Below are 72,089 nucleotides of genomic sequence, written 5' to 3'. Positions count from 1 at the left end.
AACCACAGACATGTACCAAGATAATGCCACACAGTTTATGCAATCAAAGACACAATTTATGCAATCAGAGATACAACTTATGCAATCAAAGACATTTATCCTCTCAGAGCCTTTCAGAATAGGATCTTATATTTTCACTTACTATTCAGCATATATGTGGCTCGAGAGTAGTAATCTAACTAGTTTATGAACCTTAGTATTCAGAGGTGACTACGAGTCACGAATTACGTCCGGAACCTATAAATGGAATTATCTCTAAACTCATATCAGACATCATTTCCCTTACCTTAAGCCCCTTTCAAAGAGAGAAATAGGCAAGCCTTATATGTACAACTTATCATCCTACAAAAGACTTGAAAGGAGAGGACACCACTTATTGTAGGAGATCTAACATCCAGAAGTGAACAAGGGTCTTGAATCCTACTCAACTCTTTATGAATGGAATAACTGCCAAATTTCGTATATATATAACTTAAGGCTAAGACATGCCAAAAGAAAAGAAAGGGTAAGCTTCACATACCTTTTGTAGATGAACTATAATCCAACTCGCCTCGTTACCTCCTTGACCTAATAACATGAGAGTAATACTGAGGTTAATAGCCTTTTGCTTTTTGATTTCCAACTCTACAACCAAGTACCCATAGGAATCATTTCCTTATCCAATACCCTCGAGTAGTTTGTTACTAGTTCCAAAGTTACCGAAAATCGGATAGCATTTCCCCTATAATTTCAACATTCCTGATATTTCACTCAGAAAAAATGTCAACAACCATACCAATAGAAAAAACTAGCAGCATATATATAAATAAATCACTTCAACATTACCCAATACAACTCCAAATAACTAGCTCAAAACTACGATACCAAAATAGAGTATTTTACCTTTATTTCATCAAACCTTTAACCTTAATAAATAGGGGGTTGTGTGGATAAAACCAGAAAACCCACACCCTTTTTAGAACTCTTTACATCCCTGCAACACACAACCACACCAGCTACAATCGCGGCCCACAATCACAACACCCTACACGACTTCAATTTAGCTATGACGACTTCAATTTAGTTTGTTTCGAACGTCAAGCATCCTTATGCAATTTTACCACTTTGAACCTTATTTAAGACATGTAATATACCTTATAAAATCATCATAAACTCAATTTTTAAAGGGAAAACATTACCTTGCCCGAAACTCGCCAAAATCGCCAAAACTTGCCTCGGAAGTTCCTTTAACGCGACTAAAACTTTGCGGCTGCTTGCTAATATTTTGGTGCTGCTCCAAACCATAAATTTAAATTACTAACATCTTCATAACATCGTGATATACCCTGTATAATTAATTCACGGAATGAAATCAGAGTCTTACCTTTCTTTCTCCTTGGCTGAACCTACTCTTTCTCTAGTTCTAGATTTTTCTTCTCTTCTTTATTTCTCTAGAAGTCTCTTGAACTAGGAAGATAAATGAATTTATTATAGATAATATGGAGTCATAACATATATATATATATATATAGGCTACTTTAGGGGTGACATATGTCAACCCCTAAGTGGTGACACGTGTCAAGCCCTCATTGGGCCAACATATCCCTTCCTACTACCATAGCCTTCCATGTGGAAGGTGGGGGTCCACCCCCTTGCTCCAAATTCTGCCACGTGACACTCTCTCTTATTGCCATATGGCACTCTCTCATGCTTCCATGTGTCACTCTCTTTTTCTCCTTGTGGGTTCGTAATATTATCTTACTTTATGAACCTATCTAATTCTTGGTACGTAAGCTTGGTATGTACTAAAGTAGCTTAAGTATGTAAGGTTTCCAAGTTAGTAGCTTACGTAAGTAAGTCGAGTCCTATGACTCATTATTTGGTGTCCAACTTCTTTTGGATTCTTACAACGCTATTTCCAATCTTCCCTACCATGAGGTATCACATTCTCCCTTCCTTAGAGTTATTCGATAGCATTATGGACTATGCGGCTCCTATTCACTATTTTCAAAGGCTTGATTGACCCTTGGGATTGAATCTGTAACTTCTAAGAAGCATGAGAAGCTTTAAGAAGCTTTAACAAACTTAAGAATCCTTCAAAAAACTTAAGAACATTTCAAGATACTTAAGAAGCTTAAGAACCTTCCAAGTTACAAAAGTACGAGGTGTAACAAGTTACTTCCTAGCTACACAAGTCTATGGTAAAGACTAGTCTAAGCCTAATCTAAGGCCAAATATTATAATGACCCCCCAGATTATTTCCTATGTTTTCTAATTTTTTCAGAATTTATAGATTTTATATAGTGCCCCAAGTCATTTAAGACTCTCTGGCACTGACAATTCAATTGCTTGGTTCATTTGGGTTTTATACCTATTTTTGAGTTTTGGAGCTTTTGAATTTAAATGGTTGAATTTAGTCAAACCACCACGAAAACAACCGCAGAATGGAATTGTGATAGTTCTGTCAGCTTTGGAATGGTTATTTTAGGTTAGTAGCATAATCGACTCAAATCTTGAAGCTTTAGGTGCGAGTTTGTGCCATTATGCATTTTAACATTGATGTTTCGGCCAAAGTTTGACTTTGATTAACATTATTTGTAAACACGCTTGGATTAAAATTCCATTAGCGTGGTTAGTTCTAGAATGTCATTTTTAATCTAGAACGACCTTTAGTTTTGGTCCCTAGGCTTTTCGTTGTGAGTTTGAGCACTTATACGATATGTCGGAAAGTTTAAAGGCCAAGAGTTGACTTTGGTCAAAATTTGGAGAATTAGTTGTCGTATGAGAATTCCATTAGTGTTATTAGCTTCGACATATTGAATTTGGTCTAGTAGGACATTTGGTTTGGGTCACGACGTTATATTTTTTTTATTTTTTGTGTTTATGAGAAAAATTAAAATTTAGGCCTAATGGGGTCCTTAGGGGATGTTTTTCTCATAACAATCTTCTTTGGAAATTCGACGATTCCTTTGAGCCTGAAATATCAAATTTTGTAGGGTAGCATATCTAGATTCTTATATTGAGTCCTAAATGAATTCTGAGGGTCCGTTCAGAGACTTTGAAGAAATAGGAAAAGCTGATATCTAGTACAGGCTTTTATCGAATAAATACTAGGCTTTTAGTGGAAAGATATACCTTTTAGCGATCAAAACTTTGGATATTTTAATTCTGAAAATCAGCATTCATCACTCATTTTAATAACGACATTTCTCTCATTTTAGCTCAAATTTGGGCGATTCTGAGGATGAGTTACTCGAATTTGGCATGGCTACGCATTTGAGTGCTTGTGGAATGTCGAGGAACCTCTGTTTGAGGTATTTTTTGAGTTTTAGCTACTGGCTACTCTCCTTCTTTAGCTTTAATAGCGATTTAAATGCATGTCTTGATTCCATGCTATTTCGAGACCCAAATTATATTCCATTTTAGGACACAAGTTCGGTGAAGTAAAATGAACCTTTTTTACAGAGTCGATTTTAGACTTTCTAGTACGGATCCCACAATCTCATTTTAGACCCAATTTTAGGTCCATCTCCGATTAATATGATTTTTGTGTCGAAGTGTTTGTATTTTCATTATAAATATTTTATTAGTATGGCAGCAATTTGAGGAGATTTGGTGGTTAAAAACTTCAAATTGATAGATTTACAGTGTGCGTGGTTAGCTTAAAGGTAGGCTACGATCTTCCACTTTGAATAAGATTTATTAGATACTGATATTATAAATTACATATGATTTAGGTTGGTACTTGATGAGTATAGAATTTTCCTCATTCCATTCCATCTTTCTTGGTTTCTTGTTGAGCCTTAGACTAGAGTAGTCTTGTGAAATCCTTAGTCTAGGCTATGGGTATCTTTTATCGTAGTGAATTTGTGTTATTGTCCTTTATAGGATTGATATTAATGGCCTTAGAGTAGGGTTGAGCCTTAGATAATTTAGAATATGCTTTGTTTACCTTATAGCTAGGTATAGCTTCCGGTTGGGGTTATATTAGATGGTATGCCCCGTGCTAGTGCTTGAGACCTTAGTGGCTCATCATAGCTATATGTTTTTCTTAGTTATACTTGGTTGTAATATCTAATGATATGTTTGGAGTAGGGCGTCGACCCTTGAGCTATTTTTCATCCCTTGTTGATTCTAGAGCTCTTCTTGATGCTTTGCTTGTCAATTAGAGTTAGGATTGTTATATATTATTGCAATACGTCGTATGAGCACAACTGAAATCTAAGACATGCCCAAAAGAAAGACAAGATAGATTTTACATACTTATGCCAAAACATCCCAAAAGAAGGAAACATTAGCTTTACATACCTCTTACAGGTTACTCTTAACACGTTTGCCTCGTCGTCTCTTGAACCTATTTAACATGAAAGAAATCCGAGTATCAACAATCCTCTACTTTCCAGCATCTTAAGTTACATACGAGTATTGATAGAACTCATTTCCTTGCTCGTCTTCCCAACTAGTCCTTTAGCTAGTTAATGCGTTAACAAAAATTGGGCAGCATCTCCCCTATAATGTGCCCTATCCAAATTTCCAATTATACTCCTAATAGCTACAGACAACCAACAAAAATAACCTGCAGCATATATATATACAATTTACATCAATCTTATACTATATAAACTCCAAATGACTCGCTCGAAACCACGATACCAAAATAAGTTTTCTAGTTTCCGTTTTGCAAAACCTTTAACCGTATGAAGTGGGGGTCATGTGGCTGTAAACGGAAGCCTCCCCACCTATTTTTTAACACATTTAGGCCCTGCAACACACACCACACAACCATCAGCTGCCTCCAAACACACAACGCCTTACTTCGACTATAATTTAACTACGACGACTTCAATTTAGATTGTTTCTTTTGCTGAGCATCTCCACGACTTTTTTATATTCCAGAAGTATAAAAGGTACGTAATACCCTCCATAAAAACCCTATAAATTCCAAATTTAAATGAGAAATCTTACCTTACCTGAAATTGGCCAAAACTAGCCAAAATTCCCCTCAAAAACCTCTTCAGTGTGCTGGAAGTTGCGTGGACTATTTGCTGTCCGTTTTCGCTGCACCAAGCCATAATTTTATACTTCTAATACCTCCATATCATCTTGGTATATTCTGGATAATTAATTTACGAAATGAAATCGGGACTTACCTATTTGTTTTTCTCCTATCTGTCCTCTTTTTCTCTCTAGACTTAGGGTTCTTTTTTTCTGGTTGCTGCTGAAGTTTTCTGGATAGAAATGACCTTAAGAGTCATGTAATACATATATATACATTGTCTTAGGAGATAACACATGGCATCCCCCTAGGGGTGACACGTGGCATCCCTTAGGGTGCCACCTCATCCGAACTTCCAATCCAAAGCTGCCACGTGGTAGCGTGGGGTCTGCGCCAAGTAGGTGAGTCACCTACTTGCTTCAAGTAGGTGCATCACCTTCTTGCTTCAAGTAGGTGCGTCGTCTCCTTATTTTTCTTCCGTAGTTTCATAATCTCGTCTCACTTTAAGAGCCTATATGTTCCTTGCTATTTAACCTCGATGTGTATCCAAGTAGCTTAGTATGCAAAATGTCCCAAGCAATAGCTTTCACAAGTATGTCGAGTCCTACGACTCACTAGTTAGCCTCAACTTCTTTCGGATTCTTGTAACCCTATATCCAATCTTCTCTCTTATGAAGTATGTCCTTCTCCTTTCCTTAGGATTATTTGATAGCGTTATAGATTATCCGACTCACATGACGACTTCTAAGAAACTTAAGAGCCTTCCCAGAAACTTAAGAAGCTTACGAAGCGTTCCAAGGTACCAAAGTACGGGGTGTAACATCCTTCCCTCCTTTAGAACATTCATCCTCGAATGTAAACCAAAACCTTCCTCCGGACCTTATACCGATTATATGAAGAGGTCCTTTATCCCATTGCCATAACATACTACAGCCCTATATCTCATTCTCTTCTTATTTCTATGAAAATTTAGGCAGAGTTTCCTTTGTATTTCTCCCTATCTCAACACCTGTACGCAGAAAATGCCAATAGTGCCTCATAGGGCATGCATGTATATATTCAGATCATATCATATCACAGCCACACAGGGCGCCCAATATCAACAGTATGAAAATGGACTTACCTCATATGCCCACTCGAACTGCACGTGTTAACTTTCCTGGCTAATTTTCCTTTCAAATTCAACTTTACATTCCAATTGTACCTCAATACCATACCCGACATATATATTTCGTTCCTTTGCTTACCTGTATGCTTTGTAACATCCAATATCGTCAGTCACCTTCTTCTATCAATGTTGTCCTTCTCCTGAAATCACAAGTTAGTATGAGGAATTTCATTCCTTATGACTCGGCTCTATCGCACAATCTTAGATATGAAAGAAAGGTAACATCCTAAATGTCCTATAGCCTCTTGTCTATAGATGTGGTGCATAACACACCGATAAACAAGACTCTACTAGACACGGTCTGTAGACACTCCAAGGAAAAACTACTCTGATACCACTTCTGTCATGACCCAACCCCGTAGGCCGTAACTGGGGTCCGACCTGGACCCCCTTGTGCGTATCTATCCGCTACACTTAAGTTGAACCATGTGTGATGTGATACTATACACAAACTCCAATGGGTCAAAAACCTTTTTCATAAACCTGTAGCCTCATTCACCTGTATCATAATAGGAAAGGGCATGCGAGCCGACGAAGCTGCCATACCAAGAAAACTTTTGCAATACAACATATGAGCACAATTGAAACAAACTTACAAATAACCCACATACATATGTCTACAGACCTTTAAGAGTAATAAATGCATCATATTGCAAGACTAGGCCCCCACCGTACCCCTGAATAAATAAATATGTACATCAAATGACTAGTATCAAAATTTAATCTCCAGAATAGTAGAGCATTTCCAACATCGCTGAGTGGAAACCCTAAGCTGGCGTATCTCCAAAATGAACATCTGTACCTGTGGGCATAAAACGCAGCCCCCTGAGGAAAAGGGGTCAGTACGATATATGTACTGAGTATATAAGGCATAAAACACCATAACTGAGACAACAGCTGAAATAGGGGTGCAGGGGGCAAGTATAACATTTAGCCATCTACCGTACCTGCATTTTATAAAATAAAGGCATACATGTTATCATCGTGTACTGTATCAAGGAACGATGGCCCGATCCGTGTATAAAGAAAGTACACATCAAGGAATGATGGCCCGATCCACATATCTTATAATAATGCCGAGGAACGATGGCCCGATCCGTATATCGCATAATAATGCCGAGGAACAACGACTCGATCCGTATATTATGTAACAATGCCGAGGTACGATGGCCCGATCCATATATTATATAACATGCCAAGGTACGACGGCCTGATCTATATATCATATAACATGCCGAGGTACGATGGCTTGATCCATATATCATATAACATGTTGTGGAACGTACAGCCCAATCCTTACATAGTAAGATATGCTGAGGTACGTTTGGCTCGATCCATATATATCATAATGCATATATATGTATGTAAAACTTTGTAACGTATCAAACATACCTTAGATATCACCATAAATCATGTTGAAGAGCCCCTAGGTATAAGAGCTTACACATCCCAAGGGTTGTAGTTCAACTACTTCAAGGACCTTATCATTCCAAAGTGAGTACAAGTCCTGAGTTATACCCAAAACCTATAATGGAATCACCTCTAGCTCATATCATATCTCTCTTCACTTACCTTAACTATTTTAAGAGAAGGAAGGAATAGGCTTCATGTGTACTACTGTTAGTCATATAGAAGACTTACAAGTCCATAACTCAACTATCGCAGGAGTTCTAATATCGAGAAGTGAATAAGAGCCTTAACTCACACTCAGAGTTTTAAGAGTGGAAAAACTTCAACTTCATATACGTAATACTTACATCTAATTCATGCCAAAAGAGAGGAAGAATAACTTTACACACACTACTTTTCAGCATATAGAAGACTTGAGGAATGAGAGCTTAACTACTTTAAGAGTCTTTAACATTCAGAAGTGAACACGAATTATGCATCATGAATCATGTTCAGAGCTCATGAATAGAGTTACCCCAATCTTCATACACATATCATTTGTCACTTAAATCTAAGACATGCCTAAAAGAAAGAAAACATAGGTTTTACATACTTATGCCAAAACATGCCAAAAGAAGGAAATGTTAGCTTTACATACCTCTTAGGGGTTACTCTTAACACGTTTTCCTCGTCGTCTCTTGAACCTATTTAACATGAAAACAATCCAAGCATCAAAAATCCTCGACTTTCCAGCATCTTAAGTTACATACGAGTATTCATAGAACTCATTTCCTCGCTCGTCTTCTCAACTAGTCCTTTAGCTAGTTAAGGCGTTAACAAAAATTGGGCAGCATCTCCCCTATAATGTGGCCTATCCAAATTTCCAATTATACTCCTAATAGCTACAACCAACCAAAAAAATAACCTGCAGCATATATATATACAATTTACATCAATCTTATACTACATAAACTCCAAATGACTCGCTCGAAACCACGATACCAAAATAAGTTTTCTAGTTTCCATTTTGCAAAACCTTTAACTGTATGAAGCGGGGGTCATATGGATGCAACTGGCAGCCTCATCACCTCTTTTAGAACACATTTAGTCCCTGAAACACATACCACACAACCAGAAGCTACCTCCAAACACACAATGCCTTACTTCGACTACAATTTAACTACGATGACTTCAATTTAGATTGTTTCTTTCTCTGAGCATTTACACAACTTTTTTATACTCCATCAGTATAAAAGGTATATAATACCCTCCATAAAAACCCTATAAAGTCCAAATTTAAAGGAGAAACCTTGCCTTACCCGAAATTGGCCAAAACTAGCCAAAATTGCGCCTCAAAAACCTCTTTAGAGTGTTGGAAGTTGCGTGGACTGTTTGCTGTCCATTTTGGATGCACCAAGCCATGATTTTATACTTATAATACCTCCATATAATCGTGGTATACGCTTGAAAATTAATTTACGGAATGAAATCTGGACTTACCTATTTATTTTCTCCAAGCCGTCCTCTTTTTTCTCTCTAGACTTAGGGTTCTTTTTTTCTGGTTGCTGCTGAAGTTTTCTTGATATAAATGACCTTAAGAGTCATGTAATACATATATATACATTGTCTTAGGAGCTGAAACGTGGTATCCCCTAGGGATGACATGTGGCAGCCCCTTAGGGTACCACCTCATCCGAACTTCTAATCCAAAGCTGCCACATGGCAGCATGAGGTCCGCCCCAAGTAGGTGATTCACCTACTTGCTTCAAGTAGGTGCATCACCTGCTTGCTTCAAGTAGGTGCATCACCTGCTTGCTTCAAGTAGGTGCATCACCTGCTTGCTTCAAGTAGGTGCATCACCTCCTTATTTCTCTTCCGTAGTTTCATAATCTCGTCTCACTTTAAGAGCCTATGTGTTCCTTGCTAATTAAGCTCAATGTTTATTCAAGTAGCTTAGTATGCAAAATGTCCCAAGTAATAGCTTTCACAAGTACGTCGAGTCCTACGACTCACTACTTAGCCTCCAACTTCTTTCGGGTTCTTGTAACCCTATTTCCAATTTTCTCTCTTATGGAGTATCTCCTTCTCCTATCCTTAGGATTATTTGATAGCGTTATAGATTATCCGACTCACATGACGACTTCTAATAAACTTAAGATCCTTCCCAGAAACTTAAGAAACTTATAAAGCGTTCTAAGGTACCAAAGTAAGGGGTGTAACAGTAAGCATTGTTACATATACCTTGTTTGGATGATGGTGATAGCATACACTGCATTAGTTGAGCATTTTCACATGTTTTGTTTTATGATCCTAGAGCATACATTGGATTTTCACTATTATTTTTAACAAATCATATTTTTACACTATTACTCTTTTAAATTGGGTTTAATAAGAGTCATACCACCTGGACTACTTTAATACACTAATTTTCAAATTATACGAGGCCTTGAGGACATGCTCTCTTTCATAAACTGATTTGGAGACACTAGAGGCATCTGGGATGCACTAAACTTTTACTTTACTAGTTGGCATGTCATCTCCCTTTCAAACTTGATTTGGCTACTCATTAATCTGGTACAATGATAAAGACGACTTATAAGAAGACCTATTTTGGGCCCAAGTAGAGTAGACAGACTACCCGTGCCCTCAATGGGCTCTACTGGTTGAGAGTACCATGGTACCAAATATGGGAGCTACATAGGTCCTATCTAAAAGCCACATATCGGGGTAGGTCTACACGTTTTGGGTGAAAGGACTAGGTTATAGATTACATTGGTTATTGAAGGATACATGTGATAGTATGGTTTTACTACAAACTTGCAGTCATATGCATCACCTATCGCCAGTATAATTTGTTGTTGTTTGGCACTACCTATTTTATGGGGGAAGGATGTTATGTTTGTGTGTTTGTACCTTCTGGGGGTATGGGCGTCTGGTTGGTTATTGTCTGATTATAACTTTTTTACCTTGTGTTGCTTGGTAGTTGATTGCTTATGTGGCTTATTCTTTACTTATTCTTGGTACTCTCTTTTAGGTTGAGTTGGATTGGTTTATAGGCATTTATGTTTTTTAGTTGTGTTCATTAGTGATATATCCTTGTTTAGTTGATTCCTATAGTACTTCTATAATGTGAGTAGGTTATTGTAGTTGCGCTTCTAGGTATGCTCCTTTACTCGGATACTTTACACCATGTGCTCTGTTACATCACTCATATTTCTTATCTGTCATATTGTATCTCTAGTGTGGTTACTTGTGATGTACTTACCTTATTTATATGTTATTTATACTTGCATTATCTGTGTAACTTATTCAGCCTATGCCTACTTAGCACCATTCATTTGGTACTCATACTACACTTCTGCACCCTGTAGATCATAGTTTAGGTAATCGACATTGATATGGAGTTTGTGCAGAGCAACTTGGATTTAGAGATTTGGTGAGGTCCTCGCATTCAAAATGGCTGCTTTCATCTACTTTGTACTAGGAATAATATTTACTTTGCTTTCTAAGAGATTCTGTACTTTTAGTTGTATTTGTAAAAGCTTTATACTCTTATTTTGATTAGATGCTTCATTCCTGAGTGATGTCAGGTCTTGGGAGTGGTTTCTTCTATTGTATATAGATACTCTAGTATCCTTACTCTAGTATCCCTCTTTCTTCTCCTTATCATTGTCTTCTACTTTATTTAGTTTTCTTCCACCTGATAGCTTGTTTCCCTGTCTCTGAGCTATAGGTTAGGCTTACCTACTAGTAGGCTGTAGTAGGTTTCATTATGACCAGAGAAATTGGGTCATGAAAATTTTGTATCAGAGCCCTAGATTGACTGGCATTGTTGGAATGAGAGAATGCCTAGTAGAATCTTATGGATTGGTGCGGAGAGGTTCGTATCCTATCTGCAGGAGGCTATGGGGAATTTTTAGAAAATTATATTCTTGACACCTTATCGTGTGACCTTGCTTTGAGTAACCTCTAAGCATGATATTTTTGAATCCACTCTCTCCTAGATGGATAACAAAAGGTTTTTGGTTAACTCTATCAAAACGTCAGCATATTCTACAAGAGTTTACTAGACGGCTCCCAATCCAGTGATGGGTTGATGGTTCCCCAACAGAGTTAATCATCAATGTCTAAATGTGTCTTTATATTCCTTGAGTGGTGTTGGCATCACCCCAAATCATCCCAAATTGATCAGGATATGAGTTAAGAGTTCATTAAGGATTGTCTTTGCCATTCTATTTGGCATCAGAGCATTTAATAGAATCAGGTTCTACCTTTCCCCAGGTTATTAGTCATATGAAATTCCTTAAGACATACAACGATAGTGGAAAGAGGACTTGTCATTAGTATGGTGGTGAAAACATTCTACTTCAAGGTGAACATCAATTTAGTGATTGTTATCTTCCTTATTGATCCATTAAATCTATGGCGGTAGCACCTCATGTTAAAAGGTCTACAGAGATAGGTTCTGGAGCCTGAAGTAGAGAGAGTTTGGGTTAGTTTACTCAATGTTCACATTCTGGACATTCAAGTGATTGAACTCATTCTAGTCTAGTTGGGTAATTTTAGTTGGTTGTGTTTTGTGATTTATGTTTCGAGTGCATCGAGTTGGATATTTTATATGGGATTATCATAGGTCCCTGGTGCATTAGGCTAGGGATAGGCCCTATGGTGTAAGTGATGGTCCTCATAATGTTAGAGGTAGTCAGCATAAGTCATCACATCTTTCATATCAAACCTTAGGCCAAATAGGTTGTTTTGATTGTGGTGTGCGTAGACACTGGTCCAAGGATTTCCCTTGGCAAGAGTAGATCATTCTAACATTGCTAGCATCTGTCTCTCCAAGGCTAGAGTCATTGAAACATGTCATATCTATGGGGAGCTTAGGAACCAGTATAGATTATGTTCCCAACATGGGACCATGGTGTGGTCTATACAACTAGGTCAGTCTCCTGGGTTTATGGCACATACGATCAGGGATGGTGCTCAGAGTGTTACTAGTAGTACATCAGGAGTTTAGCTCGAGTTTGGTCAAAATTTATTTCTTCCTTCTATAGGCCAATCAGAGGCCGAGGCTCCAGGTAACTATTGTATTTGTGTGATTTCCTTTCTTTTTCCTTTCTTACTTATACGGTGTGGTTTTGGGGTATTTATACCCATGCATACATATTTGACTTGTTATTTGTCTCTTGATTAATGTTTCAACTTTATTTGGATTATTAGTGTATTTTATCCCTATAACTAATTTCTTTTAGTAGTGGATCGGCTAGGTCAGATTCTTATATTTGGACATAGTAGTTGAGTAATTCCCCTTGTCTTTTCCTTGGTGGCTGTGTTATAAGTTTACAATCGAGGTAGATAGTTTTTTCTTTTGTCTCCCTTACTTGTTGCTTTTTTTCCAATGATGATCCTTGTTAGATAGGTGGCTAGACCACATTATTTAGTTCTGGGTATTGTTATGCTATTAAACCTAACATTCTTACAAGGTTGCCTTAGTTGCGTGCCATCCCTTAGAGTTAATGGTTTGGAATCGCTTTTTGTTGGAGTTATGAGAATGGTAGTATAGCCTTCTATGGCGTTGTGGAATATGGGGTTTATTGTTTTCTTCCCTTGCCTTAAGTCTATTCTCATCTCCCGAGGTAGGTTGCATAAAGCTAGTTTAATTAACAGATCTATCTGTCTCATTTCTTTTTGACGAATTTGGCGTTCATTGTGATTTGCTCGTTCGGTATCCATGAATCATCTTTTTTGATGGTTTTGGTGATGACAATGGCTAGTTGGGTAGAAAGTGTGGTCTATTATTCCACCTTGCTATTGTTGTAGTTGGTTCTCTATAGTTGTGTTAGCTCTCAATGTTTTGGTTATGATTTGGAGCCAGAATGGTGGTTTTCCTTGGCGGATTCAGACTTAAGTTTCTATTGGAGAATGGATGATTGTTCATAAGGTTCATCTACAGGATAAGATCAAAGTAATTTGTGGAATGTGTGATTTTTGAATTTTTTTAGGATGCGAGATTCGCTTGTAGCATATTGGGTAGCTTGTGGTGTTCGTTGATGACGTTTGTGCCCTTAGACCATCATCAGTCGGTTAACTATGTTTATTCGTCGCTTACTGTCTTGGTTTCCCTTAAACTAGGATGGGTGGACCATATTTGCATTCGTAGCATAGTTGTTGACATATAGTGTCAGCTTTTTGAAAGTTCCTTTTGTAAGAGTAGGTCACTGGAGCTGGTCTCAATGCATCCTTATAGTTCATGGAATGATCGTCTTTTATTGGAATTTTTAATTTTATAAGGCTGAGTTTCAGCTTCGATTGTTGGTTTTATGAGTTTGAGTTGGATTTTGGCCTTTACCCCAAGTTCTTTTCCTTGTATTGGTTGTTGTCGTCCCTAGATGGTTAGATGAAGTATGAAAGTATTTTAAGTTTTTTGTTATGAGGTCTTATAGATGGGAGTCAGATGGTGCTAGAGATGTTCAGAATATCTAAGGATTAGCAGAGTGGTCCTAATAGTTAGAAGATGTTGGATTTAGGGCATATGGCAGGTATTTTTTATTTTTGAGTTGAATCACATCTACCATGGTCCTGTGTATTATCATTTTGGTGGTTTCATTATGGTATTAGTTCTCTTACATGAATTTGATGCTTTAAGTTAAGTTCGGGTCAGTTGGGCAAGAGATGGAGCCTAAAAAGAGTTGGAAGAGCTTTTGTGGTTTTGAAGTGAATTTTAAGAATTTTTCTCTAAGCCTGAGTTTTGTGTCAGCATTATTCTATACATGAGGATGTTTGAGGATTTTGGGATCATGTGGTCCCGGCACCTCTATTTTTTGTGCCTTCAGGCTGCGGCTGCCCTTCTACATTCGCAGACAAAAGTCTTTTTAGTAGTGGATGTTGTAATGCCTCCAGGTCATTTCCTTTGTTTTTAAATTTTTCAGCATTTAGAGCTTTCTTGTAGCAAACCCAAGTTATTTATGACTTTTTTGCACTGACAATTTGGTCTCTTGGTTGTTCGTTTAGGTTTTATATCCATTTTCGTATCTTGGGGCTTTCGAAGTTTAAATGGTTGACTTTGGTGAAAGCTTTGAAAAACAAACTCAAAATGGAATTTTGATGGTTCCTCAGTTGCGGAATGGTTATTTTAGGCTAGTGGCATGGTCAGCTCAAATTCCAAGGCTTTTGATGTGAGTTTTGTGCCAATAGCATTTTAACTTTGCAGTTTTGGATAAAGTTTTACTTTGATCAATATTCTTGGTAACATAATCGGATTGAACTTTCATCAGCATGGTTAGCTCTAGAAGGCTGATTGTTTTTCTAGAATGACCTTTAGTTCGGGTTCCGAGGCTTTCGATGCAAGTTGGAGCACAGAGACAAAATGTAGAAAAGCTTAAAGGCCAAAAGTTGACTTTGGTGAACATTCGAGGAATAGTTTTTATATTAGAATTCCTTCAGCGCCATTAGTTCTGAAATGTTAAATTTGGTCTAGTAGAGACTTTGGTTTGGGTCTTGAGGTCACATTTTTTATTTTGAGTGTTTAGGCAAAATGTTATATTTCAAGCCTAATGTGGTCCCGAAGTGTTTTTTTGTTATAATCCTTTTTCAGAAATATGATGATTCCATTGAGCCAGAAATATAAAATTTAGTTGGGTAGAATATCTGATTTATTTTAATTGAGTCTCGAATGAATTTCGAGGGTCCGTTCAGAGATTTTGATAAAATAGGAAAAGTTGACCTCTGGTGCAGGCTTTTAGCAACGAGATATTGTTCTTTTAGAGACCAGTTCTGCTATTTAGAGACAAGAATTTCGGATATTTTAATGAAACAATTTTAAATATATACAACAAACTAATTAGTTTAGAACAAATATATGCATGTTTTATTTACATAACAAAAAGCAAAAAATCATAGAAAATACACAGTGACTGTATAATATAGCTTGCAAAAGTAATAGAAAATATGCATTCACTATACAATATAGATTACATCTAAATGAGCTTTATACTGAATATATGTTATCATACATTCTATATATGAAATATAAATGAATTATACATGAATATAAATCAAATATACATGAATATACACCGAATAACCTTTTTTGGTAATTAAATGACTTAATGCCCATCTAATGTAATTATCCTTTTAATTCCAAAAATCAGTATTCAACCCTCACTTTCAAAATGTGATTTCTCTCTCATTTTAGCTTCATTTTTTGGTGATTCGAAGGCTAGGTTGCTTGAAATTAGCGTGGCTAAAAATTAGAGTGCTTGGGATTGTCTGAGAACCTCCATTTGCGGTATGTTTTGAGTTTTAGGTGCTGCCTTTTCTCCTACTTTAATTTTAATAGTGATTTAAATACATTGGCCGATTCCGAGCTGTTCAGAACCCTAAAATTTGTTCCATTTTGGGATACATGTTCCAGAAGTTGAAATGAACCTTTTTACATAGTCCTTAAATATCCTAGAGCAGTTCCCATAATCTCAATTTAGACCCAATTTTGGGTCCTTCTTTGATTAATGAATTTTTGGTGTCAAAACATTCGTATTGACTTTGATATTTATATTTTATTAGCATGGAAGAAATTGGAGGTGACTTGGAGTTGAAAAGTTTCAATTTAATGGACTTAGAGCATGCGTGATTAAGTTCAACATATGCTATGATCTTTCACTTTAATGAGATTTATTAGATATTGTATATTATAAATTACATGTGATGTAGGTTGCTACTGGATGAGTATAGAGTTTACCACCTTTCATTTCATCTTCTTGGTTTTTGGTTGAGCCTTAGACTAGAGTTGTCCCGTGAAATCCTTAATTTAGGTTGTGGGTATTGTTTGTGGAATTGACTTACTGTTATTATCCTTTATAGCATTGATTTTGATGGCTTTAGACTAAGGTTTATCCATAGATACTTCAACATTTGCCTTATGCCCTTATAGCTAGACTAAACTTCCCATTGGGATTATCTTAGACGTGTGCCTTGTGCTAGTGTCAGAGACCTTAGTAGCCATCATAGTCAAAGGTTTGGCTTAGTTATGCTTGGTTGTAGTCTAGAATGATATGTTTAGAGTAGGGAGTCAATCCTTGAGTTATTTTTCTTCCCTTTTTGATTTAGGAGCTCTTCTTGATGCCTTTGCTTGTCGATTAGCGGTAGGCCAATTATTTTTTGGTGGGCATGTTATGGTCATATTGATCTATTATTATATTCTTGGGCCCGAGGCCATTTTCAAAGACAAGTTGGATCCTAGGTTAGTTCCCTCTGCCTTAGTAGCAAGGTAGGATTGGATTTTATTTCTAACAGTACAAGCCTTGTTTGGATGATGGTGATGTTATTCAATGCATTGGTTAAGCATTTCCATGTGTTTTGTTGTGTGATCCTGGTGCATATATTGGATTTTCACTACTATTTTCAAGAAAGCATATTTTTACATTATTACATTTTAAAACTCATTTTGATGGGAGTCGTACCACCTAGACTGCTTTAATAGACGAATTTTTGAAGTATATAAAGCTTGAGGATGTGCTCTTTTTGATAAACTAATTTTGAGACACTAGAGGCATCTAGGATGCACTCAGCTTTGACTTGATTAGCCGACGGGTCATCGCCCTTTCCTACTTGATTTTGCTACTTATTCCTTAGGAGCGATGATGGAGATGACTTTATATAAGACCAGGTTCAGTCCTAGGTAGTGTATACGTATTACCAATGTCTCCTATAGGCTCTTCTAATAGAGAGTACTATGGATTTAGGGATCTATATGGGTCCTAACTAGCATGCCACAGGCCGGGGTGGGTCTATACACTTTGGATTATAGTCCCTAGTTACAGATGGCACTAGTTACTGATTGATAAAAATGATACTATGATTTTACTATAAACTTGCATTCATATAAATCTTGTATCATAAGTATTATTGGTTAATATTTGGTACGACCATTTTTATAAAGGCCAGGTGTTATGTTTGTGTGTTTGTACTTTCTAGGGTATGGGCGTTTAGTTGGGTATTATCTGATTATAATTGTGTTTACCTTGTGTTGCTTGGTAATTGATTAGTCATGTGTCTTATTATTTACTTCTTGTTGGTACTCCTTAGTAGGTTGAGTTGGATAAGTTTCTAGGATTTTATGTTTCTTAGTGGTGTTCATCGGTGATATGTCCTTGTTTAGTTTATTCCTCTACTACTCTGTTTCGAGTAGGTTGTTGGACTTGCGCTTCTAGGTACACTCCTTGACTCAGTTACTTTACTCTATGTACTTTGTTACTTCACTCATAATTTTTTTATAATGTTGTATCTCGGGTCTGGTTACTTCAGTTGTATTTACCTAATTTATATGTTATTTATACTTTCTTAATCTATGGAGCTCAATCAACCTATGCCTACTCAGTACCATTAGATTAGTACTCATACTACACTTTTGCACCCTACAAAGCATAGTATAGGTTATCACTATTGATTTAGAGTTCATGTAGAACAACTACTCCATATCACCGAGGACATGTCCTTGGATAGAAAGGAGTAGAGGTCGCGGAATAGGTTAGAAGGCTAGTAGAGATAGAATTTTGTCTGGCCGTATGCCGGTTTAGGATGGTCGTAAGTCTAGGTGTGCCTTTATAGTTATGTTGTTATTGCCATTGATTATCACATTATCACATTACTTTGCTAGAGTTATTGTTCTTGTCATGTAAAATTTGCTAGCGTTATTGTTCTTGTCATGTAAAATTTGCATCGCTTTTAGAATTTTATGCCTTTATGCTATACATATTATTTTCCTATTTTACTTGGAACTGTGACTTTTGAGCCGAGGGTCTTTTGGAAACAACCTCTCTATCTCCATGGGGTAGTGGTAAGATCTGTGTACATCCTATCCTTCTAAACCCCACTTATGCGATTTCACTGTGTATGTTGTTGTTGTAAAGCAGCTTGGATCAGTGATTGGATGAGCTCCTGGCGTTTGGTGTTGCCGATTTCCATCTACTTAGGACAAGGACTAGTCTTTACTTACTTTTAGTTGTATTTGTAAGAGACTTGTACTCTTATTTTCATTAGATGCTCGATTACTGAGTGATTCTAGGTCTTGGGAGTGGTTTGTTGTATTGTTTGTAGATACTGTGCTATCCCTTTTTCTCTCCTTATCATTGTCTTCTTCTTCATTTGGTTATCTTTCGCTTGATAGACTGTTGCTTCTGGCTTTGGCCAATGGGTTAGGCTTACCCATCATGACCTGAGAAATTGGGTCGTGACAAACATGCTCCAATATAAACAACAAACTACATGGATTCTAGGGAGTTAAAAATGATCAACTAGGGCACCACCCTATATTCACACTAATCAACATAAATTCACTTATTCAAGCTCAATAAGTCAGGAAGTCGTAACCTCCCTTTATGCTAATCACGCACACTCAAATTCAAGTCTGTGGAGCCTTTCCCTTTTGTACACCTCTAATTGCTGCCATGCTATCAAAAATGGGATCACATTGTTAATACGATCGTTTAAGATCTAAAAATACTTTAAATATAGAAAAACAATTTTTATAGTCAAAAATAGGAATATGGGACCCACAGTGGGATGTTTTAGAATTTACTCTATAAAAAGGTCCTAATTAGCTCCCTAAATTTGTGTCCCAAAATAAAAACACAATTCGAGGTGCTGAATAACCCAAATAATCAACATGCAAGAAACAATCCAATAAGAACACCATTGATGGTCGTTCGAGGTCTAGGAATAAAGAAGTTACCTCCAAAATGATGCTACAACACCTCCCCGAGAGTCCCCGTACACTTCTTCAATAATTTCCAACAACAACAAGCCAATCCCATGAAGAATGTAACTCTAGAGTTCTCAAATCGCTTCTCAAAATATTAAAAGAAATACCCAAAAAGGGTCTTAATAGACCCTGCATGGGGCTGCAAAAGACACCACTAATGCTACAAAAGTGGCTGGCCTCAAAAGGGATGGCCTCACTAAAGCATGCCCCTAGCCACTAAAGTGAAGGCTAGGGGAAATTTAGCGGCTAGCCCTAAGGTGTCCTGCCTCCCTTATGGGATGCCCTAGCTAATTAAGCGAAGCTCGGGCTGCAAAGTCTATGGAACCTACACCAGGCATAAATAATTTTACGCTAGTCCCAAAATTCTTTGATGAGATGCTCGAAATTCGTCCAGTACCCCATGCGTGCAAATGAACTATGCTACCCTACTAAATTTGATGTTCCAGACTAAATGGCGGCCGAACCTTCCATCCTAGGTTTTCTCAACAAAAAGTAGGTCCCAAACCCAATTGCCTTTTTTACTCGAAATCCGCAAAGGGTCTTGTTATTAGACTGTAAGCCTTAGAAAGCACAAGAAGGGTCGTTTTTGACTAAACTTGAAATTCATAGCAAACTGCATTGAAAATATTCTTTGAGCATGGTTTTAGACAATGTTGACCGAGGTCAATCATAGGATAAATCTTAAAGTCTAAAATGCCTAATTGTTCAAACTTGCAGTAAAAGCTTCGGGGCTCAAGTCGACCGTGCTAATAGCCTACAATTACCTTTTTAGAGCTAATAGAACTATCTGAATTCTATTCTGAGGCATTTTACTAGATGTTTTGACCAAAGTCCACTATTCAAGTTCCAAAAGCCCCAATAAACTTAAATGTGCATAAATCCCAATCGAATGACTGGGCGACCAAAAAATCAGTGCCAAAAAGTCAAAAAGGACTTGGGGTCGCTAAAGGAATGCTCTAAATGATGAAAAAAAGAAATTACATAAAAATAACCTGGTGGGTTATTTCACATTAGTCCAAAATACATAACCAAAAATTCATATTGACCATACTATTTTCTAAAAGCCGTCATTGGAATATCACATTTTCTCACTCTTAGCTAATGATAATGCAACTGAAGATCAATCTTTGAAAACTGGCTAGCAGCTTGAAGTTGATCAAACAAGTCATTAATCCTTCGAATGAGATGCTTTTTCTTGATTGTGACCTTCTTTAACTGTTGATAATTAATACACATGTGGAGAGAGCTAACTTTCTTGCAAACAGTGAGAACTGGAGCACTCTATGGATAGATACTTGGTCTAATGAGCCCTTATCCAAAAGGTCCTTTAATTGTTCTTTCAACTCCTTAAGTTTTGATGGAGTATCTACGTAAGGAAGAAGATATACAGGTTGGGTATCTGGAAGAAGGTCAATATAAAATTCTATTTCCCTTACGAGAGAAATACAAGGAAGATCACTAGGAAACACTTCTAGAAACTCATTCACAATACCAATTGACTCAAGAGTAGGGGTTTCACAACTTATATCCCTAACACGTACTAGATAATAGATTCAACCTTTAGAAACCATCGTACGAGCTTTAAGAAATGTAATAAACTGACCTCAAACCTATTAATTACTACCTTTCCACTCTATAACTGGTTCATTAGGAAACTAAAACATAAACATTTGGGTACTACAGTTAATAGAGGCATACCATGCATGAAGCCAATCAATACCAAGAATAACATCAACGTCGGTCATATCTAACTCAATAAGATAGACTAATAAAGTTGATTTTTTGAAAATAAATAAGTACCTATCAATTTCCATAAACCTGTTTACCTAAACTGTATCCCTGCCATGAGGAGAGGTTGAGAAAGGTTCTAATGATATTTTGAGACCGATATCAAACTTCATAGCAAGATAAGTAGTCACAAAATAAAGATTATCTCCATGATCCAACAAAGCATCAACATCAAACTAAAAGACTTATAACTTAGCAGTAACTACATCATGAGAATCTTCCTGATCTTGTCAAGTCTGAAGATCATAAAACCTCTTCAAATGTTGGTTACCAGAACTAGATAAAGTACCCTACAAATCTAGGTGACTTGAAGAAGTAGTCTGAATCTGAAGTTGAGTGCCTCTACCCTTTATATTAATCTAAGGGAAATCTCTTTCCTTATGACTAGTCTTACCACATCCAAAAAATACTATGGTACTGACTAAACAATCTCCTGGATGGTTCCTTCAATACTTGTTACTTAATGGATTAGATTTGTCCTTTCCCTCATGCTTTGTAGAATAAGAGCATGATGCTTCCCCCTTATAAATCATCTAATGATTATAGTTGTTTTCCCCAAAAATGGTTTTGCTCTCTCTCCTTATCTTATTACAACTAGGATTTGCAAGGAATAAAACTTGTCGATTCAATTGAGTCGTCATAGCTCGTCCAATATTGGCAAGGCATCATAGAACTCTACATTAGAAATATCAACAGTAGATGATGGGTTAAAAGGAGCAGAAGGGTTACCATCTTAATCATTCTTCTAATAGCTCTTTTCATGAGAAGACATATTCTGAAACATGTAGGATATGAGTTAGAAGGAAACCTTATACCTTTCAACTATCTCACATGGCTTAAAAGTGATGAAAGAAGCTAAGTTTCTTAAAAATGTTGTAGCCTCTTGTTAATAGATGTAGTGCACTTCACACTGATGAACAAGACTCTACTCAACGCATCTTGTTCGACAACCTAGGATACTTGAACCTAACTTTAATACCAAATTTGTCATGACCCAAGTTACATCTTTGATATGACATGACGAGTAGGATCTCAGAAGACTCTTACCATAAGCATGACTTAAGATAATAAGGTAATAAAAAATAAACTCAAAGTGGGAGATAATTCTAAATATCAATCTCAGCATATAGAAAGGAAATCCGAGCACAAGTCTAATAATGCAGAAAATATACTAATTTTGACATTGGTTTTACTAACATAGATGGGGTATAGGATAAGCTCTAGCTCACCAAAATAATTTTTAACTGAAAAAAATCTAAAAAGAAAGAAATTAAAGAACTCATAATGAGATTGTATCCTCAAAGCATAAGATCTCGCAAAATAGATGTGATGCAGATGGGAGCCAATACTAACTGTGAACTAGATAAGGAGCATCGTGACCTGTATTACAAGACTATATAGGCAATAAAAGTATGTGGTCATTACTATAGAATATACTGATAATGGATAATATACAATGCATGACATAAAATGTGATAATGCAATGACCAAACTACATGATATCATCATTTAAAACATCGTTAGAAACATAAAATACAGTCAATGCAATATTCATAAGTAAAATCATATTATAAACCTACATAAGTGAGAGATACTGTAATCGACATAAACCCTGTGAGCTGTATCATGGAATCCAAATGCTCAAAATGAGAAATAAAGGCATTAGGGAGGCATCTTAGTCACTTGACCAAATGATACCCACCTTTTCCCAAGAATAAGTTAATCCTGCAAGTCCTTGGAGATTTTAAGCCTTGTCAATTTATAGTAGTGGCGATCTACATCTATGATGTACCATTGATTTACAGTACTTTTAATACTTTAAAATATAAGAATGTGCATGTCTTTTACGCATGTGTTAGCATATTTTATGTTGATTATGCTTATTTTACAAGAAACTAAGTCGGAGATTTTGTTGAGGAATTATAGCACTGAAGGAAGGTATTCTTAGGGTTTACGGGCTTAGACTTTGACTCGCTATTGGTTATATGAGTCATAGGTGTTAGTCGTCAAAAAGCAGAAGAGAAAACAAAAGATGAACTGAAGTCTACGAGTGAAGGGAACAATTTGTTCTCAGATTTATGGGTTGTGAAAATAATTCATCAAAGCAGCAGTGAAGGAAGGAAGAAAAAGTAAAGAAAACGAGTACATTCTATGGCTCGTCTACATTCTTATGAGTCGTAGGACTCATTCGTAGATAGAAGTTGCAAGTGGTGAAGATAGGGCGGTATCTATGAACCCAATTGACAAGTTGTCCTTAATGTTATGAGTTGTAGAGAGTGGCCATGAAGAAGAAGAATTCCTCAGTGCAATGTGAAAGATTACGAGTTGTGTCTACGACTCGTTTGAAATGGTACTACCCATAGAAATGAGCCGTAGTCCCAACCCGACTTTTTGTTTCCTATGGTTTCCAAATCCATATTTATTTAAGAAAGTTTGTCTATAAATACACTTTGTAGGTTCAGATTATTTTATGTACGTTTTTGGATTTGAGAATATAGCTTAAACTACTTTTGAGATTTTATTCTTAAATTTGAGTTTTTGTTATTGATATTTTACATTCGGATTTTATTGAAGATTTTTGGGTTTTCATAATTCTCATTGTAAGTTTATGATTTTTTTAACTTGAATATTGTTGATTATGAACATGTACTTATGAGTAGCTAGTTCCACAACTAGGGTTGTGGAAACCATGAAGAATTAACGATGTAGAACTTAATAAAAAGTAATTCTTGAATAGTGTGCATGCATGTACTATTTTTCTCTTTGTTTTGATTGCATTTAACAATGGCCAACATTAGAACTTGCCTTATCCTTACTTGCTAGATCAAGGAGGTAATGGATGGGAAAAGGGATTAAACAACGAGATTTGGGGCTAATCATCCTCATCTAATTAGCTTGAATGGATCAAGGGATAACTAAATCTGGAATCATTTGTAAGGGTTAGTAAAGTGTACACTCGTAGACAGATCAAGTTGCATATGAAATTCACCTATTTTTCAGATCAAGGAATTAGGTGAAATTAACTCACCAATTCTACATATAATACACTAGAAAAGAATTACTAATAAAAAAGGTCTACTTAGTTAAGGATTCATGGGGAACACATAAAATCCTAGTTTCACTTATAATTGATTTAAAACACATTAAAATTGTACTTCAGTCATTGATGTATGCTATTTGATTTATTGATTTGTTTATAAAAAACCCCTTTGTTTTCTATTTTTACGGTAATAACTTGATTACTAAAGCAAATAATAAATAATTGATCTAAAGTCTAAACCTTATTCCTCGTGGGATCGACCCTAACCTTCGTTAGGTTGTATATGTGATTAATGATCACTTTATACTTCTTTAGGGAGGTGTAATTTGAGCGTATCAAATTTTGGCACCGTTGCTAGGGAATTTGGCTTTTAGATTAAGATTATTTTTTTTTATTTGATTGGTAATCGTTTATTTCCTCAATTTATGTTATTTTTCATTTTCTTTGTGCTAAAATAGGTTTTGATTCCTAATGCATGCCAAATACAAAAAGTCAAGGAATTCCCTTGATTCCATTTAATCCCGAAAATGAAAGAGCATTATGTAGGATGGAGAAAAACAATAAGAATGAGGGACACAAACTTGGTGATGGCGCAGGACATCTTGGAGAGCAACATGAAAATGCACCATAACATCCTCCTCAACATTAACCACGAAATATCCTTAATAATCCACAAGTAGCAAGGTAGCGTCCTCCACCTAGACAACTATCACGAACCAACCCCGTAGGCCGCGACTGGGGTCCGATATGAACCCCCGTATACGTGTCTATCAGTTGTGGTCAAGTCAAACTGTAATTAACATAATACCATACAACAGAATCCTATCGGGTGATAACAGTTTCATAAACCAGTAGCCTCTTTCATTTGTATCACATCATGAAAGGCCACGTAAGCCGACGAGGCTGTCATACATATACACTTTTACAACATTTCAAGTAGACCCAACTGAACAATACTTACACATACAACCCACATATACATGTCCGTAGACCTTTAACAATATCAACGACAACATATGGCGGGACAGGACCCCCGTCGTACCCCTGAATAGACAAAACAGTTCTATACATCAATGGTTAGTACCAAAAGCTAGGCCCCGATACAATGGAGCCTTTTCCAGCAGAGCTGAGCTGAATCCTAAGCTGACGGACTCCAAAACCTGTATATGTACCTGGGGGCATGAACGCAGCCCCTCCTTCTGAGAAAAAGGGGGTCATACGATATATGTACTGAGTATGTAAAACATAACACAATACGACTAGAGGCATATCTGAAATAGAGAAACAGAGGATAAAATATCAAATCAGAAACCTGTATCTGGAGAAGTAAAGTCATGCATGCTCAAATTTTTAATATAGCCAGCCCTATCAGGGATCCATTGAATCATAACTGTAGTAACATCACCTCCTTATTACAACACATCATCATATCATCATATATATACATACGTACCGGGCCCTCTAGTGAGGGCACGATGAATAATGGAGTGAAATTGTGCATGATAACTATTCTCGGCCTTGGGGTCGATGAAAGAAGTGTTACAGTATGTACGAGTAGAGTAGTGAGAAACAAAAAATTGTTCAAAATATTAACGGAGACTCAATGAAGTCGCCAGGTGAATCATCCCTGGATATTAGGGTAGAAAGTATTTGACGTATACCCTTTAAATGTCACTAAGGACTATGTAAAAGAGAGTTTTGCAAATCTTAGACTTATACCAGTATGAAATATCTTATAGCAGTCTGAGCGTTTGTTATATCAGAGACTTTATTTTTACCAAAAAAGAGCTTAGTCGAATCAATCGTTATACAGTTATATAAAAGACTCAAGGAGTAGGAGTTGAATAACTTTAAAAGTCTTAACATCCGGAAGCGATTCAAAGTCCTAAAGTCATATTCAGAACCTAAGAGTGAAGTTTCCCCAAAGCTTTCATCATCCATAGCCTACATCTAAGATATGCCAAAAGAAAGAGAAAAGATAGGCTTTACATACCTATATAAAAAACATACCAAGAGAAGCTTCACACACCTCTTATGGGTTACTCTTTATCCCGTTCATCTCATCTTTCTTTAAACCTAAGTAACATAAAAGCAATATGAGTATTAACAACCCTTGGCTTTCCATCACCTTAGGCTACACATAAGTATTCATAAAACTCAACCCTTCTCTTGCTTTCTCGACTAGTTTCTTAACTAGTTAAAGAGTTTACGAAAATCGAGCAACACCTCCTCTATAATGTGCCCTATACGAATTTCCAATTACACTCATAATACCTACAGGCAACCACAAAAAACCTTCATCATATGTTTAAATAGTTCATATCAACAATATACAACATAAACTCCAAGCGACTCGTTCTAAGCTACGATACCAAAATAGGGTCTCTAGCCTTTATTTTGTAGAACCTTTACTTATATGAAATGAGGGGTCATTTGGATTCAAACAGAAGTACCCCTAACCATTTTAGAACACATTTAGTCCCTTCAACAACACACAACACCCCTTCAGCAGTACCTCACAAGAACAACACTTTACTTCGACGACAATTCAACTATAACGACTACAATTTAGTTTGTTTCGAATGTCAAGCGTTCCTATGATATTTCCACATTTAGTGCAACCTATAGGTAGTGTAACATACTCCATGACAACACCATAAGTCTAAAATTGGAAGAAAGAACCTTACCTTACCCAAAATTTGCCACAATTCACCAAGACGCACCTCAGAACTTCTTTAGACGCGCTGAAATTGAGTGGACTGTTTATATACCTTCTACGCTTCCACAAATTGGAATTTTTGGTTATAAAACACTATTATATAACCTTGGGACACCTCAAATAATAAATTCATGAAACGAAAGTCAGAGGCTCACCTCCAAAGGGCCAAACCCGTAGCTCCCTCCTCTTGTTCCTAGAGTTTTCCTTTCAAATTTCTCTTGTTTGTTCCAAGGGTAAAGCTGAAGTTATTGTTCAATATACATCATAATATACATTTATATACCTCCACGTTGTTGATTATCTCTGTAGATAATTAATTCACGGAGGAAAAATTGGAAACTTACCTTAATTTCTCCAAAACATGGCTTCCTTTCTCTTCTTCTTATCTTACATTTTTTTCCTTCTCTTTGGCTGCTGTTTTGGCTAAGAACTAAAGTTCTTAGTCACAATACATACATAGCAGGGCGTTTTAAGAGGTTATAAGTGTCATTCTCTAAGGGTGACACGTGTCCAACCCTTATTGGACAATCGTAACTATGCCACCACTTAGGGGCTGCCACGTGGCAGTAGGGTCCATCTCTCCCCAAGAAGGTGGGTCACCTACTTGACCCCAATCAGGTGGGTCACCTGCTTGACCCCAATCAGGTGGGTCACCTACTTGCTTGAGGTGCTGCCACGTGTTACTCCTCCATTGGATGCCACATATCACTCCTCTATTGGCTGCCACGCATCATCTTTTCCCCTTCCTCATGGGTTTGCAATCTCGTCCTATTTTAAGAGCCTATGTAATCTGTGCTACGTAAGCTTGGTATGTCCTTAATTAGCTCAAATATGTAAGACTTCTAAGTTAGTAGATTACGTAGGTAAGTCGAGTCCTATGACCCATCACTTGGCCTCCAATTCCTTCCGGATTCTTATGACTCTATTTCCAATCTTCTCTACTATGGGGTATCACATTCTCCCTTCTTTAGAGTCTCCCTTCCTTAGAGTCGTTTGATAGTGTCGTAGCGTACCCGGATCACATGATAATGTCTAAGGAATTTATAAGACATTCTGAGCTTAAAAGTGTGGGGTGTAACATCCTTCCCCCCTTTAGAACATTCGTCCCCGAATGTTAAACAAAACTTCCCTTAGCATCTTATACAAATCGTAGGGAGATTCTTTACTGTTTCCATAACACATACATCTATCCAATTACTTTAATATACGAGTTTTAGGAGTTGGGGTTACTTGCAAACATCGGGACTAGTTGCGAATACTTGTGTTTTATGTTCTCTTCAATTTCTCAAGTCATCCCCTTTTCTGGTTTTGGTTTTGCTATAGTATCTTGATGGGAGGCACATCTTTAGTCTATAATCTTCCAGTTTAACAATCTAAGATGGCGATAGGTTTTTCCTCATAGGATCCCATTTCTTGGATATCGTCTATGGAACATACCCTGGGTGGCTTGTCAGTACCCTTGCGAAGCATTCCTGTCTAATAGACTAGGCATATAGTGTCCGAATAAGGTGGTAAGCTCAACTTACTGGCCAATTTTCCCACCTTACGAGCAACTTGAAAATGTTTTCTATGAGTCGTAGATAACCTTACGAGCTGTAGTTACCCCTCGTAAAAGGAGATTTAAAGTCTAGTTGGGAACCTTCACTGGTAAGTACCAGTACGAGCCTACTTATGACTCGTATACTCATCTACATCTCATTAGTATGGCTCGTCAATAGAATAGGCCAACTGCTAGAGTGTGGGTAATTTTGTGACTTCGGGTTTTTAATTTGTTTAAATGTGAATTGGGAGGTTCAATAACAGGAAAAAAGTGTGAAATATTTCTTCTAAAATATATTTGTAATCACTGAGTCTTGCATGATTCAATTGAGTGTTTTCTATGATGCGTAGATCATTCTACAGATCGCAGTTACCCCTCGTAAATGACACCACCAAATAAGTGGTTAAGTCTTCACATTCACCAAGGGTCACGAGTATAATCACGGTTCATAGAGTATTCTATGTCTTATGCATTGGACTCATCTAAATAAAATAATAATATTCCAGTAGCATAGCACTGGGTATACGATTGCACTTTACGGTCCGTATAAACTCGTTTGGGTCATAAGGTCCTTTCGTAAACAAACTTCAGAGACTACAACCTACAGGTCTAAGTCTATGACTGGACCTTATGATCCGTACAACCTTCTACGGGTTGTAAGATACTCATAGATGAACTTTAAAAACTCAACACGTGTAGGGATGCATCTATGAATTGAGTGTACGAGTCGTTTACTTGTATACGACCATAAATTCACCCTCATAGTACCAAAAAACTATAACTATCTAGTATTTTCTTTTCCTTCTTTACTTGTTTTTCTTGTTATGTTTGTGTCCTAACTCTCTCTCCACAGGTACAATGTCACCCAAACAACCATCGAATAAGGGTAGTGGGAAGAAAAATCCATCTAAGAAGGAAGCCATAGAAAACATTAGATGAAGCCTCAAATATGTGTCGATAGATGTTGAACTTTGTACTTCCGAGAAGGATTTCTCTCATGACTCCGTGGCACCATTGGTGAGGAAATCCAAATCCCAACACTCCAACAAAGTTGTATCTTCACCGGAACCATATGGAGACTCCTCCCCTCCCCCCACATCTGCAGCACCCACACCCTCTCACTCTCAAGATTGAGATTTAGTAGAGGCGGAGGAGAGTGATGATGATTCTGTACCACTAGTCGCTTCAGGATCTGAATCCCCTATGGAAAAGGCAATGTCCGAGTTTTCCTCTATACAAATCCACATAGGAAGTCAACTAAGGTGGTGGTGCTTGCCTGGGCTTCTAGATTTCTACAAAATGGGGCAAGAGAGAAATGATCGTTAGAATCTGAGAAGACATATTACTAAGGAGCCGCGTGTGATCACAACTGGGCTGGAAGTAGTTCCTGAGATTTGTGACTTTTTTCATCACCACAGACTAGATTAGATGGTTGAGCACCCCGAGATTTATGGAAATAACATGGTCTGCGAGTTTTATGCTTCATACGAAACCAGAATCAAGTAACTGGCTCCTTCCAAAGAATAGAAACTAGAGTAGCTGATCCTCTTGACCATATTGGTTCGGGAGATCCCAGTTAGTATATCCGAGGAGACTATCCTACGTATCATCTATGGCCCCAACTTTCCACCGGCAGCCTCGATAGCGGTTTTTTATCAGAAAATTAGGGTGGTTTGTGATAAAAATGCCATGCGGGTTCTAGTGTAATGTGGAAAAATACTTAGATATATAGCGGGTTATATAGAGGAGCATGGCATTATAGCAGATTGGTTGTCACATCCATCCCCGATCAAGAAAATGTCACTGAACTTTTACAGCTAAGTTTTAGTGGACCATTGTTAGACATCGACTCTGCCCGACCAATGCGGACAACTATTTGAATTTGGATCTAGCTATGATCGTAACATGCATGATGGTTGGTTATGAGGTAGATGTGGTAAGGATCATTATTTTAGAGCTTCACAAGGTATTGATTCGGTATAGCCCTATGATCCGTTTCTCGTGTCTTATGTTTTCATTGTGCAGGGATGCTATAATTCCATTGATTGCCGGATTCGATCGGCTGATTACTGTGAATAAAACAATAGACCTGGGCTCATTAACGATGATACAAACTCAGTCTAATAGCAACATGCTCCCTTTCCAGAGATGCAGCTACCGTAATTTGTGCATGTTCCATCGCTTGTGCAAGATGATGCAGTAGCTACTCCAGACCATTAGACACCTTCCATAGAGCCATCTGAGGCTGCCCCAACTATTTCAGCTGTGCCTTCTACCATCATGCCACGACCATAGTACACAGGCTTGGTCTCCATCTCGTCCTAGGCTCTACACACTATAATACAGCGACAAGCATAGACTGAGGCCTAATTGGGACAGTTTATTCAGCAACTCAAGCCATGGGTTTGTACAGCCATTATCAAATTAGAGGAGCCTGTGGCAACAAAGTTTAAAGCTGTCTTGGATGATCGAGAGCAATAGATTTAGGCACATATTGATGCCTTTAAGTTGAGGGTGAATGCGAGGTTGCAGGCCTTATCCAGTACATTGCTTCCATGCGGATTGAGATAAGAGCACTACGTGCAAAAATCACAACCCTAGCTACACCAGCCTTATGCTATTTGCTTTGCTTGTTGTTCATCCACCACATGTCACGACCTAACCCCATAGGCCGCGACTAGGGTCTGACCTAGACTCCCGTAGACATACCTATCCGCTGTAGTCAAATTAAGCTATGCACAAAGTGATACTACTTACAAAATCCCAATAAGTTAGAACTTTTTTTTGTGTCCGTGTGGCCCTTTCCATTTGAATCATATCATTAAAGGGCTCGTAAGCCGACAAGACTGCTTTAACATAAAAACATTTACAATATTCCGTATAGGCAAAATCAAAATGAACTCACAAACAACCCATATACATATGTCTACAGACCTCTAAGAAGAGTAACAACAACATATGGTGGGACAGGGCCCCTGTCGTACCCCTAAATATACAAATATATATATAGAAGGTATAATACCCAAAGGATTGGATTTGATTCAATGGAGCTTCTCCTAAATTTGTTGGGTGGAACCCTAAGCTAGCAGATCACCAAAGGGTGAGTCTGCACCTGCGGGCATGAAATGCAGCCCCTTGAAAAAAGGGGGGTCAGTACGATATATGTACTGAGTATATAAAGCATAATAACATATAATTGAAATAACAACTAAAATAGGGATGCAGGAAATAAGTATGATAGTTAAGAGTTCACTATACCTGCATCCTATGAAAAGAGGGCATGTATATCACCCTCACATATCACTCTTGGCCCGCCGTGGGACTCGATGTTACCAGACCAACGTATATGGCATCATACCATCATATACGACATCATTTCATACCTTACTAGTATTACTATGTTTTCATGTGTATGCCTGTAATATTCGGCCCTTTAGTGAGGGACTCAGTAAAGGGAGTAGTGCACATCCATATCGTACCGTTACCCTCTCATACCATTATATCTTATCATACCGTACCCAGCCTATTATGGGTCTTAGTGTTATAATCATATCATCATATACCATACCCGACCCACTAGGGGATTCGGTGTTATAATCATCATATATCATACCCAGCCCACTAAGGGACTCGGTGTCATAATCATCATATATCGTACCCGGCCCTTTATGGAACTCGGTGTCATTATCATATACCGTACCCGACTCTTTATGAGACTCGGTGTCATTATCAACCACGCACAGGTGGATCATTATATGAAACTTAATAAGGTAGTCATACATACTATCATTCGTGGATCAAGATAATAATCATCTCAAGTGCCCTTTGAGTGCCCCTAGAGCTACATTAAGTGAAGTCTTAGGAGTTGTAGACACATTTTAGGGTAATGCCAACTGGCTTAAGGAAATCAGGGACATCTTTCATGACAGATTCTCTAGGAATGGGAGCTTATATCCCCACTACTAATCGACATATAAACAGTTCAGAGAAGGGAACTCAACTACGATGAGAGTTTTCCTACCAATGAGTGAATAGGAGAAATATAGCATATTCAGAACTTGGTAATAGGAGCTTCAGTATCAAGAAGTGAATAAGCGTTATAGTTCATATTTATTGTGTGTCCAATTACTATCTCACGTATAGCAGGTTCGAGGGTGATAGCTCTGCTACCTTAAGAGCCTTAGAATTTAGGAATGAACTCGATTCATGAGTTATACTCGGACCTTACAACTGGAACTACCTCTACACTCATATCATATCTCATTTCATTTACATTTAGACTCTACATATATTACCTTTTATCATATAGAAGCCTAAAAGGGAAATAACTGAACTATTTTAGGAGTTCCACCATCATAAAGTGGATGAGAATTACAAACTATACTCATAGCTTTATGAATGTAAATATCCATATGTTTCATATATAAACCATTTATAACTTATATCTAAGACATGCCAAAAGAAAGAAGAATAGCCTTACATAGCTCTTACGGACTTTCCTTAATCACGTCCACATCGTCGTCCTCCAAACCTTTTTAACATGGAAGCAATGCAAGTATCAACAACCTTATGCTTTTCAGTGCCTTAGATTACCTATGAGTATTCATAGAACTCGTTTTCTAGCTTGCCTTCTCGACTAGATCCTTAATTAGTTAAAGAGTTAGCGAAAATCGGGCAGCATCTCCCCTATAATGTGCCCCATCCAAATTTCCAATTATACTCCCCATATATATATATATATACAATTCACATCAATCTTATACCACATAAACTCCAAATGACTCGCTCGAAACTACGATACCAAAATAAGGTTTCTAGTTTCCGTTTTGCAAAACCTTTAACCGTACGAAGCGGGGGCGGGGGGGGGGGGGGGTCATGTGGCTGCAAACAGAAGCTCCACAACCTATTTTAGGACAAATTTATGCCCTGCAATAAACACCACACAACCATCCGCAGCCTCTACACACAATGCCTCATTTTGACTATAATTTAACTACGACGACTTCAATTTCAATCGTTTCTATTGTCGAACATTTATATGACCTTTTTTATACTTCTATAATTGTGAAAGGTATATAATACACTACATAACAACCCCATAAAATCCAAAATTAAAGGAGAATCCTTACCTTACCCGAAGTAGGCCAAAGCTAGCAAACATTGCGCCTCGGAACTTCTTTACTTGCGCTGAAACTGCGTGGACTGTTTGCTGTCCATTTTGGCTGCACCAAGACATGATTTTATACTTATAATACCTCCATATCATTGTGGTATACCCTGGATAATTAATATACAAAATGAAATTGGGACTTACCTATTTCTTTTCTCCTAGCCGCCACACTTTTCTCTCCAAGTTTAGGGTTTGTTCTTGACTTTTTTTTCTGAAGTTTAATGAATGAAATATGAATTTTAATAGATAATATACATATATAGGTGGTCTTAGGTGGTGAAATGTGTCATCCCCTAAGGGGAACATGTGTCCAGCCCATATTGGGCCACCGTATCCATGCATTGAAGAAGGGGATGCCATGTGGCAGTGAGGACCACCTCCCCAAGAACGTGGGTCACCTAATTTATTGAGGTGATTCCACATGTCACTCCCTCATTGTCTGCCACGTGTCTTTTTTTCTCTTCCTCGTGGATTTGTAATCTCATCTTATTTTAATAGCCTATGTAATCTGTGCTATGCAATCTTGGTATGTACTCAAATAGCTTAGGTATGTAATACTTCTAAGTTAGTATCTTACGTAGGTAAATCGAGTTCTATGACTCATTACTTGGCCTCCAATTTCTTTCGGATCCTTTTGACTCTATTTCCAACCCTCTATACTATGGGGTATCACATTCTCCCTTCCTTAGAGTCGTTTGATAGTGTCGTAGCTTATATGGCTCTCATGATAATGTCTAAGGAACTTAAGATACATTCTAAGTTTAAAAGTGTGGGGTGTAACATCCTTCTCCCTTTAGAACATTCATCCCCAAATGTTACATAAAACTTCCCTTAATAGTTCATACAGATTGTAGGGAGATTCCTTTCTATTGCGATAACATATATTTTATCCAAGTAATTAATATACGAGTTCTAGGAGTGGGGGTTACCTGTAGACATCGGGAATAGGTATGGATACCTGTGTTTCATGTCCTCTTCAGATTCCTATGTCATTTCTTCACGATTCTTATTCCTCTAAAGTACTTTGACAAAAGCTACGTCCTTAGTTCACAACCTTTTAATCTGCCGATCCAAGATGGCGTTTGGTTTCCCCTCGTGGGATCGTCCTTTACTACGTGGGCCTCCTTTATGGGGAATATTCTTAAAGGGTCACCTATTTATTTGTGGAGCATGGACATGTGAACGACTGGATATATTGCTTTAAAATTAGATGGTAGGTGCGCTTCATAGGTAATCTTGCCTTCCTTACAAATAATTTAACAAGGGCCACTGTATTTTGGGATACGTTTCCCTCTCTTGCCGCATCTCATTATTCCTTTCATTAGTGAGGTTTTCATGAACCCCCAATCTCTAACTTCAACCTCTATCTGTCGACGTTGACTGTCCGCCTATGATTTCTATCGATCCTGGGTTATTAATAATTTCTCACGTAATAGGTTGTCCAGCTTCTAATGCTCGATCTAGTTTAAGCAATTTCCTAATTTCTCTCACGCCAATTTGTAATACTCTAGGTACATTCCACTGTGACTTTATTCAGATTTTCTTTTTAGTTATCTTACCCCGCATTATATTGCAATCCTCACACGAGCATGTGTAGGTGTTTAGTAAGTTCCGAAGATGCCTTAGCATCTCTATACTCATCTTCATACAGACCCTACATTGCCTCTTACCCCCTTCAATTGATACTAGGGCTCACTATGGCTTTGGCCCTCAATACTAAGAGTATCTCAATAGTTCTGCCTCGAACCATCTTACACTTTTCTTTAATAGAGTTTAAATATGGCGATCACATTGCTATTACCAACTTCTTTTCATCGAGTAGTCACTTGATCTTATTCTTAAGTTTTCTCATTTCCCAATATAGGAGAGATTTCTTATCCTTATTCTTTTGCTACTTGTATACCACAATGTCAGTAGCTAGTAACTCTGTTACCAACATCTTACCCTTTAATCAAGTGTAGCCTGGCTATCCCTTACATTATCCTTAAGTTCTCATTGTACTTCTCTTGTCGTATTCATTCCCTTTGTATGCACCTATTCTTTGATGTCATATTATTCAAGGTCCTTACTAGTAATTCCCCACAGTGTCTTAGGTATCATGGCTTCTATCCATTCATTATTGGATTTTAGATCTTGTTAACTCATGCCAACATGGAATCTCGCTCGAAGCCACTTCCCCCTTTACGATGTACCCATGGAACTATCCATTTTTGATCTACCTTACGCCCTTATTTCAAATTTTCAAATATGTATGATTCTTTCCCAATACATTTGGTACACTACACCAGGTCTATGCCTTCATTTATATCATCCATACCCCTGGTTGTCCATGTACGATATCTTAACATAATTGTGAGGTGCTAATCTAGTTTAATCATTGGTACTAAACCTTCATTTCATAGCTATCTCTCTCCCTCTTTGCCCGATATTTATACTTCATTAATCATGTCTATCCCGACTGCCTTTTTTCGTAGTCTTTTTATTTCACCAGCCTATGTCTACCCCTTTTTTTGTGCCCGAGGAATTTCATATCACTCCTATACCCTTCGGAGAACATTATTTGTACATAATCTCCTTCTTATGATGGGCAAGGGATACTATAACCCCGTATCTTATTCTCCTTTTATTTCTAGGACAATTTGGGTAGAGTTTCCTCTGTATTTCTTACTATCCTAACACCTGCATGCAGAAAATACCAACAATGCCTCACAGGGCCAACATATATATTCATATCATATCATATCGTATCTACACAGGGCTCCCAATATCAATGTATATATATTCTGATAGAAAATTGATAATATACTTGTAACCACATTTGGTGACACCTCCTGGCCTCGTGTACTAGCCAGGGAGTATATCCGATTTGAAGGGCCACTGAATCTGGAAGCTCCGCCATGGGGCAAAGATAGCCTCGATTGACACGAACCCCTGTTAGTCTGTGAGTCTGAAACTCTAAAGCTCTGACCGGCTCCTGAATACATTGTGCTATCAAATCCCCTACCTAAGAACTGTAGGGGTGTACTTCAGGCCGGCTGGGAAGGGTATCTACTATACTGTTGAGGCTGTTCACCTCGAAAGCCACTATAATAACCAACTGATTTAGTCCTCTTAGCCTCTGTCAGAATCTCTCTCAGGCTGACGTCCTCTATGCCGGTCTTCAACCCCTTGTGCGTACGCCTGTCCCCTGGCAATATCCATGCTTGGATGAAAAGCCATGGCCATGCAGCTATTAATTAAGTAATGGTGTAACCCCATTAGATAGAGATGCACCCTATCAACCATATCCGCTACTATACTGGGTGAATACCTTGCCAATGAGTCAAACTCCAGGCTATAGTCTTTAACGCTCCTACCATTCTACCTTAACTATAAGAATTTATCAATTTTGGCTCGTTTTATTTCTGGAGGTAGAAAATGGCCAAAGAAAGCTTCCACAAGCTCATCCCAGACCGTGGAGGAGCACCATTGCCCCTCGATAATTCCAGGACTTATATCGATTAATTGCTACATCATATAGCCGATATGAAGCCAATTTGACTGACTCCATCTCCGAGGCCCTGGTTATTCACGATGTATGCTGCATCTGTTGAATGAACCTTTGTGGATCCTCCACAAGTCTTGACCCATGAAACTTCAGAGGGTTACAGGCCAGAAAGTCACGGACCCTTAAACTATCTTGTCTATTTGTATCATCTACTCCTAACCCAGGTCTTCGAGCCTACCCTACCATTATCTTAGTCAATAATTGCACTGCATCTCTTATGGCCCTATCTTCCGGACCTAGCTATGGATCTAGAGGCTCAGGCATTAGAGCTTCAGGATCGGTAGTTTCTACTTTTCTAAGATTCTCTGGAGGTGGCAGTAATAGGTCTCGCCGATTGCAGTATAATCCTCGGCATAAATTGGGCACGAGCCCTAGTAACCCTTGGGATCTGGCTAGTTTCCCCCACTACGGACTTGCCCTTCTAGGCAGTTGTTGCTTCCCTTAGAGACATCACTGTAAACATAATGATATATTAATGAAAGATCATACTAACAACATAGCTCTATCGCAGGATGTAAGATAGAAAAGAGGGACAACATCCTAAATACCCTATAGCATACTATTTATAGATGTGGTGCACAACACACCGATAAACAAGACTCTACTAGACACGGTCTGTAGACATTCTAAGGATGAACTGCTATGATACCACTTCTGTCACGACCTAACCCCATACGCCGTGACTGGGGTCCGACCTGGACTCCCATATACATACCTATCCGCTGTAGTCAAATCGAGTTATGCACAAAGTGATATTACTTACAAAATCCCAATGAGTTAAAACTTTTTTTTTGTGTACGTATGGCCCCTTCCATTGAAACCATATCATGAAAGGGCATGTAATCCGACAAGGCTGCTGTAACATAAAAATATTTATAACATGCCGTATAGGCACAATCGAAATGAACTCACAAACAACCCACATATATATGTCTACAAACCTCTAAGAATAGTAACAACAACATATGGCGAGACAGGGCCCCCGTCGTACCCTTGAATATACAAATATATACATAGAAGGTCTAATACCCAAAGGCTTGGCTACGATTCAATAGAGCTTCTCCCAAATTTGTCGGGTGGAACCCTAAGCCGGCAGATCCCCAAAGGGTGCATCTGCACCTACGGGCATGAAACGCAGCCCCTCGAAGAAAGGGGGTCAGTACGATATATGTACTGAGTAAATAAAGCAAAACAACAAATAATTGAGATAACAACTGAAATAGGGATGCAGGAAACAAGTATGATAGTTAAGAGTTCACTATAACTGCATCATATGAAAAGAGGGCATGTATATCATCCTCACATATCACTCCTGGACCGCCGTAGGACTCGGTGTTACCAGACCAATGTATACGACATCATACCATCGTATACGACATTATTTTATACCTAACCAGTACATTACCATGTTTTCATGTGTATGCTTATCTATTATATCTGACCCTTTAGTGAGGGACTTGGTAAAGGGAGTAGTGCATATCCATATCGTATCGTTACCCTCTCATACCATTATATCTTATCATACCATACTCGGCCCATTATGGGTCTCGATGTTATAATTATATCATTATATACCGTATCTGGCCCACCAGAGGACTCGGTGTCATAATCATCATATACCATACTCGACCATTTATGGGACTCGGTGTCATTATCATATACCGTACCCGGCCCTTTATGGGGCTCGGTGTTATTATAATATATCGTACCTAGCCCTTTATGGGACTCGGTGTCATTATCAACCATGCAAAGGTGGATTATTATCTGAAACTTAATAAGGTAGTCATACAGACTATCATTCGTGGATTAGGATAATAATCATCTCAAGTGCCCTTTTAGTGCCCCTAGGGATACATTAAGTGAAGTCTCAAGAGTTGTAGACACATTTTAGGGTAATGCTAACCGACTTAAAGAAATTAGGGACATTTGTCATCATACAGTCCCTAGGAATGGGAGCTTATATCCCTACTACTAATCAACATATAGATAATTCAGAGAAGGTAGCTCAACTACGACGAGAGTTTTCCCACCAACGAGTGAATATGAGACATATAGCATATTCAGAACATGGGAGTAGGAGCTTCAGTATCAATAAGTGAATAAGAGTTATAGTTCCTATTTCCTGTGTGTCCAATTACTATCTCACATATAGCAGGTTCGAGGGTGATAGCTCTGCTACCTTAAGAGCCTTAGAATTTAGGAATGAACTCAATTCATGAGTTATACTCGGAACTTACAACTGGAACTACCTCTACACTCATATCATATCTCATTTCATTTACAGTTAGACTCTACATATATTACCTTTTATCATATAGAAGCCTAAAAGGGCAATAACTGAACTATTTTATGAGTTCTACCATCACAAAGTGGATGAGAATTACAAACTATACTCAGAGCTTTACGAATGTAAATATCCATATGTTTCATATATAAACCATTTATAACTTATATCTAAGACATGCCAAAAGAAAGAGGAATGGCCTTACATACCTCTTACGGACTTTCCTTTATCACGTCCACATTGTCGTCCTACAAACCTTTTTAACATGGAAGCAATGCAAGTATCAACAACTTTAGACTTTCAAGCACCTTAGATTACCTATGAGTATTCATAGAACTTGTTTCCTCGATTGCCTTATCGACTAGATTCTTAATTAGTTAAAGAGTTAGCGAAAATCGGGCAGCATCTCCCCTATAATGTGCCCTATCCGAATTTCCAATTATACTCCTAATAGATACATCCAGCATACAATAATAACCTGAAGCATATATATATACAATTCACATCAATCTTATACGACATAAACTCCAAATGACTCGCTCAAAACTACAATACCAAAATAAGGTTTTTAGTTTCCGTTTTGCAAAACCTTTAACCGTACGAAGCGGGGGGGGAGGGGTCATGTGGCTGCAACCAGAATCTCCCCCACCTATTTTAGGACACATTTAGTCCATGAAACAAACACCACACAACCATCAGCATCCTCCACACACACAACGCCTCATTTTGATTACAATTTAACTACGACGACTTCAATTTCATTCGTTTCTTTTGTTGAGCATTTATATGACCTTTTTTATAATTCTAGAAGTATAAAAAGTATATAATACACTACATAAAAACCCCATAAAATCCAAATTTAAAGGATAAGCCTTACCTTACCCGTAGTAGGCCAAAGCTAGCAAATATTGTGCCTCGGAACTTCTTTAGTTGCGCTGAAACTGCGTGGACTGTTTGCTGTCCATTTTGGCTTCACCAAGCCATGATTTTATACTTTTCATTCCTCTATATCATTGTGGTATACCCTGGATAATTAATATACAAAATGAAATTGGGACTTACCTTTTTGTTTCCTCCTAGCCGCCACACTTTTCTCTCCAAGTTTAGGGTTTGTTCTTGACTTTTTTTGCTGAATTTTAATGAATGAAAGCTGAAGTTTAATGGATAATATACATATATAGGTGGTCTTAGGGGGTGACACGTTTTATATCCTAAGGGGACACGTGTCTAGACCCTATTGGGCCACCATATCCATGCATTGAAGGAGGGGGTGCCATGTGGTAGTGGGGCCCACCTCCCCCCAAAAGGTGGGTCACCTGCTTGCTTGAGGTGCTTCCATATGTCACTCCCTCATTGGCTTCCACATGTCTTTTTTATTCTCTTCCTCATGGGGTTCGTAATCTCATCTTATTTTAAGAGCCTATGTAATCCGTGCTATGCAAGCTTGGTATGTACTCAAATACCTTTGGTATGTAAGACTTCTAAGTAAGTATCTTACGTAGGTAAATCAAGTCCTACGACTCATTACTTGGCCTCCAATTCCTTCTGAATCCGTATGACTCTATTTCCAACCTTCTCTACTATGGGGTATAACATTCTCCCTTCCTTAGAGTCGTTTTATAGTGTCATAGCTTATCCGGCTCTCATGATATTGTCTAAGGAACTTAAGAGACATTCCAAGTTTAAAAGTGTGGGGTGTAACACCATAGTTATTTGATTTGTTTACGGATGATGAGTTTGAGGTGGTCCGAAATAAAAGAAATCATATTGAGGATACCACTTCGGATAGGGATGACGTAAGAAAGAGAATAAATAAAGGAGCACCAGGATATTGAGAAGGCCACTCGGGTATCTATAGTGACCGAGGAGATAAGGCTAGAGAAGAAGAGGCAGCGTGCTATTGGAACTTTGAGCTTATGTGTTGACACTTATCATGACACACAGACTGCCATGGAACCATATTCTACTGTACCGAGATCCACACCTATGGAGCCAAATGCCACCATATAGACTTTGGTGCTTAGGCGCCACAAGTTTTTTTTCCTTTCACCCTTATTGTTTTTACTATTTATTGTATTGCATTGAGGACAATGAAAGGATTTTCAAGTAGGGGTGGGGTTTTTATGAATGAATACACAAGTATCTAGGCGAAGTCTGAATACCCTAGACACTTGACTAAATCCTTGGGGTTTTCTTGCCTGTGTTCTTTTTCCACATAGGATCTTTTTAATTTATGTTAAACCAGCATGTTTAGTATGTAAATGTAAAATAAGAGATGGTATCTATGGCATGAAGGATAGATTTTAAATGAAAACCAATAGATACCTTCTGAAATTTACTTGAATTGATGTGACTGTTTGTTTGATAGATTGACTATGTAAGATCTTTGTGTGATATGATATAAACCAGTATGATAACACATGACTTAGACTAAAAACATTAACCAAAAATTGATGATGGACAATGAAACTTGTTGCCAAGTGTGTGTGAGGTATTTGTGTGTTTGGACTATTTGTGCCAATCCAGAACTTGCCCCGTTGGTCATACTATGATGATTGAACTGTTGACTAGGAAAGAATCATAGGACATTTTTTACTTAGTCTACTTAGCCTTAAAAGCACCAACGAAACATTATTTTACCCTTTGAACCAAAGATATAAACTTTTAAAAGATTTTTTTTATCAAATAAACATGTGTTTCAAATATCCCTAATCCAAATTGTAATCCCTTTTTGGCCCTGGTTCCACCTAGGATAATGTTCACCTCAACTCAGGCCAAAAGCCTAAGTTGAGGGTGGCTACTGCGAGAGGAAAGTGAAAAGAGAAAGGGGTGTAACAAAAGGAAAATAAAAGAAAGAAAAGGTTTGAAACAGTGACATGTGAAAGAGGAAGAAAAAGGTGGTTGGATAAGATGAATAAATGGTTTAGAAAGAGTTAGCAAATAGAAGCACAAAGAATAAGAAAAATATTGAAAAACCAACAAATAAAAGCCACACTTAAGGCAAAAGCAACAAGCGAAGAAAAAGAGTGAAACAAAGTGTGGGTTGTAAAAGGTGGACTCAAAGTTGATGTAGTGTTTGTGGAGGGCCAAAATTTACTAAAATCTAAATTCACCACACTTGCCCCTGAGCCTGCATTATAAGCCGCAAAAGTCCTAGTGATCCTAGTTTAACGGTTCAAGAGTCTAAGTATTAAAAATAAGGGAAAGCCTATGGTATTGTGCATGAAAGTATGAATTTATTTTGTGAGGATGAGTGTTTTACCACGTCCCTGAAGTTTAAAGAATAAATGTAATTCATGAGTGAAAAAGGGGTACGACCCATAGAAATTTGTCATGAAAATAGTCATGAAAATAGTGGCATTGTCTAAATAGTCATGAAAATAGTGAATGTCATTTTTGGCATGTTAATTATCTATTGGTGTTGAAGTGTCTGGCATTAATCCACATAAGTTAGTTTACTTTGAAATAATGGTTGCAATAGTATCATGAATGGAAATTGAAAAGGGTCGAAAGTTAATAGCCTATAATTGCTATACATTCTTAATTGTGTTTTGCATGGGGTCATTGTAGTATAGTAGTGTCGCTTGAGGACAAGAAACCATTTTAAGTTAAGGGTATTGATGTACCGTGAATATACGGTACTTTTAATACTTTAAAACTTAAGAATGTGCATGTGTGTTTTAAGCATGTGTTAGCATATTTGATGTTTGTTGTGCTTATTTTGCAGGAAACTAAGTCTGAGATTTGGTTGAGGAATCATAGCACTGAAGGTAGGTATTCTTGGGGTTTACGGGCGCAGATTACGACTCATTATTGGTTGTATGGGTCGTAGGTATTATTCATCAAAAGGAAGAAGAGAAAAACAAAAGTTGAACTGAAGACTACAAGTGAAGGGAATGACTCATTCTTAGATTTATGGGTTGTGAAACTAAGTCGTCACAGCAACAGTGAAGGAAGGAATGCAAAGTAAAGAAAATGAGTACGTTCTATGGCTCGTCTACATTCCTACGAGTCGTAGGACTCATTACAAGTGGTGAAGATAGGACAGTGTTTACAAACCTAATTGACGAGTCGTCCTTAATATTATGAGCCTTATAGAGTGGCTGTGAAGAAGAAGAATTCCTTAGTGCAATGTGAAAGATTACGATTTGAGTCTACTACTCGTCTGAAATGGTACGACCCATAGAAATGAGTTGTAGACCTAACCCGACTTTTAGTTTCCTTTGGTTTCCAAATACATATTTATTTAGGAAAGTTTGTCTATAAATACACTTTTTAGGTTCACATTATTTTATGTACATTTTTAGGTTTGATAATATAACTTAAACTACTTTTGAGCTTTTATTCTTGAATTCAGATTTTTGTTATCGATATTTTACATTCGGATTTTATTGAAGATTTTTGGGTTTTTATAATTCTCATTGTTAGTTTATGATTTCTTTTAACTTGAATATTGTTGATTATGAACACGTAGTTGTGAGTACATAATTCCACAACTAGGGTTGTGGGAACCATGAAGAATTAACGATGTAGAACTTAATAAAAAGTAATTCTTGAATAATGTGCATGCATGTATTATTTTTCCCTTTGTTTTGATTACTTTTAACAGTGGCCAATGTTAGAACTCACCTTATCCTTACTTGCTAGATCAAGGAGGCAGTGGATGGGAAAAAGGATTAAAAATGAGATTTGGGGTAAATCATCCTCATCTAATTAGCTTGAACGGGTCAAGAGATAGCTAAATCTAGGATATCATTGGTAAGCAAATAATAAATGATTGATCTAAAGTATAAACCATATTCCTCGTGGGATCGACCCTAATCTTCGTTAGGTTCTATATTTGGTTAACAATCACTTTATACTTCTATAGGGAGGTTTAATTTGAGTGTATCAATCTAGCGCAAACTTCTGGGTCGATATATATATACTTGAATTCATTTATGAGAGTGTGTTTGTCTTGAATAATTTATAATCAGTTGAAATCCTATGCATAATTTTGAGTGGGATTCTCTCTCTTTTGAGTGGAATTGCATCTTTCATATAAATAGTGAAGTCTTGATTTCAATTGAGTTGCATGACTGTGACTAGCTCGCGTGAATCTTTAGGAAAATCGAGAAGGTTGATTCCATTGACATGAGATGCTTTGAACTTGTGCTTAAAATAAAATCTTGTACAAAAATGGTTCTTTAAAAGTGTTTTGTTTAACCTTTGCCTAATTAATAGTGGTGGAACCAATAGTGAGCGGTGCATGTCTTAGAGTCATATTGTTTTAGTAATTTATTTTGTTTGTTTCTTTTGAGTCAAGTATATGATTTTGAAAATATTATCTTGGTTGCATCTTAGCTTAAATTCTATGCATATTGAGTATTTTGCTTAAGGACAAGCAATAGTTCAAGTTTGGGGGTTTGATGAGTTGGTATTTCCCAATTCATTAGAAACAATTCTTGAATTGTTGCAATGTTTTAATGCTAATTAAAGGTGTTTTCGGCCCAAGTTTCTTATGTGTAGGCATTCCATTGAAAAAGTTTTTTTTTTTTGGGGGGGGGGAACAGACCCTACACGAGGCTCCCACCTCTCGTGCACAGTCAGGGGTTGAGCAACACCCCCAAGCCTTAACATAAATAAAATAATAAAAATAATAAAATACACGGAGGGGGACATAAACCTTACCTCCGAACTTAAGATGGTTCAGAAGTCAGCCGACCTACTAAGATCAGCCAGCTCCTCTCCATTGGTAGATGGAAATCGATAAACCTATGAGAGGACTCCTCTCAATACAATAAAAATAAGAAAAACGTAAATGAGGGAGACTCTCCCCTTCCATGTCAATACAAGAAGAAAACCTACACTAGTCCTATTCAACTAAGCTACATTAAAACATAGCTAAATTGAAGAACAAGTATATGAAACTTCCAATTTCCATGGATCGAGATCGTTCATTTCATCTTCGCCTTCTTAATCTTTTTCATACCGAGATTGTCCATGAGATGCGAGTGCTTCATGCAATGTCAGTGCATGGTGTTGCATATTTGGTGACATATGGATGTATTTCATTTGATGAGTCTTCAGTCGGCTAACTTTTTCAAGTTGCTCGACTAACGTCTCCAGTTATCCGTTTAGGTTGTGACTTCTTAAGGTCTGTAGTTGCTACATATGCTATCATACTACAACATGTGGGATCAGTTTGATGTTGCATGATGCATATTGTTGAGATTTTGCTGACTGTTGTTGAATTGTGTATTGCTTTTGGCTTGTGTTGTTGCTGATGCTGTTGAGTGATTGATGCATATGGAGCTTCTGTGTGACCTGCAGAATCAGTTGGACCACAAACAAGTACTATTGTTGTTGCTCTGGTATCTGCAAGGGATTTAGGGTTGTTGTTGTGTGCTGGAAATGGTTGAAGATCTTCCAGGTAAGCTGCTGTTGTTATAGTACATGGCTTGTGCAACTGCAGCTTGTTAGAGTTTGCAGCTTCTGATGCTCCAGCAACCTGCATAAACAAACAAGAAACACAAAGGTAGTGGAGCTCTTGTTGGTTCCAACAGTTGCTCCAGCAGTGGTTGTTTGGTTTCCTCATCTAGTGTAGTTTCATTGTTGAGAAACAGCCATAGTGAGTGCTGCCTGTTGGAAGTTGATGGATTTTTTCCACCTGCACAAAAATAATCAAACAAGAACCAATCAACAAAACAAACAGTAGGCTTGCACTCCATTGGTTGATGGTGTTCTGCAGATTCCTGTTGGTTGTTGTTGGTGTTGTGTGATTCATCAAGGTGTTGTAGGGTGTTGGTGATCTTGTTGTGGGATGCTGCATGTGTGTTGCAACCATGAATGGGTCTCCAATTGCTGGATGGTCTATTGTATGTCTACACCTACCTGCACATCCAAGAGTGAGAAGAAAGGAGAAGACCTCTACTCTATTCTTTACCTCTAGTGGTATGTTGATTATTCTATGAAAGCAATAAACTAGGGAGACTCTCCCTTTACAATATGACATAGCTATGTTGACTAAGAAAAAGTACATTACAAATACATATAGGAAACTATTACACAATTTGACTTAAGATATATTAATCAAGGAGGTTGTTTGATCCTTTTTAGGCTTTTCCTTCTGAAACTTGCCAGTCCTAGCTTGTCCATCTTGAAGTAACCCTTTGTTTCTTTTGGAAGCTGCTATAAGTTGTAGAATTGTTGTGTCTGATTGAACATGTGGCTGCATTTAGATAAGGTATCTGCAGGGTGATTTGTTTCTCTGAATATGTGTATGCACTGAAAGAATTCCAATAGCTGGACCAAAGACTGCAAATTTGCAACATATTTGTAAATTCTCCAAGGTGGTTTGATATCTTTTTTCAGCCACTTGGTCAATAATTCTGAATCAACTTCCAATATCACTCTATTATAGCCATGTTGAAGGCACCATTTGATGCCAATAGTTGCTGCTTGCACCTCTGCTTGGTTGTTAGTACCCTGTCCCAATGGAGTTGCAAAGGCATATATTAAGTTCCCATTGTGGTCTCTTAATATTCCCCCTGCTCCAATTTTCCCAGGGTTGTCTAGTGCACTTCCATCAGTATTCAACTTCACTATGGAAGGTGGAGGCCTGATCCACACCACTTTGATTACTCTCATATCATGCTGGCATTTTTCTACCATAGTAACTAGCTCCTTCCAGCTCTCTGGCTACTTAATGTATGGGTAAGCATTGTTTATCAGCATATATAGATCCTTAGCTATGGAGAATTTAACTCTAGTAACACTAGATTTCTTTCCTCCATACTTGCTTGCACATCTATTCTTCCATATATGCCAACAAACAAAGATAGGAGTGGCCTGCAATATGAGCTTATGGACATCATTATTGGGCTTGGAAGTCCACCACTTCATCAGGATGCATCTCAGGGACATGGTGTCATGCAGGATCCCCCAGGAACTGGAGAATTGTTGCCAAATATGCTTGGCAAAATCTCCAGAAGCAAATATGTGCTCTATATCATCCAATCCAGGTCTGTAGCAACAAGAGCATGCTGCTGGTGCTACTCCAAACTGGCCAAGTTTATTATTGGTGGGCAACTTATATCTGAGAGCTCTCCAAAGTAGAAAGGAAGCTTTGAAAGGAATGTTGGTGTGCCAAGTGCTGCCATCAGTTAAGGTCCTAGCTTTCTTCTCCCTGATTTGTTCCCAAGCAGATTTGCATGTGAAGCCACCATGAGAATTCAGTTTCCAGCAAGCTTGATCAGGTATGTTGTGTTTGTAGATAATATCAGTTCTAAGTATCTGCTGCACCACCTGAGGAGGGGCATCTTTTCTGATTTTCTACACATTCCATTCCTCATTCTCCAGATATTCAGAGACTGTAGTATTATTAAGCCTTGGTAGATAGCTATTGTGATTAGCTAGTGGTCCTATACCTATCCAATCATCCCACCAAAAGCTGCATGTACCTGAATTGATGTGCCAATTTATATGAGGCTCAATATTCATTTTATTTTCCACCATATGCTTCCACATAAGAGATTGACCTGTATTCCATTTTTTTATCACTGGATGTGCTCTTTGGCAGTACTTAGCCTTTAAGAATTCTCCCCATAGTGTTTTCTTGGACCTGAAGGTCCACCACTGTTTGTATTGCAAGGCCAAGCACACATCTTGTATGTTTTTCATACCAATACCCCCTTCCTCCATAGGGTAGCTGAGTGTCTTCCAGGATGCCCAATGGTATTTTCTCTTTTCTTTGTCCCAGCCCCAGAAAAAGTCTGCCATAAGCCTTGTAATTTGTTTAAGGGTAGTGACTGTAGGGGTGAGAGCTGACAACAGGTGGATTGGAAGGGATTGCAACACTGACTTAATAAGAGTAGCTCTTCCCCCATAGCTCAATATTTTGGTCTGCCATCCTCTAATCCTGGAGATCACTTTGGAGACCATATTATTAAAGTAAATGATTCTTTGACCTCCAATATATAAGGAACATCCTAAATAGGTAATAGGGCCATGAGTTGATTTGAAACCAGTGATAGAAGTTACCCTTTCAATAATAGCTGGATCAGTATTCAGAGGGATCATACATTGACTCTTTTCTTTGTTAATAAGCTTTCCTGATGTGTGTTCATATAGCTGCATAGTCTTCATGATCAGCTTGAGGGAAAAGTTGGAGGTTGAAGTGAAAATAATTACATCATCAGCAAAGCTCAGGTGATTAATTGAAGGACCCTTCTTCTCCATGTGAAAGCCTGTGTACAAATAGTGTTGATGAAGGTTGTTGAGTAGTCTTGACAGCACCTCAGCACCTAAAATAAATAGGGCTGGAGACAAAGGATCTCCCTGTCTGAGGCCTCTTGTAGAATGAAAGAAACCATGCCTACCTCCATTCACAATAACTGAGTACCAGTTATTAGCCATTAACCTCCAAACCATGTCAATAAATACATCTCCAAAACCCATTCTTCTCATAACTAGACATATAAATGACCAAGACACCCTGTCATAGGCTTTGGCCATGTCTAGTTTGATAACAATATTGTCTCCAATCTTTGGTTTTTTGATGCCATGAATGATCTCTTGTGCTAACATAATATTTTCAGAAATGCTTCTTCCCTGTACAAACCCAGACTGATTTTCAGAGATTACCTGAGGGAGAATTGGGGCTAGTCTGAGGTAAAGGACTTTAGAAATCACTTTATTGGTGAAGTTGCTGAGTGATATAGGCCTGAAATCTGAAAGTTTATTAGGATGGTCTACTTTTGGGAGTAGAACCAAACAAGCATGTGTGATGAACTTGGGAATAGAATGTCCACAACAAAAGTACTTTACTAAGTTTAACAAATCTTCACTAATAATATCCCAACAAGTATGGAAGAATTTGCCATTAAATCCATCAGGACCTGCAGCAGACACATCACTGAGAGAAAATACAGCAGCTTTCAACTCCTCCTTGGTAGGCATAGCATTAAGAATTTGGTTTTGCTGAGCTGTGATGGTATTGGGTATGCATTTTAGGATATCTTCATTGATCAAATCCTCTTTTCCAGTAAAGATCTTCTCAAAGTATTCACAGGCAGCAATAGCTATGTTTTGATCGCCTTGAATGGTGTTTTCTTGGTCATCAGTAATTTTATGAATAAATAATCTTCTTCTCCTTCCTCTAATGATAGCATGAAAATATTTGGAGTTGGCATCTCCATCCTTAAACCACTGAAGCTGAGTTTTTTGCTTAAGGATGGAATGCTCTGTCTTCAAATTTCTAATGTACTGAGCATTCACCTGATTAAGCTTGCTCCTATTACTTTCAGAATTGTGTTGGATGATAGCCTCTTCTGCTTGTTGTACCTTCTGTTCAAAATCCTTGACAGCTTCATATATGTCTCCATACTGTTGTCTTGACCAAGTGCTAAGAGTGTTTGCCACCCTCTTAAGTTTCATATGGAATATTCTCATTGGATTACCTTCAATAGATTCTTCCCAGCATGCTCTAACAGTGTCTAAAAGGGACTCATTCTCCACCCAACAATTAAGGAACTTGAAGTATTTTATAGGATTATTGTGAGTCTCCTTGCATTCAAGTAAAAGAGGACAGTGGTCTGAACCTGTAGAAGCAAGATGAGTCATGGTAGTCATAGGAATTATCTCTAACCACCTATCATTCACCATGGCCCTGTCCAACCTCTTCCATATTCTAGCTTCCATGTCCCTGTTGTTGCACCATGTAAAATTCTGCCCATGGAAGCCCAAATCAGTGAGACCACATGCTTCAATTACACTTATGAACTCAAAACTTTTGTTCATATTGTATGGTTGCCCTCCTAGTTTTTCTTCAACATCTGTGATCACATTAAAGTCTCCAATAGTGCACCATGGTTTATTTGTGTTAGCATACTACAACATCTTATCCCAGAGGCTCCTTCTCATGTAATCCTTACACTTGGCATAAACAAAGGTAATAATATGGGAATTAGGATTAGCCACATGTTTGATTTCACAACTAACCTGCTGTTCATCTTGATCTATAACAGAGTAGTCCACATCCTAATTCCAAAACAACCAAATTTTGTTATTGGGATTATGGATGGCACTGTCCATTCTCAATTGATTTTTGTAGTGGTTGAGCTGTGATTGATTTGCAAATGGTTCCAGAATTGTTAACATGGATAGGTTGTGATAATCCTTGAGTTTTTGAAGTCTGTCTAAGGCTCCTTGAGTATTAATACTCCTTGCATTCCAGCAAATTGTACTAATCATCAAAGTTTGTGGGATTTAGACCTTGTGTTGATGTTGCTTTTGAAAGCAACATTATCAGAACTGGTGATGGTACTTTTCTTATTCTTCTTCTTTGTTTGTTTACTTGTTGAAGATGGATCATTTTCCTCATTGACCTGCTGCTTTTCCTTCTGCAACAAAACTTCCATAGTGGTTCTAGAGTCATTTTGACTTTCTGACACTTACTGTTCGATTGTTTAATTGTTAGTTTGGAAGTTATGCCTATTTTCATGTTTTGGAGCTTTTGAAACTTGAAAAGTCTATTTAGGTCAAAACATCAATAAACATCTTTAGAATGGAATTCTGATGGTTTGATCAACTCCATAATGGTCATTTTAGGCTAGTGGAATGGTCGACAGGAGATCGGAGGCTTTTGGTGCCCGTTTGTACCATTAGGCATTTTAACCTTTGAAATTTTTCCTAAGTTTGGCGTTGGTCAAAATTCTTGGAAAATGCTCTCAAAACAAAATTCCATTAGCACAGTTAGTTCCTGAGTTTCAAGTTTGTTCTAGAATGACCTTTCGTGCACTTCTCGAGGTTTTTGGTCTAACCCTGAGACCTCTTGTCGAATTGAATAAAAAAGACATTTAGATGTTGGAACCATTTCTTATTATGATGACATAATATGGAAATTTTGACTATGTGGTTGAGTTTGAAATATCAAATTTGGTGGAATAGCATAGTCCATTTGCATGCATAGGATTCTAAGCTAATCTTGAGCACTCCGTCGCAGACTTGGACAATGCTTAAATCTCATGTTGTAGAAGTTGTTGGTGCAAGGGTAATTTGACCTTCGCCTATGTGGGCAGAGGCCCTAGCCTCATTTGATGAGGGTATGCAATTTCCTTTCACATTCGAGGGAAGGATTCCACATTTGTATATGCCAAGGGACTTGCCTTCTTGTATCTCATAAGATTCTCTGCATTCGTGAATCTTGAGCCACTCTCCTCCACATTTATAGGCTACTGTAGCCACGTTCATAGAGACTAATTCTCTAGTTTTTTAATTAGGACTAGAGACTTGATCAACTTTACTTTATAAAGTTCAAATTGCAATTTATCACTGATTTTAGCTCCGATTTAGGTGATTCAAAGGCTGGTTTGTCGGTAATTATTGGGGGAACATGGTGAAGAGTTAACTTTTAGGCACCCATAATTTGATGTAAAAAATGAGCATAAACATGCTGCAATGGGTGGCTTTCTTATCTAAAATAATTATTTTGTTGCATGTTTTATATCCTGCTATTTCGATCTTTGAATTTTGTTCCATTTTGGAACACAACTTCGGGGAGGTGAATTAGATCCTTTCACGGAGTAAATTCTATAATTCCTAAGAGGGAATCCCACATTCCCATTTTACTCTGAAATTAGTCATTCACCATTTTTAGTAATTAGTGTTTAAACGACCATATTCAGATTGTGAAACTATTTTTATTAGTGTGGCAGTATTTGAAGGACGTTAGGAAGGGAAAAAACTTAGGTATCTTGATTTTGGAGCATATGTGATCAGCCTAAAGGTAGGCGATGGATTCCCTCTCCTTTGATTGAGCTTGATTATCTGAAAGCATGAAGATTAGTTTGAATTTGGATTAATTAGTTTCTTGATCATGCCTAGTACTGTAGAAATCCTATTTTAGGCTATTTTCGAGTAATATCGGGTAATTGTTAGCATGTTGCCTATATTATACCGATCATCCATGCCTTTTGGATTTGTAATTATTTTAGTATGATGATATTGAGAATGTTGGACTAAGTATAGGCTTAGGCTAATTTTTATCATAAACTTGCAATAATTGGAGCCTTTAGGCCTTGCTTTTACTTTGATGTTGATTCAGATGGCTTAGCTCCCTGTAGAATGGAATAGTATACTTGGGTGTAGTAGTATGAGCATTAGTTTAGGCGTTGCCTCAGCTTTGAAGACGTTATACCCTTTATCCATTTGAGCTTTTGGGCTTCGCTTGGAGATTTGGGATTAGGTACGATTTAAGCTTAGAGTTCTTTCTTAATTAGTTGAGAGTGGAAGTCAATCTACGATGGATTTGTGATGAAGAGATGACATGATATCTTTTGGCAGCCACTATCATCATAGATTCAAGGGTTGGTCATGCTGCCCTCTTACCCTCTATGGAGATGATTCACTCGACTTTGGACTATTGCCCCTTTGAGACTCATCCATAGTTTGAGGTTCGGGCTCTTTACTTCTTAGCTTAATTTTACTTGTTTGATCATTTAGATACTACTATTGATTTGCCTCGGCTTTGGACTATTTTTCCTTTTGAGACTCATCCCCTGTTCAAGGGGCGAGTGTTGGACTTTTTAGCTAAGTTATTGCTAATTTTTACTTAGATGCTAACCACAGTTTGAGGTCTAGGCTATGATTTTTTATTTCTAGACTCATCTCTTCATATTTGTAGTAGTTTTAGTGATTCTTTGTACCCAAAGGGCTTAAGGGGGTTCGCTCAGGTTTTTATTTAACTTGTGCACGAGTGATTCAAGCTAGAGAAATGGTGGAATTTGATAGTGGTGTGAAAGAAATAGCCTATTCAGATCAATAATTCAAAGATTTTAACCTTATAAATAACTATCCCCTTTCACTATTTAAAAAATGGTTAGCACACTAGAAAGGGCTAAAATTTCATTACTCGTATAGGATTTTGGACTCATTTGTCCCTAGCCTAAGAATTGTGAAATTTTAGCTCATGTTTTACTTTTTTTTCTATTTTTGAGTCAATTTAGAGAGAGGTGGATGATTCTCCATCAATCTCATTGTCCCCATTCGCTGCTTGGAGAAAGGTAATAAGCCTTTTTTCATTTAAATTTTTACTTTTCTTTGTTTGCCTTTTTTTTAGATATAATACTTTCTTCATTATGATATTAAGTATCCTTTTAGCCTACTAAATATATATTTTCATCTTATTATTTATTTAAGTTAAAATTAGAATATTTGCAGCTCCAATCAGCTTGTATGATATAGGTTACAATAATTTCAAGTTTCATGTTTAAGTATATATTTTTTAATTTTGTGCTAGAAAATCTATTTCTTTATTGTTTTATCGAGCATATATTTTTAAATAAATGAGGTCTATCTATATTTCAATTTCATCCCTCCCATGAAGAATCAGATTCTTCCTATGATTATTTCTATGTCTTTCTTGTTTCATGTATTTATTTTAACTTTTCCTTAAATGTTTAACTAACTTGGATTTATGTTGTTATTGCTGGAAAAAATAAAGAACAACTTAAAATTATATTTAGACTTAGTGTTTTAGTGCAATTCCATACAGCTTTAACTCTTTATTGACGTTTCTTTTATGATATTTGATAAGCAAATATTAGATCATGATTTAAGTGTGTTTGTCCTCTTTTGAGTCATTTTACAATTATTTATGGTTTGAAATGTGGATAATGTTCTTTTAAAATCAGTTTGCTAAATCTTAAATCAGATTTAGATTAAATCAAATTTGTTTCCAATAGAGTAGCCCTATTTTATAGTGTTAAATTCAACTTTTCTTTAAAAGAATTTATGTTGTTGGAGTGACAGTGAATGAAATCTCTTAAAGTATTAAGTTCTTCCTTTATAAAATTATTATATTCAAATACAAGTCTGTGAGTTTCCCTTTTGTAGGAGTCAAGCTTGGAACTTTGAATGCTGGTTTTTAAATCTTATAAGTCAATAAATTGGCATACTTTCCAAACTTAACCTAGAATGAGAAATGGTTTATCTATGTGATTCTCCTATTTGACTAAATAAGGTTTAACAATCTTTCCTTAAAGTTTCATTTTTTTTTGAGCACTCTCATATCCTAAATATTTTTCTTTCTTGTTTGACACGTTTTCTAAATAAAGATATCATTTGGCATGTTTGAGGTGTAACTAGAGCATTAAATTTTATTATTTTCGTTAATTGAAAACTAGGAGATTTGATTCTATCCCTGTTGAATGCACAAATAAAGTTTGAATGTATTTAAATTTTCCTACTATTTTTTTTTATTTTGAGTAAAACAAGTGGATACTGTTTGAGCTTTAACTACCTACTATAAAATATTTTAAGTTTATTTGAATAATAAAGTCATTTCTTCAATTTAGTAAATGATATCCTAAATAAGAGAAGTTTAGTTTTATTTTATTTTTCTTGATAATTGGAGTCAATGAATAGAAGTGATTAGCCTATGATTAACGTTATTGATTATTTACATTGGTAAAAGTATAAACTCAAAAAATGTATATTTTTTTTGTTTTTCTCTCCTTAAATTCATTTCTTGTCATTATTCTCTGTTGAATTCAAGAATCAAATGGTGTATGTGGAATATCTGTGTATTTTGTTTGCCCCTATGCGAATTGGATTTTTTAATTATTATTTTTTCTTTACTCCTATAATTTTAGTCTTAAGCTTCCTATGTATTCTTAAGTGACTATATTTTAATTGAATGTGGATAATTTTATATAAAGATTTCTTGTTATTCTTTTTCTTGTTTCATTTGGATGCATAATGTGCATTGAATATATTGAAATTTCTTCTTCAAATCATGCTTGACTTGAAATCCAACATAATTTATCCAAGCTCTCCTTGAGTTAGCCTCACCGAAATTGAAAGGGAAGCAAATATCTGAGGCACGCCAAAGGCCTGCATACATCAATCTATAATGACATAGAAAATATGAGTTTGAGGTTCAATCAATTTCAGCATCAGCCTAAATGGATAAGCATTAAACTTGAGACTTAAAAGTCCAATAACAGTAGCCATAAGAAAAATTGGGCAATATCCCATATTTGTATCGCTCTATTATTGTCTTGTATTTACCGTTGTTATGTTTTTATTAATTTTGAACTAACATTTCATATAACTTAGATTAATTCTTGGTGAGTTACTGGAACCAATTTTATCAATTGTGTTTCCTTTACTAAAAGTCTGAATTTGTTTGAGGGAATTTCTAGTAAGTTTAAGTTCTCAAACTAATTTATATTTGAACTGAACTTCGTGGATAAGTGAGAATTGTGTTTATTGATTGGTATGAAATATAAATAGAATTGAGAAAATAAGAAGTTTTCCTCACTCGATCTTGACAAGTGCTCGAAGGAACATTAAGAAGTTTATTCTTGATTCTTCTTCTTCACTCGGGTTATTATAATCTCTTCTCTGTAAATTCATTACTATCAATTTATTAGGGTTTCAAACCTATAAAAAAATCATGGTAGTGGTAATTACTTGCCCTAATAAAGAGCAACACAAATGTAATGATCCTTAAAGTCATTTTTGTGTAAATGTCTTCTTTTTATCTATTAGAGTGTTACTACAGTGATGTTATACCCCGCACCTTTGTACCTTAAAATGTATTCCTAACCTTCTTGACAATGTCCATGTGTCCCCTACTCTCCACACACATCAAATACATCTAAGAAAGGGAGGATGTGATGCTCCATAATAGGGAAGGTTGGAAATAGGTTATAAGAATTCGAAAGGAGTTGGAAGACAAGAAACAAGTCGTAGGACTCGACTTACTTAGGAATCTACCAAATCAGAAGCCTTACAAAGTTAAGCTACTTGAATGTAAGTCGAGCTTTTGTAGCAAAGAGTACACGGGTTCTTAAAGTAAGACGAGATTATGAATTCACGAAGAGGAAAAAGAGCGACATATGGGAGCAAGAGGAGGCTCCACATGGCAGCATGGGGAAATGACACATGGAAGCAGGTGAACCACCTATTTGGGATCAAGTAGGTGATCCACCTTCTTGGGGGTGGACCCCCTACCTGCCATGTGGCAGCCTAGAATATGACACGTGTCACTCTCCAGAAAGGGATATATACATGTTGTGATGACTATTAAGTCATTTTCATCCAAAAATTAGCACAACAAAGAACAAAAAATAAAATGTGAGAAAGGAGAGAAGGCAGCCACAGATTTGTCCAATTTGAGGTAAGCCTCTGACTTTAGTTCTGTGAATTAATTATCTAGGGTATACCAAGATTATATGAAGGTTTTAATAATTTAAGTTTATGCTTTGGGGAAGTAAAGAAGGGACACAAACAATCCGCTAAGTTTCAGCACTTTAAGAAACTTCCAAGGCAAATTTTGATAAGTTTTGGACAAGGTAAGGTCTTCCCTTTTGAGTTGGAGTTAATGATGTTGTTGTGAAGTAGGAAGAATTGCATATATAGGCTGGAAGTTGTGAAAGAACAAAATTAAAGTCTTTCTAGCCGAGTTAAAGTTGTTAAAAGTTGTATAGTGTTGTTGCGATTGTGGTGCTGTGATGGGAGATGGTTTTATGGTATTTTGAAGGGATGGAACATGTCCCAAAACGGGTGTGGGAACTTCTAGTTTTATCCACACGACCCTCCATTTTATATGATTAAACGTTTTGCGAAATAGAGACTAGAAACTCTATTTTGGATATCGTAACTTTGAGCAAGTCGTTTGGAGTTTGTATTGTGTAATGTTGATATGAATTGCTTGTATATATTCTGCAGGTTGTTGTTTTTGGTTGTCTGTGGTGATTAGGGATGTAATTGGAAATTTGGATAGGGCATGTTATAGGGGAGGTGCTGCCCGATTTCCGTTAACTCCTTAACTAACTAAAGAACTAGTCGAGTAGACGAGTGAGGAAATGAGTTCTATGAATACTCGAGTGAAACTTAAATGCTGAAAAATCAATGGTTGCGCAACATCATTGCGACCAACTCTAAAGACAATATCTTGGCTTTTGACCCCGCATGGTATCGTTATCCTTCACATGATATCTTGAGTTATTTAATACCCTTCCTTGGTCGTACCCTTTCTTTTTTATACACACCCATTTTCTAACGTTATGTCGTGCAGGGTTTTGCCAAACACTTATTGACACTACCTTAAATATCATTCTGACTTCTATCCCATTAATGTTGGCTTTCATCCCTTTTAACTTGCTTTAACATAGGATCTTCTTGAAGTTTAAACATCCATGTCCGCTATATTGTAGTATCCATTGTTTCCATGTTTCCCTGGCATTCTTCTCACTCACTTCCCCCCTTAAGGGGGGGGGGGTACTTATACCTTTTTCCAATCTCAAAACTCATCCAATCTCTTTTCCCAATCCGCTTGGTACCTTATCATGTCCATCTCTTTCTTTATCTTTTATAACTTGATTATGTACGTACGAAACCTTGAATAAGTCACGAAGCAATGAGAACCTTTCCATACATAGTGCGATATCTCATCTATTAATCTGTACTTGTGTAATGCGACCCATGGAATAACTCATCCAAGGCCACACTTCACTTATCTTTATCAAAAGTTAATTAGGACTTTTAGTCGTTCCAATTTCAATTAGGCAATATTGTATTCCAACGATAATTGTCCAAGGTTCTCTTGCAGGAATAGCTTTATCCCAACCTATATCTTTTGTTTCTTGGGATGAATATATATTGCACCATTTATTCCTTAAATTTACCGTCTTTGTCTCTTAAGGATTCCACTATTGTCAGGGCAACGTTGTGTGCACGCACCACCCCTTTATACCTTATACCCCTTTCCCTTACAGTATACCCAACACCGACTTTTAATTTTCTCAACAACATACCAAGTTTGCCTCAATCAAGGCCTTACCTTATAACCATGTAGTCATATTGCACTTTTAAATTCATATTGTACATTCCCCTTTTGTTTCGTATCTGCATTCATTTAATCATATCTATCTTGGGTGCTTCCGTATATTTCTCTTATCATTTATTCTGTCTATGTCTATCTTTTATTCCACATAAGAGGGATCTTATACTACCTCTATATTATTCAGAATGCATTACTTCCACATAATCCTTTTACTCATTTCCAAAATGTATTATGTTACACCCCATACTTTGTAACTTGGAAGGCTTCTTAAGCTTCTTAAGTTGCTGGGAAGGCTTTTAAATTTCTTAGAAGTCATCATGTGAGTCGGATAATATATAACACTATCAAATTATCCTAAGGAAATAAGAATGAGATACTCCATAATAGAGAAGATTGGAAATAGGATTATAAGAATCCGAAAGAAGTTGGAGGTCAAATAATGAGTGGTAGGACTAGACTTACTTGTGAAAGCTATTACTTAGGAAATTTTACATATTAAGCTATTGGATTGCATGTCGAGTTGATGTAGCAAGGATTACATAGGTTCTTAAAGTGAGACAAGATTATGAACCCACAGAAGAGACAGAAGGAGGTATAGCACCTACTCGGAAGCAAGCAGGTGATGCACCTACTTGGACCAAGTACGTGACACACCTACTTGGAGTGGACTCCACTGCCACGTGACAGCATATGGATGGCAGCATGGAATTAGGTGGCGCCCTATGGGGCTGCCACATGTCACCCCTAGGGTCTGCCATGCTTTACCTCCAAAAGTGGGATATATATGATGAAATTATGACTAAGGAAATCATTTTTCAGCATCTACACTTAAGGAAAATTGGAGAAAACTTGAGGGAGAGAAGAGAGAGTCACGGCAACCATAAGAACAAGGTAGGCCCTCCGTTTTTGATCCATTAATTAATAATTTAAGGTATCCTACGGTTACATAATGGTGTTTAATAGCGTAAAGTAATTATTTGGGGCAGAAGGCAGCGAGCAGCCCCACTAATTTTCAGCATGTTAAGAGAACTTCTGAGACAAGTTTTAGCAAGGTATGGTTTGGTTCTGTTCTCCCACATTTCGGTAAGGATTTTGACATGTTATGACGGTGTTAATGATGTAAATTTAAGGTTTGGAGCAGCACCAAGCGGACAACAAACAGCGACGACATTTCAGTCGCGCTAGAAGAACTTTCGAGGCATGTTTTGGCAAGCTTTGGCCAATTTTGGGTAAGGTAAACCTTTCTCTTCAATTTGGAGTTTATGGTGTTGTTATTAAGTGTACTACACGTTGATTAAGTGGTTTTAAATATGAAAATCTCATAAATATGCTTGACATTCGAAACAAACTAAATTGGAATCGCTATAGTTAAATTATAGTCGAAGCAAGGTGTTGTGCTTGTGGTGTGCTGCTGCAGGTGTGTGGTGGTGTGTTTCAGGGCCTAAATATTTTCTAAAAGAGGTGTGGGATCTGCTGTTTGTATCCACACGACCCCTCATTTCGTATAATTAAATGTTTTACAAAATAAAGATTAAAGACCCTATTTTGGTATTGTAATTTTAAGCGAGTTGGTTGGGGTTTATATTGTGTAATGTTGCCATATTTTACTTATTTATGAGTTGAAGGTTGTTGTTTTTGGTTGGCTATAGTGATTAGGGAGCTAATTGGAAATTCAGATAGGGCATGTTATAGGGGCGGTGCTGCCCGATTTCTGTTAACGCCTTAACTAACAAAGGTACTAGTCGAGAAGGAGAGCGAGGAAATGAGTTCTATGAATACTCATATGAACCTTAAGATGCTGGAAAGTCGAGGGTTGTTGATTCTCGTATTTCTTTCATGTTAAATAGGTTCAAGATATGACGAGGCGAATGTGTTAAGAGTAATCCGTAAGAGGTATGTAAAGCTAATGTTTTCTTCTTTTGGCATATTTTTGGGCATAAGTATGTAAGGCTTAGACTTTCTTTTAGCATGTCTTCAACATAAGTGTATTAAGCTTATTCTATCTCTTGGCATATGTTGGGGACAAATATGCAAAGCTAATCTTCCTTGTTGACATGGTTTTTATGACGCAAGTATATGACTTTTATATGATTCCAAGGAAGTTCCTATTCGTAGAGTCGCTAGAATGGCCAACTTCTTGATTTTCCAAAATATATTTGTTATGCCTTGATATGTGTATATGATTCCCAAAAGTTCTATTTTGATATAACCCATAGTAACTTTCAAAAGTTACATGATATGACTCTTGTCTTGATTTTGAATGATAGCTCATTTTGATTATTCCATTAAGCCCCATAATATATCTTGAAATATGGCAACGATTTCAGAAAGACTATTTGGACATAGACCATGGTGACATCTGAAAGACATACACTGTGATTATCACTCAATTTCTCTTATATGACTTGGCATTGGATTTACGCTATCGAGTCTCTAGAAATATTTGGTATTTTATATTATATATAGTTTCTCACTACTCCACTCGTGGATGCCTCAATTCTTCCTTCACCGAGCCTGGGTCAGGTTTTGTTATTGTGCGTACTTCTCTGTATTGTTTGCCATGCCCCGACGTGAAGGGGCAGGTACGACCTGTACATGGGTTTTGTGGAGTTATGATGTGCCATGTACACATATGATATGATATGATCTGATATGACCGTCTGATATAATATGATATATTACGGAGATATTCCCTACTCTGGAGTTATGATGTGCTGTGGCGCTAGTGAAGGGGCAGCGACCACATTTTGTATTTGTTTACCGAGTCCCATAATGGGGCCGAATATGGAATATGTTTTTCTGCATATATTATCTATGGTTATGAAAAGCATTTTGATATTCTGGATATTTTGCTCATTTTTGCACCTTCTGTTCTGATAATGGCTTTACTTGTTATAATTCGTGCTTTATATACTCAGTACCTATATCGTACTGACCCCCATTCTTCGGGGGGGGGGGGGGGGGTTGCATTTCATGCTCGCAAGTACATATGTTCATTTTAGAGATCTGCCAGCTTAGGATTTCTGCTCAACTATGTTGGAAGTGCTCCACTGTTCCGAAGCCTAACTTTTCGATGCTGGTCATTCGATGTATATATTTATTTATTCAGAGGTACGGCGGGGCCCCTGTCCCACCATATGATACAATTAATACTCCTAGAAGTCTATAGACATATGTATGTGGGTTGTTCTGAGTTTGTTCAGTTGTAAATGTTTTTATGATATGGTAGCCTTATTGGCTTGCGTGCCCTTTCATGATATGATATGACTGAAAGAGGCTATATGTACATAAAAATGTTATTACCCTTTGGGGTTCTTGTGTATAGTTTTTATATTTGACAATTATGTATACGGGGGTCCAGGTCCGACCCCAGTCGCGGCCTACGGGGTTAGGTCGATATAGATTTTGTCCATCCATCTTTATTCGTATCATACCAATCATTCCCTAACACCCATTCTATCTCGTTGCTCATCCTTCTACAACTTGGTCTTTCATAGTTTCATCACTTTTAGCATTTGTATCTTCGGCTACACATGTCATGACCTATTGTTACACTGCCATCTCGCTTTCTTCTTGCTTACTCCTTCAGTTACTCTTTTTTTCCTTGTGCTCGCTATTATTTCCATTATCGCATAATATTTATTCGCAACTTTCCCTACGGAAGTTGATAAGTCTTTTTTATTTGTTCCCTAGCTTGCTTTTCCATTTCACACTTACCCTTATATTCTTATTACATGGATCACGTCCTATCACTAGCCACTTTCTCACTTGGTTTTACTTATTTTCATAACGATCCTCGTTATATTCACATCATATCCTGTTCGTATTCCACCCCATAGTATAACACTTCTTAACTTTTTTCACGATCCTTACTATGGGTTACTTACCCTTCTTAGTTAGTCTTATCCTTAATATCTCCTAAGCTGTCCTATTAATACTTTATATCCATCACAATTCTGTTTTCCTTGCACTCTTGTCTTAATAATGCTGTAACTTTTTTTAATTATAGTTCGTCACAGTTTATCCCTGTGTATCAATTCCATCGGGGCCTTAATATATCATTCTATCCAAAACTACAAGTCTTCTCTGAATAACCCTAGGGTCATAAGTCTTTTCCAACTTCGGTTTACCATATCAATATCGACCTCCTAGTTTCTATTGCTATCAAATTCAGCAGTTAACTTATTTCTCGAGGTCAGCCATATTCGTGGTTTAGCCAAATCTCATCTTTATTATGGGAACGAACTTTCAAGATATACTATAACCCTGTATCTCATTCTCTTTTTATTTCTAGGAAAATTTGGTTAGAGTTTCCTCTATATTTCTTACGATCTCAAACCTGCAAGCAGAAAATACCAATAGTTCCTCATAGAGCCAACATGTATAAAGATACATATATATGTATCATATCACATCATATCGCAGCCACACAGGGCACCCACAATCAATAGTATGAAAATGGACTTACCTCGTACGTCCATTGGAACTTCCCCTGTTACACTTTCTTGTCTACTCTTCCTTTCAATTTACAACTTTACATTTCAATTCTACTTCAATACCTTACCCAACAGATATCTTTCGTGCCTTTTCTTACCTGCGTGCCTTATGACTTCCAATATCATCAGGCACTTCCTTCCGTTGTTGTCATTCTTATGTTAACATCCAAGGTTAATATAGGGAGTTTTCCTATGATTCGGATCTATCACACTATCTTAGATATGAAAAAAAGGTAACATCCTAAATGTCATGTAGCCTCAAGTTTATAGATGTGGCACGTAACACATCGTTAAACAAGACTCTACTAGACACGGTCTGTAGACACTCCAAGGAAGGACCGCTCTGATACCACTTCTGTCACAACCCAACCCCGTAGGCTGGGACTGGGTTCCGACCTTGACCCCCATATATGTAACTATCCAATATACGAACTATACATAACAACCCAGTGGGTGATAACATTTTCATATACGTATAGCCTCTTTCATCTACATCATATCATGAAAGGGCACGCAAGCCGATAAGGTTGCCATGAAATAACACCATTTACCACCTATAATACAGACACAACTGAAAAAACTTACAAACAACCCACATACATATGCCACAGACCTCTAAAAATAGTAACGGTAACATATGGTGAGACAGGGCCCCTGCTGTACCCCTGAACAAAAAAATATACACATAGCAGGACAAATCCCAAAAAATTAGGCTCTAAAATAGTAGAGCACTTCCAACATAGATGAGTGAAAATCCTAACTTGGCGAATCTCTAAAATGAACATTTGTACCTGCGGGCATGAAACGTAGCCCCCCGGAAAAAGTCAATATGATATATGTACTGATTATATAAAGCATAACATATCATAACTGAAACGACAACTGAAATAGGGATGCAGGATATAAGTATAACCGTTAACAATTTACTATACCTGCATCTTATGAAAAGAGGGCATATATATAATCCTCACATATCATTTACAGCCCGCTGTGGGACTTAGTGTTACCATATCATCATATACGACATCATACCATCGTATACGGCATCATATCATACATTACAAGTACATCACTATGTTTTCATATGCATGCTTATCTATTATATCCAGCCCTTTAGTGAGGAACTCGGTGAAAGAGTAGTGTACATGTCGTACCACACCCAGCCCATTATGGGATTTGGTGCTATTATCACATAGTAAAATATGCGGAGGAACATTCAGCCCGATCCTTATATAATAAAATATACTAAGGAACGTTCCTCCCAATCCATAATTTAAAATAATGTCGAGGAACGTATGGCTTGATCCATAATTTAAAACAGTGCTGAGGAATATACGACCCAATCCATATTATCATCATATCATCGTATATATATATCCATCCTGGTACTTGGTGAATAACTTCATCACATACGACATCATCGTATACTTCACTTTATCATATATGGTATTTTATCAAAGTGTACTTCATACATATATATATATATCCAGCCCGGGACTCAGTAAAGGAGTAATAAAGCTATGCACGATAATATTCCCGGCCCCTTTATGGGACTCGAAGGAAGATGGGTTACAACTTGCATGCGTAGAGTAGTGAGAAACCATATGCAACTCAAATCATTATCCAAGACTCAATGAAACAGTCAAGTGAACCATCACTTGAAGAACAAAGTAGTAATCGTCTTGAGTACCTTCTAAATATCGTTAGGGATCATGTCAACCGGAGTCTCAGGATTCGTAGACGTCTATTGAGACAAAGCTAAACAACTTATGGAATTGGAGACATTCGTCATCGTAGAGACTCTTAGGAATAGGAGCTTATGCATTCAATTAGTATTCATCATATAGGAGACTCGAGGGTATTAGTTCAACTAGTTCAAGAAATTTAATATCAAAAGTGAATAAGGATTATAGTTCATGCTTCCTATGCATCCAATTACTATTTCACATATGGAAGGCTCAATGGTGATAACTCAACTACCTTAACAGCCTTAACATTCAGAAGTAAACCAGAATTATGAATCATGCATGTTCAAAGCTCATGAATAGAACTACCCCAAATATCATATACATATCGTTCATAACTTACATCTAATACATTCCAAAAGAAAAGAAGGATAGCTCTACATACTTATGCCAAAAACATGCCAAGAGAAAGAAGGTAGCTTCACATACCTCTTATGGATTACCCTTCACCACGTTCGCCTCATCGACTTTTGAACCTATCTAACATGGAAGAAATACTAAGATTAATAACCTTCCACTTTCAAACTTCCAAATCTACAACCAAGTATCCATAAGAATCGTTCCCTTATCCATTTCCCTCGACTAGTTCATTACTAGTTCCAAAGTTATCGGAAATCGGGCAGCATCTCCCCTATTACTTGCCCTATCCAACTGCTAATCTTAGCAGCCATATTACCAAAAAAAACCAGCAGCTATATATACAATCAAATCACCTCAACATTACTCAATACAACTCCGAACAACTAGCTCAAAACTACAATACCAAAATAGAGTTTTTAGCCGTTATTTTGTAAAACCTTTAACCATATGAAATGGAGGGTTGTGTGGATGCAACCAGCATTACCTACACCCCTTTTAGACCAATTTACATACCTGAAACACACAATCAACCTAGCTTCAGCCGCAGCACCACAATCACAACACACTACTCAAATTCGATTTGACTATAACAACTTCAATTTAGTTTGTTTTTAACGTCAAGCATCCTTATGTAATTTTTCCACTTATATTCTTATTTAAGACATTTAATATACCTCATAACAACATCATAAACTTCAATTTGAAAGGGAAAACCTTACCTTGCCTGAAACTTGCCAAATCTCACCTCGAAAGTTCTTTTAGCACGGCTGAAACTTCGTGGATGTTTGTTGTTCGATTGGTGCTGCTCCAAGCCATAAATTTATATTAATAACACCTTCATACCTTCGTGGTATACCCTATATAACTAATTCACGGAATGAAATTAGGGAACTTACCTCTTTTTTCCTCCCAAAATCGTGGCTCTCTTTCTCTTCTAGGTAGAGTTTCTTCTCTTCTTTTTTTCTCTAGAGTTTTCTAGAATTTAGAAGATAAGAATGAATTATTGGATAAGGATGATCATAAAACTTATATATATAGGCTACTTTAGGGGGTGACATATGTCAACCCCTAAGTGGTGACACATGTCAAGCCCTCATTGGGCCAACACACCCCCTCCTCCAACTAGGGGCCACCACATGGCAAGTGGGGGCCCACCATTTTGTTTCAGCTTCTACGACATGGTACTCCCATCTGCTGCCACATGGCACTCCCTCATGCTGCCATGTGTCACTCTTTTTTCCTCCTCATGGGTTCGTAATCTCATCTTACTTTATGAACCTATGTAATCCTTGCTACGTAATCTTGGTACACACTCAAGTAGCTTGAGTATTTAAGATTTTCAAGTAGGTAGCTTACGTACATAAGTCGAGTCTTACGATTCATTACTTGGCCTCCAACTTCTTCCGTATTCTTATAACCATATTTCCAATCTTCCCTACTATGGGGTATCACATTCTCATTTCCTTAGAGTTGTTTGGTAGCGTTATAGATTATCCGGCATACACGATAACTTCTAAGAAGCTTACGAACCTTTCAAGAAACTTAAAAAGCTTAAGAAGCTTAAGAAACTTAAGAATCTTATGAACCTTCCAAGGTACAAGAGTATAGGGTATAACAAAAAGTATGCTTTAGTACTTTGAATATACTAAGTATGTAAGAAATGTAATATATGTCATAAAATAAATGACGTATGATCAAGGCTAGAACATATAATAAGTAGACCATTTACACGTAAAAGTGAATAATGAGTAAGGCTAATATTATGAGGAATCATAAAAGAGCTTGCAAGTTTATAAGTAGTAGTAAGGATCTTAAATAATATATTAAGAGTCATAAAATCATGGGTTCGAGAACATACTTTAGTTTGTGAGAGACATATTTGCTATAGTAAGAAATACCTTAAACATTGAGAGAGGGACCTTGTACGTTAGTGAAAGCAACTATTAATCGACATAAATCATGTGAGCTATAACAAGGAATCCCGATATTACCCCTACACAGGAAGAAAGGGGGAGACTACTTGCCAAGGTAGACGCCGTCATGCCTAAGTGGAGCCACAATGCTATATTGGAGGATCGAGCCTCAAATATGGGTGACGCTCAAAGAAATCAAGTCTCTCCTACAAGTTATCCTTTATCCTATGGTGGCAAGTAGTTATGTGATAATGGGATCTTTCTACGGCTCTCTTGCCTCTACTACGGGAGAGAATTCCTATCCCAAGGTCCACTAAGTGCTAGGTAAACTCTCAACAAAATAGATAAATCATAATACATAAAGTCAATATCATGTTGGAGGGGCCATATCTATTATCCGTCCACTCTTCATAAGAATATAACCATAGAATATCTCCTTAACTTTATCTATATAATGTGTTTATAGACCTTCCATCATTGCATATCTTTATTTATAAAACATCTTTAGGGCCTTAACTCACCCTATCCTTAACTTTCTTGAAACATCATTCATAACCTCCTTTGCATAAAGTATCTTTAAACTCATTCATAAATCTTGTCAAACATTCGTAAAGCTTATGTTGGATATAACTTGAAATTTGAGATCATGACTTATACTTGTAAATTTGGGTAAAACAAGCATACATGATCAATTGTCTTGAAAATCATGGAGTTTGAGTGAAAACATGCATGATCATTTACTTCATATCAATCCACACATATTTTATGAAGATGACATCAATTTGATACATAATTGGATATACCAATAATCCATATCATAACACTAAATATCCATGTAGGAAATTTATAGAAAATCAGTGAAATCATCATATATAATCTTCACCAATATACCATAAGTCTGAATGTAATGACCATCAAGGTCATTTATATCCTTCCTAATCTTTTCTGCCTTTGGAGCTTTCTATAGCGACCACAATTCATTTATGACTTGCTGGCACTGATAGTTCGGTTGCCTAGTTGCTTGTTTGGGTTTTCTGTCCATCTCCCTATTATGGAGCTCTTAGAGTTTGAATGGGTGACTTCGGTAAAAACTCTAGGAATACAACCTTAGAATGAAATTACGATAGTTTTATCAGCTCCAGAATGGCCAAATTAAGCTAGTATCAAGTTTGGCTTGAGTTTGAGCCTTTCGATGTGAGTTTGAGCCATTAGGAATTTTAGCCTTCAAGCTTTAGCCTAAGATTCAATTTGGTGAATATTCTAGGTAAACATAAACACTCTAGTATTGACATTTCTACAATGCAGTTAGATCTAAAATATTGAGTTTGGTATAGAACGACCCTCCGTGCAGTTCGCGAGTCTTTAATCTCATTTCGAGCCTCATTGTAGATTTGGTAAAAATATTATACATGTGTGTGGCATCCACTTTTTATGGAGATGACCTCGAATGGAAATTTTGACTACACCATCAAGTCTAGAACATAAAATTTGATGGGGTAGCATAGTCTGTTTGCACGCATGAGATTTCTAATGAATTTTGAGAACCCTATTTTATCTTTTCGAAGCTCAAATTTGAGCTGGGGCAGCACCTGCTAGTGTAACCACCATTTCCCTTCACATTCGCGGGACTTGAGGGTCGCGTTTGCGAAGCCTATACTCCCAAACGTATGCAATCATGAGGTTCTATCTATAATCATGATGGTCAGGTCTGCTGAACCTACCCTTTCGCGAGGTGCCTTTTGCGATTACTAAGGAAGATATCATCTGGTCTTTCAGTTAAAAAATAGATGCGACCAACCCCGACCCCCAATATTTATTTTTCAATTTTAGGAGCTAGAGAGCTTCATTTGGGTAATTCTAAATGCATTGTATTTTAGGATTCATGTCTACGTATTGGTGTGTTTGGGGGAGTGTACAAGGTGACAATTTGAGATAAATTCTACCCCAAATAGGTTGCTCTAACTTTGTTTTAAGCTTTAATGGTGATTTGTTATGTTGGGGTTTTTTCTTTCATTTTGAGCATCGATTTGTGCCTCATTTTGGGATACAAGCTCCATAATGCATTTAGAACCTTTTCACAAGTAATTATTGAGATTCCTATCATAGGTCCCACAATTGTATTTTGACCTAATTTTTGATCCATCTTCAAAAAATGTAATTTTTGTGTCAAAACATTCATATTGACGAGGTGATCAATATTTTGATAGCATGAAGGCATTTGGAGTTCTTTTTAGAGAAAAATGCTACTAGGAAGTGGACTTGGAGCATGCGTATTCGACTTCGAGGTAGGGTACAATCTCCTTTCTTTTGATTGTGCGTTATGAGGTAGTGTATAGTATAAATTACTTGTGGTTTGGAATGTATGTGATGAGTTAGACTTGATTCCTAGTTTCTTATTTCTTTATCCTAGTGTTAGTCTTAGGCTAGGTTGCTTTTATGAGTCTTCCAGACTAGTTGGTTAGATTATAGATTGTGCCTTAGTTTGACTTTGGTTATCCTATTTTAGGTGGCTTGTGCAATGTTTATGGTGGTTGGCGGAACTATGCCTTAGAATTGAGTTTGGGTTGATCCATAATTGATGTAGCTGGTGTTGGCAGTGAGATTAGTGACCTTTTCTACTTTAGCACCTATTTTGGAGCCTTACTGTAGTGGTTTTAACCTGGTTAGAATTACCATTAGATCCTATTTCTGGATTTAGAGCTAGAATCCCTTATGCTTTCTTTTGCCGTTTGGAAGGGCAAGGTGTGTCACGACCCAATTCCGTAGGCCGTGAATAGTGCCCGAGTTGGGCACTCATACGTACTCTTAGCCCTACTTAGCATGTTAGCAGAATAAACAAAAGTAGAAATTGAAAAAGGGTCTCTAAAGGGGGCACGAAAACAGATGTAGCACATGAAGGCCATTAAGGCCATCACTAAACATAAGCCCAAAACACATATACAGAACCCACAACACAAGTCTACATATCTCTACAAAATAATAGCATAATCATATGACGGGACAGGGCCCCATCGTACCTTTAACCATTACATATAAATATACAACAGAAAAGTTAGTGCAAAAATAGGGCTACGGACAAACGAGCACTGCCAACCAATAGGGTGGATGTACTAGGCGAGCGGATCAGCAAACCGAGCGTCTATACTTTTGGGCATGTAACGCAGTCCCCCGCAAATAAAGAAGGTCAGTATGAAAAATATACTAAATATGTAAAGCATGGACTGATAAGTAAAGCCATTACTAGAACAGAAGGTGCAAAAATGAGCAAACTACCCAGAATACCAAAATGCTTTTCATAACCACAGATAATGTATGCAGAAAACATATGCCATATCCGGCCCCATTATGGGCCTCAGTGAACAAATTGTGGTCACCGCTCCATCACTGGCACCACAGAAAAATCATAACTCCAGAGTAGGGAATATCTCTGTAACAAATCATATCATATCAGATGGTCATATCAAATCATATCATATCATATGTGTACATGGCACATCATAACTCCACAAATCCCATGTACAGGTCGTACTTTCCCTTTCACATCGGGGTACGGCGAACAATGCACAAAAGTACACATGATAACAAATTCTGGCTCGGGCTCAGTGAAAAACACATTGAGAAATCCACGAGTGGAGTAGTGAGAAACTAGATGTAATTTAAATCATATTTGAGACTCGATGGGATACTTAAAATAAGCTATCATTCAAAATCAAGACAAGAGTCTTATCAAGTACCTTTTAAAAGTTACTATGGGTTATATAAAAAATAGAACTTTTGGGAATCATATACACATATGAAGGCATAACAAAATATCTTTTGAAAAATCAAGAAGTTGGCCATCCTAGTGGCTGTATGGATAAGAACTCCCTTGGAATCATATAAAAGTCATATACTTGCTTCATAAAAACCATTCCAAAAAGGAAGATTAGCATTACATATTTGTCCCCAAAACATGCCAAGAGATAGGAGAAGCTTAATACAGTTATGTCGAAGACATGCCAAAAGAAAATCTAAGCATACTTATGCCAAAAACATGCCAAAAGAAGGAAACGTTAGCTTTACATACATACTATGGAATACTCTTAACACGTTCGCCTCGTCGTCGTCCCTTCGACTTTCTAGCTTGTAATTCTACCACCAATTAGCCATAGGAACCAATCCCGTATCCATTTCCTTAGACTAGTTCGTTACTAGTTCCAAAGTTAGCCAAAATCGGGTAGCATCTCTCCTATAACTTGCCCTATCCAAACATCCGCTTGAACCTCCAAACCTTAGAATCCAACCAATCAACAACAATCATCAGCATATATACAAGTAAACGACTTGAACATTTCACAATACAAACTTCAAATGACTCGCTCAAAACTACGATACCAAAATAGGTGTTTATTCTCTATTTGATAAAACCTTTAACCCTAAGAAACGGAGGGTCATATGGCTGAAACCAGCATAAACTACACCCCTTTTAGAACTCTTTTCATCCCTGAAACACACAATCAAACCACCTGCAAGCACAGCACAACAACCACAACACACTACTCGACTTCGGTTTAACTATAACGACCTTAGTTTAGTTTGTTTCCACCGTCAATCATCCTTGTGAAATTTTTATACTTCTAGCCATATATAATACGTGTAATACACTCCATAACTACACCATAAACTCTAAATTGAAATGAAAACCCTTACCTTACCCGAAATTGGTCAAAGCTTGCCAAAACTTGCCTCCGAAGTTCTTCTACTATTTATTTTTACCTTTCCAAATGCATATGAGTCCTTTCCAACCTATTTAATATACTGCACTATTTCCATATCTTCCATTACATCAACTATACATTGGGTTACCCACGTACGAAACCTTAATACAATCATGAGGTTCTTAGAATCCTCAATATACAGTACTAACTCCAGTCTTGAACACTGGTACTCAAGTAATATCCTTAGGGTAGCAGTGCATTTAAAGCCACATTCCATTCATCCCAATCAGTAATTAGCCCTTCATCGTTTATCTCAGTGGATCAACTCAATTAGTGCCTTAATATGTCCTTCTATCCAGATCTAGGTGTCATCTTTAAATCATCTTCTTAGGATCACAAGTATTTTCCAACTTCATTTTACCATACCATTACCGACCTTTAAAGATATATTACAATCCTATATCTCATTCTTCTTTTATTTCTAAGAAAATTTAGGCAGAGTTTCCTTTGTATTTCTTACTATCTCAACACCTGCACGTAGAAAATGCCAACAATGCCTCACAGGGCCAACATATATATTCATATAGTATCATACAACAGCCACACAGGGCAACCAATATCAACAACAGTAAAAAAATGATGGTCTTACCTCATCTGCCCAACTCAAA

Source organism: Solanum dulcamara, chromosome 8 (assembly GCF_947179165.1).
Source record: "Solanum dulcamara chromosome 8, daSolDulc1.2, whole genome shotgun sequence".
NCBI lineage: Eukaryota > Viridiplantae > Streptophyta > Magnoliopsida > Solanales > Solanaceae > Solanum > Solanum dulcamara.
The sequence above is the reverse complement of the archived record's forward strand: the minus strand, read 5'-3'. Positions refer to the sequence as shown.